At 33.9% G+C, this 51,975-nt stretch overlaps 7 protein-coding genes, 1 non-coding gene and 1 pseudogene across 13 annotated transcripts; 5 read left to right on the forward strand and 4 right to left on the reverse strand.

The window, feature by feature from the left end:
- Positions 1-3,874: 3,874 nt before the first annotated feature.
- Positions 3,875-6,745, forward strand: LOC110740017 (cytochrome c-like). The gene is made up of 3 exons (XM_021920498.1): positions 3,875-4,123; positions 5,509-5,642; positions 6,270-6,745. The coding sequence occupies exons 1-3, from the start codon at positions 4,012-4,014 to the stop codon at positions 6,360-6,362; spliced, it is 339 nt and encodes a 112-aa protein (XP_021776190.1). The 5' UTR covers positions 3,875-4,011; the 3' UTR covers positions 6,363-6,745.
- Positions 6,746-7,930: 1,185 nt separating this feature from the next.
- Positions 7,931-10,756, forward strand: LOC110740016 (cytochrome c-like). The gene is made up of 3 exons (XM_021920497.1): positions 7,931-8,176; positions 9,356-9,489; positions 10,263-10,756. The coding sequence occupies exons 1-3, from the start codon at positions 8,065-8,067 to the stop codon at positions 10,356-10,358; spliced, it is 342 nt and encodes a 113-aa protein (XP_021776189.1). The 5' UTR covers positions 7,931-8,064; the 3' UTR covers positions 10,359-10,756.
- A 559-nt stretch (positions 10,757-11,315) lies between these two features.
- LOC110740018 (uncharacterized protein At3g49720-like) lies at positions 11,316-16,592 on the forward strand. The gene is made up of 7 exons (XM_021920499.1): positions 11,316-11,544; positions 12,920-13,095; positions 13,190-13,229; positions 13,355-13,393; positions 13,869-14,243; positions 14,764-14,822; positions 16,208-16,592. The coding sequence occupies exons 2-7, from the start codon at positions 12,973-12,975 to the stop codon at positions 16,358-16,360; spliced, it is 789 nt and encodes a 262-aa protein (XP_021776191.1). The 5' UTR covers positions 11,316-11,544; positions 12,920-12,972; the 3' UTR covers positions 16,361-16,592.
- A 2,404-nt stretch (positions 16,593-18,996) lies between these two features.
- Positions 18,997-26,100, forward strand: LOC110740019 (DUF21 domain-containing protein At2g14520-like). Its single transcript, XM_021920500.1, is given in 12 exon segments — positions 18,997-19,435; positions 20,579-20,655; positions 20,739-20,822; positions 21,462-21,575; positions 21,701-21,787; positions 23,300-23,439; positions 23,566-23,653; positions 24,377-24,450; positions 24,856-24,983; positions 25,308-25,442; positions 25,445-25,575; positions 25,676-26,100. Coding segments are annotated over 12 exon segments (1,281 nt in total). The 5' UTR covers positions 18,997-19,257; the 3' UTR covers positions 25,721-26,100.
- An 8,710-nt stretch (positions 26,101-34,810) lies between these two features.
- TRNAE-UUC lies at positions 34,811-34,882 on the reverse strand. Its single transcript has one exon. It is a non-coding gene; the product is annotated as a tRNA-Glu (tRNA).
- A 1,061-nt stretch (positions 34,883-35,943) lies between these two features.
- LOC110740141 (RNA polymerase II C-terminal domain phosphatase-like 4) lies at positions 35,944-37,492 on the reverse strand. The gene has a single exon (XM_021920636.1). It carries the CDS (start codon positions 37,490-37,492, stop codon positions 36,629-36,631), a length of 864 nt encoding a protein of 287 aa, XP_021776328.1. The 3' UTR covers positions 35,944-36,628.
- Positions 37,493-37,858: 366 nt separating this feature from the next.
- Positions 37,859-41,071, forward strand: LOC110740021. Its single transcript, XM_021920501.1, has 9 exons — positions 37,859-38,652; positions 38,838-38,902; positions 38,992-39,053; positions 39,174-40,169; positions 40,273-40,324; positions 40,420-40,557; positions 40,645-40,727; positions 40,817-40,867; positions 40,980-41,071. Exons 1-9 carry the CDS (start codon positions 38,493-38,495, stop codon positions 41,008-41,010), a joined length of 1,638 nt encoding a protein of 545 aa, XP_021776193.1. The 5' UTR covers positions 37,859-38,492; the 3' UTR covers positions 41,011-41,071.
- LOC110740022 (proline iminopeptidase-like) lies at positions 40,109-49,376 on the reverse strand. 6 transcript variants are annotated; one of them, XM_021920503.1, is made up of 12 exons: positions 49,247-49,376; positions 48,664-48,869; positions 46,129-46,227; positions 45,928-46,038; positions 45,790-45,852; positions 45,595-45,688; positions 44,563-44,660; positions 44,122-44,223; positions 43,778-43,891; positions 42,803-42,877; positions 41,916-42,015; positions 40,109-40,310 (listed from the first exon to the last, which is right to left on the reverse strand). In XM_021920503.1, the coding sequence occupies exons 2-11, from the start codon at positions 48,805-48,807 to the stop codon at positions 41,917-41,919; spliced, it is 999 nt and encodes a 332-aa protein (XP_021776195.1). In that variant the 5' UTR covers positions 48,808-48,869; positions 49,247-49,376; the 3' UTR covers positions 40,109-40,310; position 41,916. The 6 variants fall into 6 exon arrangements, with proteins under 6 accessions (XP_021776195.1, XP_021776199.1, XP_021776198.1 ...); XM_021920507.1 differs by lacking the exon at positions 40,109-40,310 and adding an exon at positions 40,573-41,179; XM_021920506.1 differs by lacking the exon at positions 40,109-40,310 and adding an exon at positions 41,209-41,393.
- A 681-nt stretch (positions 49,377-50,057) lies between these two features.
- LOC110739939 lies at positions 50,058-51,687 on the reverse strand (annotated as a pseudogene).
- Positions 51,688-51,975: the final 288 nt, after the last annotated feature.

Consider the following 51,975-nt stretch of genomic DNA (forward strand, 5'->3'; position numbering starts at 1 on the left):
ATGAGTGAATATAACAATTGACATGATTGATATGGAAATGAAAATCTATTAGTATATAAATGAATATATATTAGTATGGAAATGACCATTTATCGATATAAAAATGAACAACTATTAACACATAAATGAACATATTTACGTATTCAATATGAAAATGAACAACTATTTCTCTATAAATGAGCATATATTAGTTTGAAAATGATCATGCATGAAAGATAACAATTGATGAACATGAAATATATACGCGAATGAACTCTTGAAGCTATATATCAATATGTGATTGACCATATATTCATATGAGAAAATGTATATATTGAAATATTCAAAATTGAAATGTTCATGAAACATTTGAAGTAGATAACAAAAGAATATGAACATTTATCAAATTTCTAATAATCGTATGTTAATATATGAAATTGTGAATGACCAAATACTATTGTGTGATTGAACATTTACCAAAATAAAAAATGAACATTCGTCAAATAATTTTCCACTTCAGACTATGAAAAAAATGAACATTATTACACGAATGACTATGAATTATTAAATAAATGAGCATTTATATTAATTATCTATTAATATGTAAATGATAGTTTTTTCAAAAAAAAAAAAAAAAAAAACAGAAAAAACATATGAATAATAGTATACAAATGTATAGATGAGCATTTATCAAAATAAAAATGAACATTTATCAAAAGTAAAAATTCACAACGAATTAATTTTATTAATACTTAAATTTTTCCAGAACATATGTTTTCCTTCTTTGGAACTGTTTTCTTCACTGTACAAAAAAAAAAATCATTTGACTAGTTTTTGAACAAAAATTCCTAAAAATATAGCGAATACTTACGTTGATGCATTTTCCATTGTTGATGTTTCGATTTTTGTTTTGAAATACAATAACAACAAAAATTTAGTAAAACCTAGGGTTCATACTTGTTTTTGAACCAAATATGAACAAAATATCTTATTTTTTTCGAATTTCGACCTTGTTTTGTTGAATTTTGTAATGATTGAACAATTTTTATTGATAATTTGTCACTAATTTGTAGAAATTTTCTATTAGAAAAAGTATATCAATGGGTTTGGAGAAAGAAAATACAAAACGGGTGTAGAGAGAGAAAATGGAGAAAAATGGGTAAGGAGAGAAAATTTTCTATTTGTGTAATTGTTTTTATTTTGTAATTTTGATTGTAATCTTATTATTTGATTGTTGCCTTTCCAGTTTTGTGCGTCTTATATGAACATTTATAGTTGTTATTATTTTGCCAAATCGTTTATTTTTATCACATTGGTGTATCGTTTAAAAATACTTTTAGTAAAAAAATGATCACTTGTGTAATAGTAAATGTTCATTTATGTTTAATGTATGTTTCTGTAGTAAACTATAGGTTTATTGTAGTCGTATACGAAAATATATGTTGTACATGTAAATTTGAATGATTTTCATTCTTTTAAAGATGCTCATGTAAATTTTAACTAGTGAACATATTTTAATATTTATTCCCTCAAAAAAAATAGTTTAACATTTGTTATTCTGTTTTGTTGTAATAATGTCCAATTATGCAATTATAAATGTTCATTTATATATACACTTGTGTTTATGGAATTATAAGTTGTACATGCAACTTTTAATGATTATCACTGTTTTGTAGTTTCATTAATAATGTTTAGTTATGTAACTATAGATGATCATATATATTTTTACATATGGTAATTTTACTGTAATTGATCAAATGCATTATTGTAATTGACCATTATTGCTACTGTATTTGTTCATTTATTACATTTTTAATTATTGCAGTGGGAATAGAGGATGCTGTTATTTTTGAAGAAGCAAGTCACTTTGATTTTCGGAGGAAACAATTTCCTTCGGTAGATGATGCTTATGAAATATATAATGAGTATGCTTTTATGAAAGGTTTGGGATCAGAGTTAGGAGGAGTAAGAGGCGAAAGGATGGCTCATTTTTTATGAAAGGATTTATTTGTTCTAATAAGGGGTTATAAAGATAATAAGTGTAGAAATATTAGATCCTATGAGTGACTTGATACAAGAACTGAATGTTTAACTTTTGTACAGTTTCCTATTGATCGTTAAGGTGTGTTTATGAACATATTCTAATATAGTTAGTGAATGATGGTTCAAAGTCGTAAAAAAATATTAGTATTATATATATACTATTTAAATGTTTGCTTTTGAACGATGTGATTTGTAATAATACTTTGGGAAACAAAAAGTTTATATCCTTCTTATTAAAATCAAATAGAAATTGTATATCACCAAAAATTAAACTATTGAATATTAAATATACAATTCAATTGTACACATATTGATGTTGCGCGAATCCATGCATTCTTGATTTCCTTATTTTTGTCGTCTGATCTTTCTTTTTTTTCCTTGCTAAATATCCACGATTCTTTGTTTAACTAATCGACAAAAACAAGATTTTTTTAGTTAGATTTGAGCAAGAATAAGTGTTGAAATGAACCAATTTTCATATGAATATGAAAATATAACAATTGAAATGATCGATATGGAAATGAACATATATTAATATATAAATGAACATATATATTTGTAGAATTGATCATCTATTAATATGGAATGAACAACTATTAATACAATAATGAACATATTTACATAATTGAATATGAAAATGTACATCTATTAATATATAAATGAACATGCATTAGTTTAAAAATGCCTATGAAAGATATCAATCGATGAACATGAAATATATACGTAAATAACACTTGAAGCTATCAATATGTGATTTATCATACATCCATCTGAAAAAAGACATATGTTGAAACTCAAAATTTAACCGAGCATGAAGTATTTGAAGAAGATGACCAAAATATAAATATTTAACAAAATTCTAGTAATCGTATATTAATATGTGAAAACCATATACTTTTATGCGATTGAACATCTACCAAAATACAACCGAATATTCATCTAAAATCACTTTCCACTCCAAACTATGAAAAATAATGAACATTTATATATACAATGACTATGTAGTAATAATTTTCCACTCCAAACTATGAAAAAGAATTAACATTAATACAATGACTATGTTGTGATATATAAATGTAGTAATATATTTATATTAATCATCTATTAACATGTGAATGATTGTATACTAGTATATAAATGAACATTTATTGAAACGGAAATGAACATTCAGTAAAAAAGAAACGCTACAAACTAATTCAATTAATGTTTACTTTTCTCCAGATTCTTTGATGTTCTTCTCTGAAACTATTTCCTTCAACGGCCCAAAAAAAAAAAGAGAGAATACTTCATAGTTTATACCCAAAAATGAAAAGCTACTTGTTCAGATTACTAGTTTTTAAACGAAAATTAGTAAAAAATACTAAAATGCAATAGTTCATAATCTTTTTCTATGTTTTATACTTCGATGATGATCCTGTAACACAATTGCAACAAAAAATTACTAAAACTAGGGTTCGTTTTATATTCTTTTTTGAACTAAATATGAACAAAATCACTTACTCCTTTGAATTTCGACCTTGATTAGTTGAATTATGTAGTAACTGAACAATTTTTTTTGATAATTTGTCACAAATTTATAGAAATTTCATATTTGAAAATGCAAAAAATAGATGTAGAGAGAGAAAATGTAGAAAATGGGTGAGGAGAGAGAAAGTGAAATGATAATAGTTTTTTTTTCTTATGTATATATGGGGTGGGGGAAATAGTACGGATATTACTATGTAGTTACTGTAAAAGTAAGTATTTGGGAAAGGGGTGTTAAACGATGAGTTTAGGAAGGGGTGTAGGCTAAGATGCCTAGACTAGAGTCTAGCCTTATATAATTACACGCTAACCTTTGAAAAATGGTGGCCCACCGACCTTCTTTCTTCGGCCCAAACCCTTTCCTTTCTTCAAAGGTTTCTCATACCTAGAAAATTTTCGCATTTGCCTTCTTCTTTCTTGAACCAAAAGAAAAAAAAAAAAAAAAACCAGAAGAGAGAGAAAGTAATGGCGACTTTTGGCGAAGCACCTGCTGGTAACAAGGATACTGGAGCTAAGATCTTCAAGACTAAGTGCGCTCAATGTCACACCGTTGAGCAAGGCGCTGGTCACAAACAAGGTATTTTTCTATTTTTTTTATTTATATTAAAAAAAATTTCCAGAATTTGATTTGTTCTTATTTTGTTACTGTTATGATCTTTTATGTGGATTTTAGATTTGGATCTATGAATTGCGAATTAGATCTGCTTTGATTATGATTATTGTTAGTTTCGACTTTCGAGGTTCTGCGATTGGTTGGTTTTGCATGAAATTGATTTAGGTTTAATGTTCTATGAAATTTCGAGGTTGATCGTTGAGAGTTATTGATTGATTGACTTTAAGCATAGATTAAGTCTGTGAATTGCTTTGAGTTGTCCACCTTTATTTTGAGTTGAATTACGCATTTCAAATTGATGTTTGAATGAGAGTTGTATATGGCGTAATTGTACATTATGCTCTTAAGATGTTTGAATGAGAGATTCTTGGAATTAAATTGTAAAGTAGAGAGGACATTTGTGGAAAGTTTAGCAGTTGCTTTATGTTGAATAAGGTGGCACAAGGTTTACTTTTCTTTTGCAAAATGATTAGATTAAGACAGTAAAATTCTTGTTTAGAAATGTTGATGGAACAACAACTTGATTCAATTCTTTGTTTACGTAATTATAATTATAATTTATAATTGTATTCGAATGACTTCATTTTTGAGTAATTTGATATGCAGTTTGGGTTTCCATTGTCTATTAATTGTAGTTTCAGATGTGCATATTAATTTTTTGTTTAAAGTAGCTTATTTTTTGTCTCATTGTGTTTTTGTTGTTACGGTTATGCAAATATGTCTTAGATTTTCTCGTGGAGATACCTTTCTAGCTTACCTATGAATGATTGATTTTACATTTTCAAGGTTTGAGCTCTATTCTTCCTCAAGGGAAATAGGATAATGTAATATTGGGCTCATTTAATGAATACAGACCAAGTAATAAGTGACTTGCATTCTTTATTACTCAGCTTCTTTGTTCCAAAATGAGCTATTTAGGACCGGACTTTAGAACCCTTCGATGCAATGTACCATATTGATGCTTGCTTTGCATAAGCTCAGGAAACATCTGTCTTGATACCAAACATGTCTAGGCTGTATCTCAATGTGAACCAACTGCTTGATATTTGAAAATATTCAGACGATGCAATTGGAATGAGTTGTGTCCAGTTGCTTGAATTTCTAGAGTGTTAGTTGATCAACTTTAATTGTATTTGTAGTCTGTAGATATCTCTGTGTGTCTGTTGCCCCTTGATGTGATGACATGATTTTGCTTATATGGTCTATTAACAAGTTTTTGCTGCTTGACCCAATAATTATCTTGTATATGCTCTGTCATTAGCTGTTTTTTTTAATAGCATCTGAGAATAATTTGTTTGTCAACAATGAGTTATATCAAGCTTTTCTAATTCTGTTTTGTGTTGAATCAGGTCCAAATCTAAATGGTCTTTTTGGTAGGCAATCTGGTACAGCTGCTGGGTACTCTTACTCTGCTGCTAACAAGAACAAGGCTGTCGTTTGGAGTGAAGACACACTATACGACTACTTGCTCAACCCCAAGAAGGTTTGTTATCTATCTATAAAATTGTTACATATGGAATCTTCTACTTTTTCTCTTGTTTTCTAAGAAATCTGGTTCAGTTGTCAAAAATACTCAAAAGCACTTGAAATGTTCTCCTGTCACGTGTTTACCTGTCTGTGTTTTATGTCATATGGTTTCTACTAAGCTGTCTTTTTTTTTGCTCCCTGTCTTCACTTGAAAACGTAAAACTGAGATTTAGAATTTTCTCTGTGTTCTGAAAACAAACCAGCTTGTTCAGATGCCATGACAAATGGATAACTTGCCTATCTTTCATAAAAAAAAGCTTGTCTTTGTTGAGAAAGACTTGGCCTAGAAGCTTATGTTATCTTTGGAATCTTTCTCCCTGATAGAGTTATGAAAGCTGAATATTATGTAGACGAAGCCTTATAAGTTGGATCTTGTTTCATTGATGTCATAAATTTGAACTTTGGGCAATTTAACTGTCTTGGTTTGCATGATATGATTCTTTCGACCTGAGGAATTTCGTTTTATTCTGAGGCTGTGTTTGTTTAATTAATGTTGTAAAAAACAAGTTGTCATCGAATGTAGTAGTGTTGTGTGGTAACTTGTCTCTGTCACAATCTACTTACACCATTTTTAATCATGCAGTACATTCCCGGCACAAAGATGGTGTTCCCTGGTTTGAAGAAGCCGCAAGATCGTGCTGACCTTATTGCATATCTGAAGGAATCTACCCAGTGATCTGATTGCACCTTATATACTTCATTCCTTTTGTCAGGAGAGATCAAAGGAGAATTTTGATCAAAAAATGAGTTATTTTCCTTAGCGAGACCAACTTAGAATTCGTTTTTGCAAATAAGTTTTACCATGATGAGGAAACGTCACCCTCGATTCATATTATACCTTGCTGCTATGGCCTGGTTTAAACAATTGTTTACAGATGACTTACAGACTTGATTTGCTTCTGTAGAAGGGAAGAAATCGGAAAATGTTCCATCTCTTTTGTCACAGAAGCTGTATTAAGGTTTACAAATGGTTTGAATTGTAATCGTTAAGATTTTGTGAAACTTTCAACGATTCATTTCTTTCTTACAGATGCATAATATCCTGCAGGTCGTGGTCTAGAGTTGGTTGTCACTTTGTTAATACTTACTTCTCCAGAAGTGGAACAAGGACCCTTAAATTCATTTGTCCTGAATGTGTTTATGCTGACCAATTAGTTTTATTCATTTAACAACTGATTTTTTTTCCGGGTCTGTCAAACCATATTGTCATCCCTGTAGTGGTAGAAAAACTACCAGAATTTTGAAGTTGGTTGTGTGCCTTTTTTTTTTTTGTTTTTTTTATTTTATTTTTTGACAACCAAGAAACAACAGAATAAATTAGCCCATCCTAGTTCTTGAGGCCAGGTTGTGGGCTTCAGCTATTACAGTTCTACTAGGCTTATTAAACATCAGAGAGCTAAGGAGTCAGCTATGGTGTTGATGTCGCTAATTATCGCCTTGATCTCCCGATCTGCAGCGTCTGGGTTCTGGAGGCCATGAATAAGCTTACTGCAGTCAGTCAGAATGATGATGCTCTTACCTACGAGATCAAAACTGTGCAGGGCAAGGAGGGCAGCCGCTGCTACAGCTTGTAAGGGGGTTGTAGCGAGGATTCTAGCACTCCCCTGCGTTACCTTGTAGCCATTCTCATAAATTACCCAGCCAACCGCAGCTTCCCAGTCCCCTTCTCTTCCTGTTATTCCTTTCGTCCATGAACCATCAATTTTGATCTTTACAGTGGGGTCAAGGTTAAGGTCGTTGGACCACCACATTGTGTTCCTGTTCTTATCATAATTCCTGCTGCTCCTGGTAATCTGGTATGATTTGAGCGCCTTAACTTGCATTGGCTTTGCCTTCCCCATGAGTTGAGCCTACTTAGCAATGTGTGATGCGTTGATGCTTTTAAACGGGGATACAACATACAGGCATGGTCCTTGTGCTTCTGGCGTACTTTGTCGAGTCGGGCTTTACGTACTTTTTCAATGGTATGGTACGCTAATGTAGTATGCCATGTCTATCTCATGTTCGTATCTCATATCATGCTTTTTTCATGTTGTGTCATGGCATGCAATGTCGGCTCCATGCCATTTTAACAAGCATCGCGTCGGTCACGTTGCTAATAAAAAAAATATTTAAGCAGAACACTTGCTCTAATGTAGTCCTACTAATCAAAAAAGATGGTCGTTTTAAGTAGACACGTGGCTTGATTTCGTCCATTAATAACAAGGCTACCAGAAGACTGAAGACAGGTTTCGTGATAAATAATCCCTCTACTTTCTAGAAGTTTCTTCAATTTTCGTCTCTCAAAAATCTCCTTTCCTCTTTACTTTCCATTTTCTTCCACTGATTTTCAGACTAATTGTAGCAAGTTAAACAATCTTTGTTGTTTGTTACTAAAAATGGCAAGTTTTAGTGAAGCACCAGCAGGAAACAAAGATTCAGGAGCCAAGATTTTCAGGACTAAATGTGCTCAATGTCACACTGTCGAAAAAGGCGCTGGTCATAAGCAAGGTCTTTTTTTCTTATTTTTCCCCTTCTTCATAAAAATATATGAACGTAGTAGAAATGAGTATATGTTAGTGTTGTTTAATCAAGTTATGGAATTTGTGTTAAATGTTAGATGATCAAATAATCAGCCAGCTTAGAATTATTAATTGTGCTCTAATTTCAGATTTTGGGTTAGAATTGCTAGTTAATGAGTTGGTGCTCTGATTAAATGCTAATTAGAGATTGTGATTTGAACAATTGAACGCCTTGTTGCTACTTATGTAAACGTTCAGCTAATCGAGATTGTGATTCCGAACACTTGCGATGTTGCTACTTATTATGTGTGATCAAGGCTTTGTGCACCTATTAGAGATTGTGATTCAAACACTTGAGTTGTTGCTAATTATGTAAGAGCTATTATTAGAGATTGTGATTCCAAAGCTAGCTTTGTTGCTAGTTGCTACTTCTGTACGGTGTAAGCGCGCGCTACTATGTACACCTATTAGAGATTGTGATTCAATGCTGAATAAGGAGCTCTAGATTATAACTTGGTTATTGAAGGGTATTGGTGGCTTAAGTTATATGTGGATGATTTATGAGGGGGTTTCGTATTTGTAATTTTCTTAGGTCTATAGCTTCAATTAGACGATTTTAATATGGACTTGGGCAATGCTGATTTGTTGATATATCTCTATCATATTCAACCACAATGATGTTTCAGTGAACTTGTATTTGTTAAGTTGTATCATTAGAGGGTCTTATTTGTGCTTTTATCTTTTAATTTGTTACATTACGCGTTTGGCCTATAATTTCTTCTACAAACATCATGGCACTTACATGTGATACTTAGTTATTCATTATATAACCTTTGTTGTATTGTATTATTATGGTCTTCAAGTTTCTGTCGATGTGGTGGTTGATCATGATCATGTAAGATGTGTATTATAATGGTTATGTATCTTATAACTTTTTGTGATTAGTGGTCTTGTTATGTTCTCGGTAACGTCGTGTTGTGTCTGACAGTTATTTGAGAATGCTTATTTATTTATTTATTTATTTTAATCTACTTTGGTACTTTTGGCTGATTTATGCTTCTTCCGTCATTGGTGTTATGAATTAAATGCAGAAGTATATTTTGGCTGCCTCTGACAATACCATGAGTCTGTATTGTAGCTATTCTGATTCAGTTTTATGACATTATAGGTCCTAATCTAAATGGTCTTTTCGGGAGGCAGTCAGGCTCAGCTGCAGGATATTCTTACTCTTCTGCTAACAAGAATAAGGCCGTTTTGTGGGGAGAAGATACATTGTACGACTACCTGCTGAACCCAAAGAAGGTATGTTGATGACCCAATTGTATTCTTTTCGTCAAATTGATTCCTGAAGCCTATGTTTGATCTTAATTTGCGTGCCACAAGTGTTTAACAAGTTCGTAGTGTGAAAATTGGCTGTAGTATAAACTAATTTGCATGTTTTTCGTCCAAAATTACATGTCATGCGTTTAGAGTATTTTGACATGGTTAGTTGATTTGAACTAGGGGAGTTTGAGTATTGAGTATATAGGCTGATGTCTCCTATTATATCTATTTGTCTGAAAGATTTACCTCCACTTCTTCACCCTTGTCTTTATGCTGTACAAGTTGTGTAGTGTTTGTACATTGTTGCCCCGTTTTAGCTTTCTTCAAGTTCGTTTCAAAGTCGATATAACTGAGCAAAATCTTCTATTCTTGCTCCTCAATTGTGATATACTTCTTCCACTGCAGCAGAATGCTAACATAATTTAGTCTTACATCATTTTTGTCTGTCCCAATTACAAGTTGGCATATTACTACTAGTAGGTTATTCCTATATATCATTTTGTCCGTCCCAATTATAATTAAACATACACTTTGAGTAGGTTTTAAATTTCTTGATCCTTATAACTTTACACTATGTTAGCTTTTAATAAGGGCAGAGGCAGCTACATATATAGGAGATCTACATGCTGTGATGCTATTAAGGCCAATATAACTGCTCTCTTTGATTTGAATAAGTTGATGTATGAATGTTGGAGATAGTATTGAAAAATATTTCTTAGAATTAACTTGTACATATTGTGGGTGCCATGCAGTACATTCCTGGAACAAAGATGGTTTTCCCTGGTTTGAAGAAACCACAAGATCGTGCAGACCTGATCGCTTATTTGAAAGAAGCTACTGCTGAATAATTGCAGGGTATCCACTTTCTTGCCAGCGATAACATCTGGTTCTTCTCATTAGCACAACTGCACGAAAGGAGCTTGCAATAATTGCTATCCAAATAAAATTAAGCATGATTCTTTGTTATTTAGGCTATAAACTTCAGTTATTATGGGTCTTTAGTTCATCCTTCTATATTCCAATTCTTTGTTGTTTAGGCTGATGAGCATTGTCTTCAGGACTGAAGTTAATTGATGAATAAGAACTTTGTATTATTTCTACTTGTAAATGATGTTTATTTTGTGGGAGATAAAATTTCTCCTTCTTTGTCTGTCATTAATTATGAACTTGTAGCTCAATTTCATCTGCTCAGATTGTGGATTCTTTAACTTCTTATTATAAAGATGCTTTGTTATGGCGTTGTTCCTTTTCTAGTTTTCTACCAACATATTTTTTATTAAAAAAAAGAAAATAAAATCAATAGTTTCATTGATAGTGAAATTGATAAGCAAATTTCTTAGCATGTTGGTGTGTGGCACTCGCTGTTCATGTACATCGTGGTTTCGTGAGCCAATACACTAGGGTACTAGGCCGGTTAGGACTCTCAAGTTGTTTAGATATACACCCAATTGAGATTTCTAAAGACTCATTGTCAACTTTCATTAAAAAAAAAAAAATACTGCTCGTTAATTAATAATTTATCATAACAAATAAATAAAAAATATTTTAGACCCTTAGCCAAAATATAGATTAGTCATCGTTGTAGAGCAAAGTTCGAATTATTTCTATAATACGAAGTACCATTCACACAATTTATTAATTAATATACTTTGTATTTTCTTGACCTCTCATCCCTTAAAGATTGTCCCATATGCTATTTTGGTGGGTTTATTTTTGTATCATACGTCCATATAATATTGTTAACCTAAATGCATAAATTTGTCCGAGCTTAAATAAAAGACAGGAGTAATATAATTTCATAAAATGATTCATGGTTCTTATAATTTTCCCATTGAAAAAAAGAAAATAAAGCAACAAAAATCGAATAATAAGTTGAAAACCTTGGCTTTGGACCAAGGCGTTACAACAGTTCCATTGTTTAAGTATCTTACTCTCATTTTGAGCTTCTAGTAAGAGAGAGAAGGCCTCAGATCTAATTACGAATCCTCGTCATTTATATCCAAGATTTCCTAATTTTTAATCATTCATTTCCAGGTTTTATTTCTTATTTTACCAATTTATTTCATTTAATTTCCCCATTTTCTTATTCTTTGCTTTCGATAATTGTTGCTTGTTGCTTTATTTTATGTTATCTTTTCAATTTCTTGAATTGTATATTGTTTGCATTTTACCTGGGTTTATTCGTTTTCTATTAGTTTGATTGTTTTTTGTTATTAATTTTCATTATCTGTCGATTTTTGCTATTATTTTGAGTCTTTTTTATGGCATTTGTATATAATTTTTGTGTAATTTCACAAACTGTATTAATTTGAATATGGGTTTCTAATTATGAGGGGTTTGATTACAGCCTGAACCCTAAATTGCTGGTGAAATTTTGCGCATTCCCGGAAATGCCTGCTTTTTCTCTGTTTTATTGATTACCAAGGATGTTTATTGTATTTTGGGGGAATTCCTTACATGTTACCTGTAAATGTGGCGTATTAAAGTGGGATGGAGGGACGAGGTAGCAGTTTGCGATGAAATAGTTAGTTTCTTGCTGGAAATGTCACAGATTGGGGCCCATTGGGTGGTTTTGATTGCTGTGTAATGTGTAGTGATCATGTCATTTCATAAACATGCTAAAATCAAAAAAAATTTAAGGTAGGTTAATCATTGGCGAATGAGTTTGAAATGTGTTTTAGGAGTGGCTAGAAAAGACGAGAAGGGTTATAATTTTGATGGTGAAAAGACGCTATGGTGCTCTGCTGTTCAGTGATTATTAGAATTAAGTAGCTGCTTTCTTTGCGGGAAATAGAACTAACTCTGCTTTTGAATTTGGTGGAAGATGTTTCCAAAATCAAAATCATCTTTTTGGGAACTTTAGTTGCTGGATAGAAAATTATAATGTACATGTTAGAGAGTCTATGCACTATGTAGCTCCTCTGTTTTTGGCTAGGGAATGTATTTCACTATTTCTAGTCAATAGTTCGATACTATATGGCCATAGACCGTTGATTATGGCCATACACCGTTTTGTAGAAAACATGGGAAGAGGCCTCCATGTTTTGTTGTGCATTTAAAGCAGAACAAAACATATGATCCCTCCATCTGTAAATGATTGGTAATTGAAATAGTACAGTGGCAGTAAATATGAAGGGAGGTGCTTAAATAAATGGTAATTGATGATGCCATGTTAGAATAGAGGAGTAGAACTGTTGATTAAATTCTTAGGCAATAAATTCTTAGGCTCCCATTCCATCGCATCTCATTCCATCCTGTCCTAGATGCGATATCTACCTTAGATGGCTCATCAAGTTAGCCAATATAATAACATGATATCCCCTTTATTCAACAGATTATTCACTTTATGTTGACATGCCCTGATTATATCCTGCAAATTAATCTGATTGTTTGTTCTGTTATCTTGCAGGAGCTAGGGGACTGCAAGTTTGCATACCATAGTCTTTGCCATTACTTTTTGCGATGTCACGTAGACCTGTAAATCCTACTCGGCGGTTAGTTGATAGTGGGACCATTTCTTTGGGAGGGTCAGTGCAATTAAAGTCACGTTCGTCACCTCTTTTGACTATAGGGCTTGTGCTTTTGGTACTTCTCTTTTCTTTATTCGTGTAAAACAACTTTTTCTTATGCGGGCATGCCTTTTCAAAGAAATTTTCTTATACTTTCTTGTCAATTTCAGGGTACAATTCTTTTCTTTGCCTACTCGTACAGCATTTCAGGTTTGTAATGTATTGTATTACTTATTAGCTTTTGCTCTTGTTAATAACTTTCAATTATTTTCATTTACACCTTCACCTCTGATTTATAAATCAATGTGTAAACTTTTAACTTTCACATGTTGCAGGTTGGACAAGAGGGGTTGATGTTGTGAGTAAATTTGAAGGTAGCTTTGCATTCTATAACTCACTCCTTGGTTTCTTGTGTGTAGGTTAGCATAGCAGTGATATAAATTTAACTTGTGGTAATGCTATTGTTTGTGTGCACATTTCTTAACGAGAATCGCTGTATAATGGGTATGACTTTTATTTGTCAGTTGCTAAGATGTATTTCACAAGCTAGAGATAATTAGGGTATCCAAACCAAGCACCACTGGCCAATGAAGTATGTAACACGGACTCTAGTATCAATGCATTTTATTTTTCGAGGGAGGAGGGGTAACCACATGTATATTTTTCTTAAGCTAATTACTGAAAGCAACTTCATAATATCTTAAATATGTTTAGCTTTCTTGTATGCAGAAAGCTACTTTTTAGCCAAAATTCTCTACTTTTTAGCCAGGACTCAGGAGAATAGAAAAGAAGCTAGCTGATGATCTGAGAATTTTTCCAGTATTTGACCTTCTTGTTGCATTTCTGTAGGTGGTGTGTCATGCACGTTAGAGCTGCAACTGGCCTTACCTATTCTAAAGAAAGCATACGTAGACAGCATGCATAAAGTATTACATGTAGGCCCTGATACCTGTTCTGTAGTATCTAAGCTATTAAAAGAAGACGGCACTGAAGCATGGGGAGTGGAACCATATGACATTGATGATGCTGATAATCAGTGCCAGAAACTTGTGCGTAAAGCAATTGTGCGGGTTGCTGATATCAAATTTCCTCTTCCATACCGTGCAAAATCATTTTCACTTGTTATGGTATCAGATGCACTGGATTATTTGTCTCCTAGATACCTTAACAGAACACTTCCTGAATTGGCAAGGGTTGCTTCTGAGGGTCTTGTTATTTTCACTGGTAATGATCCAAAGCATCGCAAGTTTATTTAGTTTCTGCTCAAACACCAATTTTACCTTTTGAATCTGTCGTCATTTTCCAATACTAGACCAAGTGCATGACTAGGTAATTGGTATATGATGAAGGTTATGTTTGTTCTTTTGTCTCTGGAAATGCGATGAAACATGAGTTGGCATACTTTTAAGTTACGAAGTATAATTTTTAAGCTTATACATCCCATGAGGTGTAGTGTTACAGGTTTCTTATCTTTTAAGTATGGTCACTGGCAATTGGCACGTCCTTTGTAGAGCATAAAAGTCAAAGCTACAGAAACATTCTATCTGATCAGCATATCATAGATTTCAGTGAGCACTTATGCATGGCAAGGACGACATAGGTGATAGGGCATAAGACATATGTATGCAATTAAGTTATACTTCGTAGATCCTAATAGCTAAGTTTCAATTAAAATGATCCTGGTTCATATTAATTATGTTTTTTCATTTGTGAAGATTTGCTGATTTGTCTTCCTGTATAATAGGTTATCCTGGACGACAACAGAGAGCCAAGGTTGCTGAGCTATCCAAATTTGGTCGTCCTGTAAGTGATGCATTTGTTATCCTTAATTCCTTATACTTTTTCAATTGGGTAAATCTTTCCTTTTTCTTATAGTTAAAGTGTGATCCATCTCACAGCTGGCTTTTAGGATACTTTTTTGTCCATATTCTGAATAGATCAAGTATACCCAGTTTGTAAATAGCTAGAAGTAGAGTAATTGCAGTGGGGCACTAATTAAGTGGAGACTGGAGAATAAAGATTTATTGTTTCTAACTCAATGCTTAGAGCTTGTCAAACTATGGTGGCTACTACTGCTTCTTACTGAGAAAATTGGACCTTTAGTTTCTTTTAACCTTTTGCTCATGTCTGCAACCCCTTGTCCCTTTGCTTGGGGTAAATGACTACTGATGTCTTGTTTTGAAAACTTAGATTTAAAATTAAATTTGTGAGGGAAGTCAGGGAACATAACAAAAAGAGAAAGTGATTAGAGATAGTATCGTGCCTCAAGGCCCTCAATGCATCATTTGCATTGAATGCTTCTGCACATTTTCATCTTTGAGTGCTGTATGAGAGTTAATATACCTTATGCTCCATTTAAAGGCATCTTAGTTGCATTGTGTATTAACTGCTTCTCGATACTTTGTGCAAACTTCAAAGTTCTGTGCCACTTAGAAGGAGATCGTTTTTTTTCAGTATTTTTAATACAAATTTCCATCAGTCTTTGGCTTGGACTGTTGTACTGCACATCTTTAGCTGGGTTTAATTATATAAAATCCGAAAGAAAAGTTCTGCGTGAAAGAGTTAGGGGCTGCACAGAATACTCCGTTTTGTTTCATTTCCTCATCTTTATGTTTTGTTTATACAATTTTGGGGTGGCCAGGAGGGTGCAGACAGGGGGCCAATGGCCAAAAGAGTTTGGGGGAAGGGAAAAGGAGAGTAGAAAGAACCACAGGGTTAAATCTTTTCAGCTCATCCAAATAGTTTCCAGTTGAATCTTGTGCTTCAGTAGTGTTGAAGCACAACTGAGGAAGGATCCGTATAGAGAGTAATATGGGGAAGTTAACATTTTTACTTACTGTAGAAAGCGACCTATGTGGCTAAATATCTAGGGATAGAGGGAGTGTTAGTTATATATGGTGCATGTTCATTTTCAAACTTTGCTCATTCCATGTGCTGGAGGGTTGAGATGTAAGTTTTATGTTTGGTATGCCTTTGTTCATAATTTGCCATAATGTACATCTGTGTAAAACATTTTGTGGCCAGTTATGTGTATCAGATGCTGATGCATCTTTCAGAAAATCTCTTCAACTTGTTACTGTGAATTATTGGCACGCATCGTTCATTTATCTTGGAGTTCTTATTCACCAGTATTTTATATGCTTTGCCGACAACAGCAAGACTAATGTCCTGACCTTTTGTTTGTCAAGGCCAAATTGAGGAGTGCTTCTTGGTGGATTAGATATTTTGTTCAAACAAGTCTAGAGGAAAATGAAGCTGCAACGAAGAAGTTTCAACAGGCTGCAGTAAAGCGTTCATACAGGCCATCTTGTCAAATTTTCCACTTGAAAGCATATCCTTGAGTTCGCAAAGATCATGTACTTATACAAGGGCACAAGGCTTGGTGTGAGAGTGATACTTATTAGTTATTACTTAACCCTTTTCCTTACTGCATAGCTCAGAGTATAAATATATTACATGGTGGTGAAAAAATTACCAAATCTTGTAATCAAAATTTAGCTTAGGTAAATCTGGGAATGTTGTCACTCATTTTTCTCAATGCCAGAAGCATCTCTTGAAAGTTTTTCTTCATTACTTTAACTGCCAAATTGTCTAATGTGAGTCACTGAGGTCCCTTGTACCACACTCCCACACCTAAAGATGTCAATGTGTTGGCCTGTGGCACATCCCAACGCAAATAAGTATGGCACATGTTACGGCACATTTTATGTGTGCCCAAAGTGTTCCCATCCGCACTTTTTTTATTTAGCAAAGCACGATAAGACACAACCTGGCTTAGCGAATTGCATGCTAACACAAGTTAAATTTAGTTTAGTCACACAAGCACAACACAATAACACATTAAAACGTGGGTTTGGGCTAGACCACGAGCTGTGCCTTACCACAGCCTAGGCATGTAGGCAGGACACAATATTATCTTTATCCAAACTTGATTGATAAAGGGCGTGGTGTAGATTAGATTTTAGATCTTTCATACTCCGTATCTTATTAGTGCTTTGCCGACTAAGTAAAGGGGAATCCTATTATCCAAGTGTTCCAATTCTCGAGTGATAATGCATGACATCGACGCAGCTTAAAGCATTAAGAGAACATGCAAGCACAATAAAAATTATATCAAACCAACGTCGGTCTAATGCTTACATAAGAGGATCTTATATGTTTTTTGTTGATTATAAAAATCTGTTGCACTCACTTTGATAGCTTAAGATAATACAGAGTAAGATCAATGCGATTATTTATTTTCAAAATCTCAAAAGATAGAATAAATAAAGATGGAAGATTAGCATAATCTGCATGAATGTCAAACAAAAAGTTTTAATACTACCCTATCCGTTTAATATTAGTTGTCATATTATCCCAACCTTTTTAAGGCATTACATTTTCTTATAAATCTTAAATACATGTGTTATTTATATCCTTTTTCAACCATATAATTTGTCTAATATCTAGTTTAGTCAATTCACAATATTTATTTATTTATCCAACAACTATCTACAAAGTATGCTTTTATGATGAGATTTGAGAATATAATAAAAATTGATGACTTTTTTTTTATTTTTTTAAAGGGTGTAATTTTCATGTAAAAAGCAAGAAGTGATCCAGGGAAAAAAATACAAAAGAAGGGTATGGGTATTGTTTTTGGTGGGACATTGGAAATTTGTGTTTTGATTATTTGGCTATTACTTAATTGAGAGGTCATTTAAGGCTTGCGGGGAGCTCAATTAGGTTGGGCTTCTCCTTTAGAGTCTCATTCTTACATCAAGAATTTGAAATTTAGGTAATGTAAGGTTTAAGTCAAATTTTTACAACCATGCTATCTCAAAAAGTCACTAACTCACAATGTACCTAAGTAAAAATTTTACTCCAATTCTACACCAAAGTATCACACTTAGACGAGATTCAAAGTTAAGACTTCACGATTCACCTATTGCCTTTTCTATTATAGTCTCGGGATTATATATTTTTAGAATAATTTATGAGCAGTAAATACTTGATGAGATGATTTTATCAAAATTTACTAGGAAATCGCATAAAACTATTGTGTTATGCTTAACAGTAAACAACCCATGATTTCAATGTGGGTAGAAAGTTTAGTGGAGTATATTTTACTATGTGAAATTTATATAAGATTTTAATATTAAAATTTTTAAGAATCATACTTACTAAATTAACTTGAGAACATGTGATGCTGGAGTTTGCCTAAGCATAATTCCAGAATAAACCGAATGTTTATGCCACAACCCACAAGTGGGTGCTAAATTACAATAATGATCGCGCTATTATTAATCTATCAAACCAATTGTTAAACTATCTTGTACAGTTATGCATAAGGTTTTTTCAGTGACACAACACAATGATAAACCCGACAAATAGTAGTGTATTTGAAATTAAAATGAACAAATAGTATTGCATAGATATTATTCTAAGCGGTTCGCATCTATTACAGTGGTAATATATCTAGATATTGAAGAGGAATAAGATTCCAAACCCAAAATCATGCCTTCATCATGAAAAAATCATCGAAACAAATCTTTTTAATACTATTAGGGTGGATAACGTTCGCGATGCGCGCGCCATAATTATTTATGTGCAGGAAATATTTTTGATTTGACCTTATGTTAGAAGCATTAATAAGGAAAAATGTGTAAGTAAATATTTTAAGGATATAAATATCCACACACTATTTATAAGAGTTATTTCAAACTTTTAAAATGATGCTGGTAAGAAAGAACGAGTATGTAATAAAATGAAATACTTTGTATATATCCTACCCCTTTAAGTTATCACATACGGAGTAATATTAAGAGGTGATATCCAAAAACTTAAGACCAAATTCGACTCTATCTACCATCTAGGCATCTACACCAACCAAAAAAAAATTCATTACTCCGTATATTATACTCAAATAAAGTACTCAGTTCATCTTAAAAAAAAAAACAAAAAAATCAGAAAGAACTTTTAGAAACAAAAGAAGTACTACCGTAATCAATCCGTAAAGACCGGAACACTTTAAACTAAAGAGCCCACACCGCACCCGCAATCAGCTTTGTCATCCACGTCGCAATTTCAGAAACCAAAACTCTCATTTTCTCTCTCCAAACCGCTTCCGTATAAGCTAGTGCTACTGCAACTTCTACCATTATTACTACCTCTTACAGAGCTAGGGTTCCTTCAAATTCTGCAATAATGGCGGTTCTTAATTTCTCAGCTTAATCTCTAATTTCGGAGGAGAGAGAAAATGACGGTTGAGTATACATGTTGTCAGACGCATTTCTTCGTCAATATTGGAATCATCGTTTTTCTGGTGATTTTTGCTGGATTAATGTCTGGTCTTACTTTAGGGCTCATGTCAATGAGTCTTGTTGATCTCGAAGTTCTTGCTAAGTCTGGTACTCCTAAGGATCGTAAACATGCTGGTATAATTTCCAATTCTACTCTGTTTATTACTGATTTTCTGTTAATTTTTTGATTAATTTTGATTTGAGTTGTATGTTTATGCAATGCTGTCATTTTGATTTCATGTGATTTTGAAGATTATGTTTGGTATGCTTGATTAAGTATGTTGATTATGTTTTTGGTTTGGTTTATTGAAATTGTGGATAATTTAGTTGAAGTTAGGTTATTCAATTTCATGTGATTATTAGTTAGAGTAACATGAACTGGTACAAATTACTAAAAAAGCTACAGTTATTTGAAATGACTACTGAAATGGCTTTGGTTTTTGATTTTGGTTGGTTTGGGTTGCAAAGCCAGTGTTCTTTTCGATATCGGACTGTTATATGTGCTTATGTATTGAGGAAGGGGGTGATGTCTGATGTGTGTGATGTAGGTTATTGTTCTTCATGAGGAGAAGTGTTCATATTAGAAAAAAATGACTAGTATTCTTGCTAATTTAGCGCCTTGATAAAGATAGTTGAACTTGTGGTAATCAGCCAGCTTCAAGATGGCTAGGTTGAACTAGAAATATCCTATGCTTCAGTCTTTTCATCGTGCAATAGTATCCTAATTTTACTTGAATTTTGTAGAAAGAGTTACTCTGAGAAGGTAGAGCACGTAAACTGCAACAAAAGGGAATAATGGGAAGTTTAACTTCAACTGAACTGTTTCAGTTATCTAGGATTCAATTGTAATTCGTAGTTGATTGGAATCATTGGATATATCTTATCTTCTTATTTAAGGGCTATGGTGCTACTGTATGTGTTTAGCATAAAGTAATTAGGAAATGGACCAACACGGAAAGGGTTAAAGAGTATTAAGACCATTCGGAAACGGAGGTAGTATGTTGCTAAAGAATATTTGAAGGATAGCTTGGTTTATGTCTCAGTTTATAGATCACCCAACTGTTGAGAAAAGGTAGTTTATAAATCACTTCTTTTTCTTGGTAATAGTATGTTGCTATTATTTTTCAGAAATATTGAAGCTTTTTAATTTTATATTTACTCTTTTTTTTTGGGTGTGTGTGTGTGTGTGTGTGTGTGTTTTTTGGGTGCAATCATTGTAAAGCTTGAAAATTATAGTATATTGCTTCTAATGAAAACTTCTGCCTCTTCTCATGATAGAGAAGATATTGCCTGTTGTTAAAAATCAGCATCTACTACTCTGTACTCTGCTTATCTGCAATGCTGCTTCTATGGAGGTATTTTCAAGCTCCTAATTTATGTCTAACACACTAACTTTGTAGAAAATACAAGCTAAAAAATCCAAACCCTGCTTTTGTAGGCACTTCCAATTTTTCTAGATAGTTTGGTTACAGCCTGGGGTGCCATCCTCATTTCAGTTACTTTGATACTTCTGTTTGGCGAGGTCAGTTTTTGAGACTTTGCTATGCTATCCAGAATATACGTTGCTGGTAATATTCACATTTACGTATAGATTCTAACTAACTTTATCTAAAACTGCATTGACATTGTCAGTTTGTCACATGGTAATCAATATAAAGTGGCCTATGATATTTTATTGACAGTGTAAAGAATGACATCAATGCTGTATAGGTATTGCATAATGATTTATATTTTAGATTATGAAAGCTCACCTTATAATTTGAATTGGAGAGAGTACTATAATATGATGACCTATGCTTTGGATTGGAGAGAGTACTATAATATTATAACTCGAGATACTGGTGTGAGTGAATTTTGTACTGCTGTTTATGTTAGGCTATACCCATTCTGCTTAGATGATCAAACCTTGCTTGAAAAGAAAGCTTTTTAGTCATTAGATTTCGATGAACTGTGATTTCCCTCTCCTTAGATAAATTTCTAGTTATCATAGATTACATGTACCACAACTACCTGATTGAAAGTAGAGCTGTTTCCTGACCAAGGGTATTATTGTTTGAGTAGTACTGTGTAATTGACGTTTTTGTACAAACAAGTATATTTCCTTTCATGTTAACGGTTTCTTATATTTTTCAATCTAATCGATGTTCCATTGCAAATGCAGATTATACCACAGTCAGTTTGTTCTCGACATGGTTTAGCGATTGGTGCAACAGTAGCGCCTTTCGTTCGTGTTCTTGTTTGGATTTGCTTTCCTGTTGCCTATCCTATAAGCAAGGTTTATGTTTCCTCTTATGTTTTTCTGTTTAACTTGCTTACTCTGGTGACGCTTTTGAAGTTTCTTATTATTTCCTGGCCATTTATGTCATTATGTTGATGGCTTGTTAATATTCTCGTCTGCAGCTGCTAGACTATCTTCTTGGGCATGGGCATGTGGCTCTTTTCCGAAGAGCTGAATTGAAGACACTTGTCGATTTCCATGGAAATGAGGTCTGTGTTTGATTATAAAATAATTTTTTCTTATGATATTTCTTTAGGATTTATTATGGTCGGAACCCATACCCTTTTTTCTCTCAGATAAACCAGAATTGTGAAATCCAATGAGAAGAGGCTAAAAGTGTCTAAAAACACTAAAGTTGGTTGTTTTCCTTATAGTGGAGGGGTTGAGGAAAGAAGTCATCCCTGATTCCCTGTAAAATAAGAGTTGTTTCAAATAAAAAAAGGATTGCTAATGCCCCCAAGTTAATGATCTTATCAACAGTATCAAGAATGGAGAAATGATGCAAAAATTATGATGTCACAAAGTCATCATTTCCATCAAAATCTGATGTCACAAATTCGATTCGATCCTACACCTTCAAAATACGCAGTTTTTGAAAAGGGATCAGCTTCCACCCTTTAACTATCCCTTTTTCCATCTTTTTCAAGTTATTAACTGTATTCAGTTAATCCTGAACCTAGCAAACCTTTTAGAACAACAAATTCATGCCAGATAGAGAACCTAGGGAAAAGAACTAGGAGGTAATTGGCTGATTCTTCTCCATGTTTGAAAAGACTACGGCTACTAGCAGTCTAGCACTACTGACTTTTCAATTTTCTTGTGGATCTCTTTGAGAATTTTCCCTTCCATGTGACTATGTGAGTATGTGACAAACAACGTACCCTGTTAAAACCAAAGAGGCTTGGGAGTACCATGGACCTCCAATTGGTTTGGAGTGGGGAATCAAGTTATCCTTCAAGCATTGAATCGGTATATCAAATTGTGCTTTGTTAATTCTGTCAGCATCATGAGAGAATGGACCTGTTCTTTGATTTGTGAATTTGAGCCTCCACCAGTATTTCCTTCTTATTGCCAAAGACTTGTAGAGGTCCAAGCCACTGCTATCCCAGTCTTTAAGCATGATTAATTCTGGAGAAATGATATTTTGATTGAAAATTTGAAATGTGGAATCCTACCTTTAACAAGACATCTTATAATTATAGAACCCAATCTTTCTCTAGCTACACTTCTTTTCAACTTCAGAGGTTAGCAACACCTGTGGCCCCTAATGAAGGTAAGAAAATTTCTTAGAAAGAACAAGTTGATGAACTCCTAAAGTGCTCATTCCAATCAATAGAAAACTGTTAGTGCAAGGAAGGATTTTAACCCCTTCCGGAAAGACCCACTGAAGTGAGCACTTTTGGGAGGAGGTTCAATGAGGTTACAATGGTCAAAGAAGTCGAAAGCTTAGACCTAGCCTGAGCGAGGTCTTCCACGGGATTTTGACCAGATAACCTTCATGTAAAAACCGTGGAGTGTCTTATAACTCCAAAGCTCCTACAGGATGTGACAACAGGTGTTGAGTTTTAAAAAAAAACAATATAGGATGTTTTGTATAAAGTGTCAGCCATCATAGCAAGGCCTATGTTGCTCTATTGCATCTCTAATGGTATTGCGACTATTGCCTTGATATATCGAACCTTCATGTAACCATGTATCCGATCTTTATTTGTTGGAACCAGGCTGGAAAAGGTGGCGAATTAACGCATGATGAAACTACTATTATTGCTGGAGCGCTAGAAATGTCGGAGAAGACTGCTGGTGATGCAATGACTCCTATATCTGAGACATTTGCTGTTGACATCAATGCCACATTGGATAGGTGCAATATGTTATCACCCTTTATAGTAATAATTAAACATATACGAAGTATATGTGTATTTGTTTCATCAGCCCTGCTCTGGAAAATAAAATTGCTAAATGTAAGTTCATATAATCTCCTTTGCAGGGTCACAATGAACGCAATTCTGGATAATGGCCATAGCCGAATTCCAGTATATTATGAGCAGCAAACAAATATTATTGGACTTGTTCTGGTATGTTAGTGTTGTTTTCTTCATTCAACTTTGCTGCTTCATACCATAAACACCGCATTAAATTTGATTTCACAGTAATCCCTACAGCTTTTTTCTGTTGCTTTTGAGAATTGAGATGAGCCATACTTGGCAGTATAAACTTATTAAATTTATTACTAATGAATTTTCTATAGATGAGATAACAGTGTAGAATAGAGAAACAGAGGGAAAGATCTCACCATAATAATTTAAATTTCACCTTATAGAAGAGAATGAAGTATGGAGATTGTAGTATGGAAGCAGAGGACAAAACTTCCTGAACATGAATATCTGCTAATCCTCCCATCATATTGCTTCTCAGCTATACACTTCTTTGTAAGAATGTAGCTGAAATGATGAAATGTGAACTTCCTTTTCCATCAAATGCACTAAATGGGTAGAAATGTGAACCTGCTTTCTCTTCATGCTCTAACACCAATATATCTCTCTAGCTAAGTGTAACAATAGAACCCAGGCTTATTTAGTTCTCATATTCGATCCAAAGTATCTCACTTCAAAGAAAGTGTGTGACTGAGCAATGGTGGATAATAAAATGGTCTGCTATCTTTATTCTGAATTTTTTGTGTGGGCAATCCTTGTAATTTTATTGTGTGTCAATATATACTGCAGTATGATTTCCTGTATCCTGAATCCTAGTAGTTCTATCATTCATGACTTCTAATAATGATTGCTTAACAATTTCAGGTGAAAAATCTGTTAACTATTGATCCAGAAGACGAAATACCTTTGAAGAGTGTAACAATTCGCAAAATTCCAAGGTATGGGTAGTGATTTTCATTCAAATGATGTTTGTTACTCAAAAGTTCAATGCGATTAAAATTATTCCCTCCAATTCTTTCATTAACTCACTAATTTTGCTCTCTTTCTTGTACGCAAAGGAAACTCTCTATTTTACCCTTATTCCATTGCATGGTTCACTACTTATTCTATATGGAGTAATCCAAATGTCTCTTCTCTTATCTACCAAATTAGTAATTAAAAATAAAAAAAAAAGGGACCTACTTTCCACCAAGTCTTTTTTGGCTCATGTTAAATAGAAAGATATAGGGATTATATGATTGTACTCCTGGTAGAGTTTATTCCCAAATATACATGTCGAATAATTGAATAAGTGCACTTTGCATTTTATCATGTAGATTTTCATATTTGTGTCTCTTATGTAGGGTACTTGAAACATTGCCTCTATATGACATACTGAATGAGTTTCAGAAAGGCCACAGCCACATGGCAGTAGTCATTCGGCATGTGAACAAACCAGAGGTTCCGCTTGTCAATGGTAATTCTGTGGGAGGTAATTCTTGGTCTTTAACCTGCTTCATTAATATTTAATAATGAGTCTCTTTTAATCATTAAACTAGATACAACCTTAAAAACTTTATTGAGGGATACTGAACTCCTGTTTGATAAAAAAACCAATCATTACAAAATTCAGTTTCTTTTATCCTAAAAGACTGGGTTCAACTTTAAAACCTCTTATTTAGCCAGGCAGTTTATTTTGTTAATTGCCTCTGAACCTTCCTCAGTGCTTCTAAAAGCTTAGCAAACCGTCTGTCGGTAGGAGGAGATGAACATGTAATAATTATTACTCCGTGATTATCTTTTGTCCTTTGTGTAGATTCAGTGAAAGAGGTGAAGGTGGTCATTGACGATGATGATGAGCAACAGGGGACTCTAGAGAAGGCAAAGAGTCTGAAACAGAAAAGAAACTTCTACAAGTGGAAGAGCTTCCCAAACAGTAACAAATCGAACGAGTGAGGGCTAAGAAATGGAATAGGGATATATATTCAGACATCTTAGAGATTGAGCAGCCTTTGCCAAAGCCTGATAAAGAAGAAGCGATCGGGATTATCACTTTGGAAGATGTCATTGAAGAGCTATTACAGGTAATTGAATTTAATGTTTGTCTACTCCCTAAATTTGTCATAAACTAGCTTGACTAACTTGACGAACCTATCGGAAATTGGTTTAATGGTGTATTTGCAGGAGGAGATTTATGACGAGACAGACCATCATTTTGATGATTCATGACACTTGGCTATACAAGTGAATATCTTAATTATAGATGATATAACCATTATCAGTCCAAAAGAGGAGGATTAAGTTTCAGACAAAACAACTTGTCAATCCGAAGCTAGGTTAGGTCTTAGGTGGTCTGAGGCTGGAATGTATGATATATGCCATTATCAATATCGGTACTTTGTTTTGTGAATGTGTTGTAAATGTAAGCTAACAGTTGCTGATGGTCACTTCGTTTGAGGTGAATGCATTAACCTACAAAAAATCTATTAGCGCGTGTAAGCTGTTTTTAGGACAAATAATAGATTAATGCTTGATTAGTTTCTCGAGGTCCCTTTTTGTGCAATTTCAACATCACTGAGGTCAATAATACCCTTGAGTTCTTGTGTGAATTAAAATTATGCGAGATTACTTGTTGAACAGGTTTGGAATAGGTAAATGATTTCTGATAATGAAACATTATCTGCTTATTTTGGCGTAGTCATATACACATATCACATGCTATTATTATATAGGAAGTGCTTTGTATATTTTTATATAAAGTGTTATAATACAGATGACTAGGTCAATAATTGTATTAGGTAATAAAGGTTGCTTTCAAGCCTTTAACACAAAGCTTGTTTAATTGGAATGGTAAGACGCAAGAAAGAGAATAATTGCATATGGGGTTAAAGACTCGAGGGATATATAGACCAGATTTTATCTAATTTATTGCCTTTCATAATTCTTATACCGAAAATAAAGGGATATTACATGCGTAGGTACGTGATTACCCTTTTTTCCCATTTTATGCTAGATTCAAGATGGTTGTGAATTCCTTACGTTCAAATAATTAGAATGATCTCATCCGATTAGAGGAGTCGAAATCTTATCCGACCTGAAAAATATCCGATTTAAAATTCGACTCTCATGGACATAATAATTTAGCATGACTTGAGTTTGAAATAGACCTGATCTGATTCGACCTAATCGAACTCGATTCGAACACTCGAATTGAAACCTCTATATCTGATTCTTTTGTGATATTATACCTTGAACAATGTAGCAAGTCACCATCAATTCGATACAAGAGCATCAACATTGTCAAGCGATTATAACCTTTGCATAAATTCATCTTTCAAGAATATAACAAGTCATTTTAGGACTAACTTTGATCACATCCGCATTGAAAATTATGGTCGCGACCTCCTACAGGTTCCTACCGCTAACTACTCAACAAACTTATTTATACATAATGATAAGAAATATTAGTAGTGCAAGTAGTCATACTAGAAATTTGTATGCGTAGAATTTATATTACTTAAGGAGGAACAAAAGGTATCCACACGTGGTGAGAAATTGGTTTACTAAACTAATACGTACCTTTGGTAGTCGTTGTAACGTGACTATCAAGTGCTTTGTTTTATCAATTATCACATTAAAGTTAATAAATATTTAATTAAGAACATGCCTAATAAAGAAAATATTGGAAAATGTCTAACAAATTAAGGAAAAAAAGAAAGAAAATTGGAGTGCATATATATATATAAGAGGCAGTGAGTATCTTGCGGTAGGAGCATGTAGGAGCAAGCAACGGAAAAGATGAGGAAGAGGAAATAATCAAGCAAATTCTACTCATAATTTACACTAGTTTGAGATCTTGAATATGATTTATACCAGAAATTATGTACTTTGTATAGAATAAGATGATTGAGAATTATTTAGTGGATCACGTTATGAACCTTTTGGCTTGTAAATTCTGTTATGCTATCATGGTATAGAGAATGTAAATATATGTGGTGATGATAATTTAAGGAGGCGGGTGCGTAAGTATAAAACAAATTATGTGTTTGAATGTTTGATGTGTACTTAATAAATCGGTTTGTACATAATATTTGTTATCGAGAGATATGTAAATTCGGGTGTAATGTAGACTTGAATCGGCATGAATATTGCTAATTTACTATATCTAATGAAAGTGAATTGGCAATAAGGATATTATATATAAAAAATCACTATATTTATTTTTCTTGGATATATATGTAATTATTAAGGTGACATGCATAATTTGGAATCTTCTATGTATTAAATTTGTTCTATAGATACGTAGTGTAATACCAGCTTGTCTTTCATGTAACCTCACATGTTAATTTTTACAATTAACATAGGAGTAAAACTTTCAATAAAGAAATAATTAAATTATTGGAATTTCCTGTGAACTAACTAACAACTGACAAAATTCTAAAATATGTAGTAAATTTATGAAAATACTTTTTAAAAAAAAAATAGCTGAGGTTCAAGTAAAAAGAAAATGTTAGACAAATTGGCTATTTTGAATTAGAAAACAAAATATAGAGACACTAAACATTATATAAAATCAAATGACTTTTCGTCTGCAATATTTGCATCGTAATTCGTGTACATAAATTAATTAAAACTGTACTTAAATTGCCTTTGATTGTTAATCAAGGATAATATCCTTGACATTTTAAGCTTTACTAACGCTTTGTGAATTGTAGAACAAGTATTGTAAGCCTTGAACAAGTACATGCAAGAATGAATTAGAATATCCACAAGGAACATTACTCACGCAAATAAGCCACTACTACATCTACTAAAATTGACTGAATAAATAATAGAGAATACTCGTATAGTTTTTTTTTTTTTTTTTTTTTTTTTTTTTTTTGTATCATTCTTAAACGTAAGTTCAAAAAAGAATTCGATAATATTTACAAAGCTCTGCTTAGGCCAATTTGACTTAATATTATACATCAATTACCATTAATTTCATCAAGTAATTTAGGCAAGACTTTGAGCGAATCTTTGTCTTTAATGCGATCTTCTCACTTAGGCCGGACCTTCCTTTTGATAATAACAATATGTTTTAGTAATAGAAACATTGTAAATTCACAAAAATCAATTTTGATTAGTTTCACCAGTCAAGTCAACCAAATGCAATCCAATTCAATAAAATTAGCTAAGGAACAGTTTTAATTTTACCACAATAAAGCTTACGAAGTGCCACGAAAGCTATGCCAATTGGCAATTGTTTCATAGTCATCATAGTAGTTGTTTCGGGTGAAAACAATGGGACCTTGTCGAAGGTCCGCTGAAATGGAGAAGACTGGATTCGGTCCAAGTTATGTTGGGCCGAAGGTTTCCTGCACAGTAAACACACGTAAACTAGCCTCGGGGGTGTTGCCGAGGAAGGCCCCTCCGATGCTAAAGTCAGTACAATGTGTAAGAAGAAGACACTATGCAAGAGAGTTTGTTGCTTGAGGCTTTTTGGAATATCTCAGAATATATGAATCTATGAATGAATCTCCATATGAATCTATCAATATGATGGCTTTTATACCTCATCATACATGGAGAGGTTGGGCCTTAGCCCAATTGGCTTGCTTTGTGGGCTGACCTTTGACTTTAGCACAATTGGAGAGTTGAACCTTGACCTTGGGCTTTTAATTGGATCATTTAGTGCTTAGGCCCAATTGGACTAAATTGGACCCAAACAGTAGTCATTAATGGAAAGAAATTTGTAAAATCATGACTCCGAATCAAATTGATCACATCACAATTCACAACAAATCAAAAATCATTTTCTACTGAAATTGTTTGTATAATATATGTCAATTATTATTAGTAAAATAAAACTCCATATCAAATCCACATTATGAATTTATGATTACGTAAATCGGTAAATCTCATTGTTTCTTCTAAAATTGCAATAAATGTTCAATCAAGATAGTAAGAAAAAGGGTAAAAATTGTTTACAGATGGAAATCATAATCAAAATTCATTATGTCTATCTACACAATTAATAACAAATCCCCTAGAAAAGGAAAATCCTTCATTATAATACAGTAGCTATTCAAACCATTTCAATAGCTTGACAACCTTAGCGGATTTGACTTCTTTAATTGATATATGCATTGTTTTCCTAAAAAAAAAAAAAGACAGTAGCTATTAAGTACCATCATATTGACTAATAATTTTTTTTTTTTTTTTTTATCATCGTACATATATTTCAATTTTAGAACTATTTAACCGTACGTGATACATCGACATTAAAATTATGGTTATATGGATTAGCTCCTGTAAGAAAATCTTTCTCAATAAAAATCATTGTGGTTATTATTTATTTATTTAGTTGACATCTACTAGAAAGTTTTAATTGTTCTTACATGTTATCACTATTCAAACTTGATTTACAAACCGTTAACGATGACCTATTCAATGTAAAAGAGTAGTTGCATCACCTTGCGGCATGTCATAAACTCATAATAGTGTTCAAATGTCAGCTAAACTTATTGTTGAAAATTGTACCAATTCAAATAGATTATTATTATAGGGAAACAACTTTTGCTACCTTATATAAACACCATCCAACCTAAAAACAAAGTATTTTGAAGATTTCACTAGTATTATTATGTTCTTTATCATCCACACTTTTTATACAACTTATATTTTAACAACTAACATTCTTAATCGCCGCCGCAACACTTTCAATTACTTTTGTTCGAGAATGATGACAAACTAATAGTCTTCACTGCTGTTATACAATTATAAGTACAATGACATCCTATGCACAACTTTCTTGATCTTACCAACTCATAATATATCCAATTAATTAAATTACTCATGAAATTAATTAATTAATTTTTAAAGAATTAATTTTAATTTTGTGAGATGTCGAAATCATTTGTAATAATATAAAACCCACAACTTCTATAAAAATCAAATCAACGAATTTGATAGAAACATTCACTCCACCTATTTACATGTAACATATATTATATCCCAATTATTATAATCAAATTTTTAATATAAGGTAGAAAAATTAATTATAAGCTTACAACTTTGCTTAAATCTCACAAGTCAAATGTATATCATGCTTGGATAATCTTCAAAGGACATTTTACAAAATTTATATTATTCTTTTCATTCAATCAATTTATTTTTTCTTCCATATTCCTCTACACTCTGTCACAACCAATAGCAATATAACTTATAAAAATCAATTAGCATTACAAAACAAAAATTAATGCTCATAATCTTCTTGCAAGAAAATAATGCAGATTTCTTGACTAAACCTTACAAATTTCAATCCCCCTTCTTTCTTCTTCATCATCCTGTTCTCTGAACACAAAAATGTCGAATTCGAATCGAAAATGTTTCTCCTTCATACCTTCATCATTTGTATCAATTTACATGATCACTGCTTTCTTTACAATCTCCTTTTTATCTCTGCTTTATCTAAAGTACCCTCAACAATATATTAATCATTTTGAATACCTTAGGATTGTTAACCTTAGTCCAACAACGAAAGAAGCAACAACTCCGTTGTCGGTCAACGATTTCACAACCCCTTCTGTTAGTTTACTGAAGGAGGAGATTGTTGTCAACCCAGAAGCAAATCCAGCAACTGCGCCGTTGTTGTCAGATTCCCAATTATTACCAGATTCTGTTAATGAAAATCCGGCTCCAAATTCGACATTTGGGCAGGAAGAGAAGGATGATCAGGTTCAACGACCAACTGTTGTTGAGATTCCGTCGTCTCCAAATCTGACTGCAGAAGTGCAGGATAAGAAAGATGAACAAATTTCAGTACCATCTCCTGCTGTCGAAATTCCGTCTCCAAATTTGACAGCAGAGGTAGTGCAGGAAGAGAAAAAAACCGAAAAGATTTCAGCAACTCCTGGTGTTGATTCACCTGTGAATGATGATGCTGTCAATTCATCAGTGTCACCAGAAGCATCAGTCGTCGAGGAAGCAAAAACAGAAAAAAATGATCAAACGCAGTCTACATCTCTACCTGTAGCTGTCATTCAGACAGAGAAAAAACAGGAAGAGGCAGAGGAAGATGAGGACGACGAATCAATTGTCGCGTCAATTGACCAATATGATCATCTTTCAAATCCTCCTTACAGTAATTCATCCGAAGAAAGGATGCAGTGGATCAAGTTAAGGCTTCCAGGTTCTAAAGTACTCGAGTCAACACCAAAGACGCGAAAATTTGAGGAGAAGTTACAGCAATATATCAGTGAAAAAAGATGCAGAGTAAATATCTTTATGACATGGATATCGTCCACCAAGTTTTTTGGTAAGCGCGAAATGTTTTCCTTAGAGAGTGTTCTTAAGGCACATCCTGGAGGTTGCGTCTTCATAGTCTCCAGGATAATGGCCTCAAAACCAGGCCGCGAAATGATTCAACCATTGGTAGAACGCGGTCACTTAATCCTGCCAATAGCCCCGGATTTTAACCTTCTGTTTAGTGGAACACCGGCTCATGATTGGCTTGAAAGGCTCAAGGATGGCAAGGTGGACCCAGGGAAGATCCCTATTACTCAAAATCTGTCAAATCTTTTAAGACTCGTAATCTTGTACAAGTATGGAGGGGTTTATCTTGACACCGATATGATAATACTTAAGGATGTTTCGGGCTTAAGGAACACGATTGGAGTACAAGAATTAGATGAGAAAAAGAAGGTGTGGATTTCAGTAAATAACGCGGTATTGATCTTTGATAAGGAACATCCTTTGTTGTATAGGTTCTTGGAAGAGTTCAACTCGACTTTTGACGGGAGTTTATGGGGCCATAATGGACCATACATGGCTACACGAGTTATAAAAAGCACAGTTGATGATTCGCGGTATCAATTCAATATGATGTCTCCTATGGCATTTTATCCTGTTGATTGGTACAAGATTTACAAGTTGTTTCGAAACTCCACTGGAAGAAGTGATTCAGAGTGGGTTACAAACACGTACAACAAGATTATTCGGGAGTCTTATGGTGTTCATCTTTGGAATAAAATGACTCAAAATTTGAAGATCGAAAAAGATGGTGCTATTGGGAAAATTATCTCAACTTATTGTATCATTTGTAACCAAGTTTATAGTTCATGAGACTTGATCGAGTTAAATGCTCGCAAATTTGACATTTTTCGATCTTACAGTCAAATTAGTTGTAATAATTCGATTTCTTACACATTTTTTTAGATTTTTTTTTCCTTGGATGTTTCAAGATTAATGATATACATTCACATCTTTATAATTATACAGAGGATATGATAATTTCAATTTTCTCTTCCAATTTTCGGTCTTGATTATTCGAAGCTTCATACTATCTCTAAACTGTTTAATTTAGTACTTGCTGTATTATATTTTTGTACATATTCTATCAGATAATACAAAATTTTCATGATTTATTCCAAGGAGAATCTATATTGTTAATAACTCTGTTATTTTTAAAACCTTAACCAAACTGATATAACGTCTTAATCTAATTTAATTTAATAATTTTCATATATAAGCGCCAACCTTATTCTTGGAATCTTCTTAATGTATTCTTCCAAAATTATATTTTGATGCATGTGACATGGTTCGGACAATTACAAGACCGTTGATTTAATTAATATTGATTTTCTTTAATATTGATGCACTTCTTAACTTCTTATATGAACATTAACCAGTGTCAGATTATTTATATATATTTAGCAAACAACAAAAGAAAAATTATTAGATAATTTTTACTTTTTTTTTAATTAATTACCATGATAATTAACAAATTTTGTAAAGATATAACTTTTCCTAATAACTGCACTATAGATATGATCTTTACCATAAACGTCTATTTCTTTCTATATCAACAGATAACGAAGATTTTTTATTAATTTGTAATGTCTAGCTTTTGTGTTTTTAGATGATCAAGCTAGTTTTAAAACATATCACAAGTGTCTATTGTGCCTAATTAAGTCGTGTCATGTTAATTAGTCTTTGCAAATTCCCTAAACTCCTACTCTATCACGGAATTTAGCCTACGGATAGATAGGACTCTTAAGTGCTGATCCGCGGCCCCATTACCATCCCTAGTCCAAGCGAAGTTGCTTAGCTTGATAAAGCTAAGACCTTACACAATTTCTTCTTATTGACCATAAATTCATTCTACTGCTAAAAGTTGTAAAGCATGTGTTGCACAGGATGTACTACAACAATTATTTATATATGCATCTTTCATAATCATAAAAGATTAAAAGTAACATATTAATTAATATCATATTATATATTTTCTTTCTCCTAATTTAATTATAAGTAGATTAGGGAGTATAAATATAATATAAAGTTTAACAGTATACATAATGCGTGTGTGCCATAACTGGAGCATCACATGGCCTGGTTATCATATCTGTATTTCTCAGCTTATGAGCTGCAGACGTTGTGCTCAATGTCATGCAACTTGCTGCTCAAGCATTATTTATTAATTAATTAGATGGCTAACTTCCGAATCTTGTAATTAAACAATTGTTTATTAGTGTTAACTTGTTTTTAATTACTAATTAGCAGCTTCAAGATCAAGTCAACTAACCATTTTGATTTGTTATTTGTTGGGATGATTACTGCACATTAATTTTTTGATTAAGAAAAAATTATTTGTTGTAACATAGCCATCAGACATTTAACATACAACGTAATATACATATTCGAAGATTATTGTTGGAATTCAATAATATGGAGTAATAATCATTTCTTAACAAAAGACAATCTGAATTATTATTACGTAGAAAAACCCAATACTTATACTCTGTACTAAAAGCTTATATTCTAGTTAAGGTCGAAACATCTTTACTTACAAAAGATCAAATAATTTTAAAGCATTTACTCCGTAATATTTTTCCTAATTTGGTGCTATTAATTTCGAAATTTATAACTGCGTAAATCAGTGCAAAAAATGTTACTCCATCTGTCCCTTATTTTTTGCCCTATTTGACTTTTCACGGTCTCCAAGACACGTCTTCAAACGTATATATCTTCATTTTTATACGCGTAGAAATTATAAAAATTTGATATTAATAAACTATACAATGAGATGATTCTAACAAGATCCACATGAATATATTATCACTTATAAGTTAATGAGAATTCATGGTCAAAATATTAAAAATTTGACCCATATTTTTGCAATGGGGCAAAAAATTAAGGGACAGAGGGAGTATATTTTCATTTGTTTTTTACCGTTTTAACTCCTAGCATTGAAAAGACAAAAAAACTTCGAAATGTTATTTTGTGTAAAGTACAGTCGTACAGACTTTAAATGCACTTGTCAAGGGATAGGCAAAAAAGTTCCGATGCCGGGAATCGAACCCGGGTCTCCTGGGTGAAAGCCAGATATCCTAACCGCTGGACGACATCGGATTTGTTGATAAACATTATCAAATAAAACAATTAGTACAAATATTTAGCTATAAACTGCATTTCTTTTCATTATTATATTATAAGCCCATTTGGATAATTTTTAATTAAAAAGTAGGTCTCAAAAAATGTAAAAGTATCTAGATTAGTCCATTGTGTCATAATTACCTCTATAGTATTCTTGCTTTTAAATTTATTAATCAAAAGTGTAGGGGAAATTAAATTAATTTAATTAAATTTTCAGTGATTGATCAACCAAATGTAGAAAGTATCATGGTTTGACTAGGAATTCGCGACAAATAAAAGTAGAAACATAATATATCTTTTAGGGACATAGGTAGTACCATTATTTTTGAAAGGAAATTTTTTGGATTTTTTTAAGCTATGTCTAGAGGAGTTGGGTTTTCCAAGTTGTGTCCATTCTTTTTTAAAATTCTAAGCTATACCCCTAAATTGCTAATCTTTAATCGGCTATACAACTCTCCTAATCCCTCCGTTAACTTAGGTTAACTTTCTGTTAACTTCAAAATAAATAAATTTTTTTAAAAAAAAACAAAAAAAACCCCAAAACACCCAAACACCTCTCTCTCCTCCCTCACAACTACCCACCACTGCACTTCCAGCCGCACCACCGCGCCTCGCTCCTCCCTCCTTGACCCACCACCGCGTCACCCTCCTCTCTCCTTCTCTCTCAACTCCTTAACCCTAATCTCCCCCTCTCTCTCCTCGTACCCCAACAACTACCACACCTAGCCACTTGATGCACCACCACCGCCATTCTTCGTGGCCAGATTTTCGAACATTTTCCTAAAATTTTTGGGCAAACGTCGAACAATTTCAACCAATTGAACCATATTCGTGCAGATTTTCATTGGAAAAATCAATTAAAACAAGTTTTGTGTATTTAATCTCAATCTAATTGAACCAAAATTGATGATTTAACAATTAAAATCAAATTGGGGGAAAAATTAGGGTTTTCTATTGTTTTGAACCAAATTCTTTAATTTCAAAACGAAAACAACAATTAACAACTTAATTTTGCAATTTGAATCCAATGAACAAAATCCCTAAACCAATTTGTCGAAATTTCAATTCGAATTAAATTCCTCCATTGCATTCGAACACTTTCTTTGGTGGTGCACTAGGTGGTGGTGGGGCTGCAATGGGTGGTGGTGGGGCTGCGATGGGTGGTGGTGGGGCTATGATGGGTGATGGTAGGGGTCACTGGTGGGGTTCGGCTCGCAGGTGGGGTTCCGCGGGTGGCCTGGGGTGTGTTGGTGGGTGGTAGGAGGTGGAGGGGTTGGGAAGAGAGAGGATTTTTGGTTGGTTTTTTTTTTTTAAAAAAAAAATAATTAAAGTTAACAGATTTTTTCACAGAAAGTTAACGGAGGGATTAGGGGAAGGGTATAGTTGATTAAAGATTAGCAGTTCAGGGGCATGGCTTAAAACTTTCAAAAAGCATGGGCACAACTTAGAAAACCCATCTCCTCAGGGGCATAGCTTAGAAAAACCCAAATTTTTTTTACTATTGCAAACACTAATACACTATACTCATAGTCTCGTAGACGTCATAGTATTCTTGTGACTTGTGAGCTCAATGAGTTTAATACACCATATCTAAAATTACATTAAGAAAATTACAATCAAATACATTTGCAAAACCTTGGTTCAACCACATATAATCTTTTTCTCATTAAAATAAAACTTTATTACTCTTTCCAAACCACCGCACGTAAAAAAATTCTTCAACTAAAGACTGAATCTTGATTCTTCAAGCACTTCCCTCACATCTTTACCATCATAATTTCTTTCTTCCTTTTCATAAAATACATTATGAACCTTCTTTAGAACACCCAAAACCCGAGAAAGTTCTTGGTCATTTTCTAAGAAAGCTTCAAACCAAGGACTTTTTCTCTTGAAAAACTTATATGGCTTAATTTTTATTAGATTTTTCTTATGTTCATTACTCCAAACCTCTTCTAAATCATCCACAATCAAAACCACCCGTTCGTCAGACAACAAAACATCAAGCCCCTTCCGTCTTTGCTTAGGACAACAACTTGTACAATCCTCCTTAGAAATCACATTTTCAAACTTAACCCTTTTTTGGCACACATTCGATCTAAGCATTTTAGCCACTTCTTTAGCGTATGATTCTTTTGCCAAAGTGTAGATGGATAACTCGAACATAGTGCTAGCTTGTACAAGGAAATCACGAGCACCCGGCCTTAACTTAACCAACCTCGTACCATCACAAATCTCGTACACATCTTCATAGGATGTTTTGATCTTTTCCCTATCCTCTAGGGTAAATCTTTTTGATAAGGTCTTTATCGAATGTATCAATGTGTTATCCAAGTCAAGTACTAAGTGTAGCTTCTTGCGGTTTAGTAACGTTTCAAAGTTACAACCTCGTAGGTGTTGAATCGCCTCCACGGTGAGAGAGAAATTGGGATCGATGTAACGAAACGGTATAGTAATGGGATTGTTGCAATCTTTCTTGAGCCGTTTGCAAAATGCACATGTGTTATTGATGAATGCAGCATGTTGGCATGGTTCGTTGTTATTATTATCATTAATAATAATATTATCAATAGATAATACCTCACACATTTTCTTTAACTCTCTCTAATTAATCAAAAATATAAAAAAGATTGCTCAATCTAAAAACAAGAATAAAAGAAATTGTTACGTTTTTGTATAAATAAAGATTGTAGGAGCTTGTAATTTATAGGTATTGTTAGGGTTGTGGAGTTTCATACTTCTCCAAGATTTATCAATAGTTTTTAGATAAACCTCTGCTCAAGAATTATGATAAGTCGGTTAAAAAACAAGAAAGACCATTCTTTAGGATAGAAAGCGTGCAGTATGGAATTTACATCCAAACCCGAACCCGTTTTCATGGATAAAGTAAAAAAGGGAACATTAAACCAAATTTCTCAATACATAAACAATTTATCTAAAAAAAATGTATAGTATGTGTCGTGTACGACTATACTAGTACTACATCGTATCGCAATTCTAATCATGCATAAATATAGTTTTAGGTTAATTAATTTAGATATATAAACTTAAGAATAAGAGGGAAAAAAAAATCCAATATCAGACCAAGAATAATACGAAGTAAATAAATAAATTATGCTTATCTTTTGCTACATAATTTTAAACCTGTACTATGCCAGAGAAAAAAATTCCGTATTACCAGAAGCCCAATAAGATAATATAAAATGACAGGGCCCAATATTATGTTGAAGAAGTCCATCCATTCTGCTGTACAGCCCAGAAACATTAACATTGAGACTTTTAAATTTTATGAAATACCGAAAATACCCCTTATAAAGACAAAAAAAAGAAAAAGAAAAAAAAAAAGGTTTGAGTAAATGATAAGCTGCTCTTAACGGCTAGTTTTCCAGCAGTCAGATCTGTTGTTCTTCTTTTCTTCAGGATTATTGTTTGTTCAAAACATTACATTCTTCTTTCTAATCTTACACTATTCTCTTGCTTTCTCTCTCCTTAATCCCTTGTTCCTTATCCGATTAAACGCGTTTCGCTCGAAAACTAATATTTTCTTAGAGTTTGTTGAGATTAATTGATAAGCTAATAAACAAAAAAAATGGGAGAGAAATTTCAGCTGACATCATCCATGGAAAGAGAAGGATTACAAGCTGAGATAGAAGAGTTTTATGAAGAAATCGAAGCTCCGAAGTTTGTCGATTTCACACTTCCGAATCACTTCTCCCCTGATGATTGCTTTTGGTTCTGTTCTAGAGTTGGTTTGTTCTCCTCCTTTTCCTCAATGCCATTATAGTGATTTATTTATGAATATGAGCTGATTTTAGTGATTTATTCGATTGGAGTATACATTATAGTTTTATGCACAGTGTTATGATTGAATGTGAATGTAAATTTGAGGTCTTCAAACGTTTGATGAGCCTATGTATATGTATTTGTGCTCCAGGGTGTGACCAACAGCATATGCAGGAGATGGATTCCGAAGCCATTTACAAGAATTTCGTGCTTCGGGTTTGATTTCTATGCCGAAATCTTGATGCTTGAGGCTTTTTTTTTTTGGTGGTGATATTAGCTTAGTTAGCATCATTGAATCTTTGTAGGTAATGGCTGCAAGGAGTCCTAATGTACGATTTCGACGAGCCTTGAGTCGAAGGCCTCCAAGGTATCCTACATATGAACATGTTTGCGAAATTGAATAAATATCTTGATAGATTTCATTTTCATTATGAACATAGCAAATGGAATTCTGTATTAAGCAACATTTTTCCCGTGTTGTCTTTAGTGAAAGTAAGAAATGCCCGTTTTCGGCGCCTCCCAAGTCTTCGAAATCCAGGCTGCAAAGATTAGGATTAGTTTCTTGTTCAATCTCTGAAAGGCTTATTACTGAAGAAAAAGGAAAGACAAAGGCGGTTGTTGCAAATGTAAAGCCTGCTTCAACTCCTAAAACTAGGGTGAAGAATGTTGCTGCTAAGTATATGACTTCTCCTAGGATGAAAAAGGGGAGTTCTCCTAAGCCTAATGCCTTCCGAAGTGTACGAAACCCAATGAAAACGAGCATTTCGTTACCAAAGAGTAAGGTTGTTTCTAAGGCTTTGGTGTTCAACTCACCTAAGAAAGCTCTAAAGAAGAAGGCGTCGGAAGAGCTGGATACCCCTATAAATAAGTTGTGTGCAGGGGTGAAGAAGCTTGAGATTAATAGCCAAAAGAAGGGTAATGCTACTCGTAAACCGTCCAAGGATTGTACGAGTGAAAAGAAGTTGCCCTTGGATCGTTCGAGAAAGGTACTGGGTTCCTCCAAGGCGAAGACACGGGAGGTTGATTCCAAATTCCCAATAAGTGTCCAGAGCAAGGCCAAGGCGAATAAGAGGAAGCATGCTGATGCTGCTCAACAAAAAGTTGAAAAGGGTGGAAATGAATCTAGTGATATGGAAATCGATGAGAAGTCGAGATGTGGTTCTTTGGACTTGGGATCAGCAACAGTAAAGCCGAAGGCTGAAGATCATAGCAGCTCAACATCGGATAGGCCTATGACAGGTGAAAGTTCAGGGGCAGTATCTTTGAACACTCAGAATACTGATATGCATTCAGGTCCAGTTTCAGATGACAAAGATTCAGCAGAAGAGAATACTGAGGCAATTCAAGCTCCGAATGCAGATGAACAAAGCCAAGAGAAGGACAATACAATTACAGATGATCTTGAAAATCAGAATCCAGGAGTAGTCAGTAAACTCGAGGACAACGATGACAAAGAGAATGCTTTGACTTCTGCTGATATCAGGTTTGTGTTACCATCATGGTTTAGTCATTTGTCAATCCACTTATAGAGATACAATGGTTTCTATCACTTAAATCTTCAGCCATTTTTGTGACGAAAATTCCAGGAGCTTGAACAGCAACTATCTCAGTAAGCACGATGCACCTGTAAAACCCAAGGTGATCATCACTTTTCCAAACCCAATAACTTTTCCATTGTATCATGAATAATATGTGTGTTGATCTCTAACATAAATTGTTGCTCATGATTATAGGTCAAAACAAAGCAAAACCCTCAAAAACTGGACAAAAATTCGAAAGAAAACTGTCCTGCAGGAACTGGTGGTACACAGGGATTAAAGAACAAGAAACTCAAGCCAACAAACCCTAAGCCTTTTAGGCTAAGAACTGATGTGAGAACTAAACAATTCACAAAATTTCATTTATTTAAATTTTTCCCGTTGACCATTTTGATTATTCATTATCGCTTGCCTGTACAGGAAAGAGGAATTCTGAAAGAGGCAACCCTAGAGAGAAAAGTTAATTCCCAGAAATTTCATCAACTACAAGTGAAAACTCACAGGTAAATGTTTCCACTCGTGTTAGTTAACGCACATTGAATTTGCTCATTACACAGTATGGGTTGGCGCTAACACTTCTTCCCATCATTAGGGAGCATCTGACAACAAAGACAAAGGAGGCAAAAAAGATGACGACAAACTTGTAAGTCTAATCCTTCATTGCTATTGAATAGCGGGTTTTCTGGTGTTTTTTCAAGAGGTTATTTTCGCAGACATTATTTCTGATAAGAGTTTTCTTTAAATTGGCCCTTCAGAAACCAATCAAGAGCAGATACAAGACATTAAAGGGAGTAGAGTTGAAGTCGGAGAAGAGCTCTGGAATTGCCAAATCTGCTTTCCTGCAGAAACATGTTATTGGGCCTCAGAGGTGAGAGCAGAACTCACAATTCTTTAACATTTCCCAGTCAAGTGTTTTATAATGCAGCACGATAGTAAGAATCTGACTGTAATTTTCCTGCAGGGAAATCGATTCTCATGTGAAACCTCAGGGACGCAGTGCAATTGAAAAATCTAAAACTATGTCGAGACCAAAGGAATCAAGAAAACAGGGAAAGGAGGCTGTTGATCCAACAAAAAGCTTCTGAAGCTCAGAAATCAGCAAAAAAGGGGAAAAGGCCAGCAACTATCCCAAGAGAGCCAAATTTTCACAGTTTGCATAAACCAAAAAGCTGCACAAGAAACAAATGAGGATTTGAACAATTGACATAATTAGAGTGAATTCTTTTTGTTAAGTTTTTAGAGTGAACAATTCCTTTTCTTTTTGGTGATTTGGTTCAATTAATTCATTGAATATATCTTAATTGTATTAAAAACAAAGTGTGTGCTAGTAATTTACAATTTTACATAAAAGAGTGTGTCTTCTTGGTTTTTATGGAAAGTAAGTGTTGTATAACCATTTTCCCTTTTGCTCTTCTCATGTGGTTGATTAAGTTTTTTTGGTTGATTGTATTGAATTGAAGGAAAGTGGCTGTAAACAAAGGATGAAGGAGTTGCTGTAATTTCTATATGAACAAAGTCCTCGGAACTAGTTAGCAACTTAATCATAGAATACGATTATAAAAATTACCAATTGTCTCAAGGACTCTCAACTATTGAGATGTGAACGATAAATATCTTGCACATATCATTGAAAGTGTTGCGCAAAAATCCTAGAACTCTAATAAGTTTATTCCTTGCTTAGTGATAATTACCCTATTTGCCTTGATAATGCCTTTTTAGCCTCTCATTTGCAGCAACAAGTTCGGCAGATATTCCGGGTTCATTGGCTGAATGACCCGCATTAAGGACCACCTGCCACAATTAAAAGCTTTATGATTATACAAGTCAGACTGTCGTCCAAAGTAACAGGAATCAGTCATCAAAAGATCTCATTGAAAAGGCATATTGATGACACAAAAATAGATGCTTGTCTTTAAAATTTACAAACTATTTAACATTACAAACAAGGGATATAAAAGAGTTAGTAAATATGGATCTTGTAATCAAATCTTACCACGTCTCTGACTGCAAAATATGGACTTAACATATGCAAACTCTTAATTGGCTACAGACAGTATCATGAATATGAGTCATGAACAAGGAAGATGCCAAAACAACTACCGGCATATGGTATACAGAAAAATCATACTGACCCTTAAGTTCCACCTAAATAAATAGATCTTAAAAAATTGCTAAATTCTTGAGTGTCCGGAAGCATACAAATTCAACAACTTTGATAAAGCAAAGTGAGATAAAAACACAGATTTGTTTCTTAAGAAAAAGTTCAATTTAACAAGGGGTGAAATTTTATAGAACAGATTCCTCAGGGAAAAAAAATAAAAATTAAAAATTAAAAATAAATTATAGAACAGAGATGAATCATGAATCTTTTATAGGGAGCTAAAATCAACAGTCCCAGTTTGATATACAGAAGACTAACACAGAGCAATGCTGGAACCTTCTTGACTGTGGGCAGGCGGACCTATAACTCTATAAGATTTCACTGGCTATCATATAATTCCTTAGACTGCAGCGGCAGAATAATGACAGGCACACATGACTACAGAACATTATGAAAACGAGCACACATGTGCATTACCTTGAAGTCAGCTTCTGGCCAAGCTTTGTGGAGATCCCAAGCTGACATCATTGGGCAAATGACATCATATCTACCCTGTAAAAACAGCAATTGCATAACATCAATTTCATGATCATACAATTACCGAAGGTCTTCCATTTCTCTTAATTATTTCTTCTTTAATGCATTAATCTATGTGAAATACACTTCTATTCAGAAGAAGGTTGTATTTGTTTACTGGTATAAGTAACACTGCTTAGGGGTGAAACTAATGCGGTTTAAAACCAAACCAAACCGCAAACCAAACCGATTTAGAAATGTGATGCGGTTTTTTTTTTTTTTTTTTTCTAATATGATTCGGTGTGGTTTGAGGAATCCCAAAACCGAATTAATATGGTTTGGTTTCGGTTTTAAGATTTCAAAAACCAAAAACCGAAATCCAAACCGAATTATGGCCCATATCCAAATTATAGCCTAGCCCAATACTAATTTATACCCTACATATATAAAGTCAAAAAATGATAAAACTTGTGTTTTTTTTATGTCCTAGAATGTCAATCAATGTGGGCGATGTTGGAGTGAATGACCAGTTAGATAGAGCAAAAAGGAAGAGGATGAAAAATTTCGATGTGGTTCGGTTTTCTTTTGAAAAACCGAATTTAAAACGGTGTGGTTTGGTTCAGTTTCAATAGTAATATGGTGCGGTGTGGTTTGAAATATCCCAAAACCGAATTAATGTGGTTTGGTTTTGATTTGGACTATAAACCACACCGCAAACCGAACTTTCACCCCTAACTCTGCCCATTTTTTCAACTTATTTTGACTTATTTCAGACATAACTGGTTCAAATAAGTTCGGACAAAAAAAGGTGCTGACATGCTCACAAATAAGTTTTGCTATAGCAAAATTAAGTTCAAATAATATAAGTTTAGATAATACGAGTTTAAAACAAAATAAGTCGAATAGAATTAAGCCTAAAGACGGGAGAATGTGTACCTGCACAATAGTACAATTGATGTGCCTTATTTTGTCAATGTTATCAAGCAGGAATGAATCAGAAGGAAGGAAACCTTTATTCTTAAAATAATGGTTTTCTACACGAGCAAATGGCTGAAAAAAGAACACCAATTAGAATAGTTATGCCACACAATGCAAAACAGTTGCTTTCCAAAGCCCAAAGGATATACATATTCACAATTTTCCCTTGAGGAATACAGACATCAGTAAAAGACGTCTTCCTCAACCCCAAATGTACAAAAAGGAAAGCTAGTATAAGTTGACATGCTTTCAAACAACAGCTAATACACTAAAGCTTTTAAGTACGACCATCACAAACTTACCAGTGAAAAATCATCATCATCCCCTCGCTTGATGTTATCTTCATTAGGAATAAGATGGGCTGTCATCATCTCCCATGTGGTCCATGCTTTTGCAGCAGCCAGCTTCATAAATCAAATACATATTGCTTTAGATAAAAGATATCCACAAGCTACAGGAGAATAAATTGTTTGCCTGCCATTTTTTACTGTGTATATAAAACTTCGGGAAGGCCCAAAAACATAATACCAATAAAAGTAGGACAAATTATTCAGTCCCACAGACTTCCACCATGGAGATATGTTCAAGAAGAACTTTTCACCCTCAATTTTTTCCCCAAGTTAATACAACTTATCTTAATAATGCATTATATTATAAAATTAATTAAATTAAATAAACAAAACAAAAAGGCCCATAGCAAGTTACTACCAATAGGACCACATATCAACACAAGCGAAGCTTACCTGTGTTTCCTTATCATCTGAATTTAACCTCTTGTGGTAAGCATCAACAAAACATCCCCTTTCACTTTCAGGAACAAGATCTCTGAATTGTTCCCAAGCTGCATATTAAGGAGTGAGCTAACATTTAACAATTTGAAGTACCCAAGAAAATGACATTAACATATGATGCAAGAAATATGTTAAAAAAATAAAATTAAATTAAAAATAAAAATAAATAAATAAAGCTATCAGCAGAAACAATGATCCTGGAAAATGAAACTATGCATGCATCAAGATGTATGTTAAAAATCACAAATTTCTGGCTCTATAATGAATCACATTACAAACGGAAGATTAGTTTGAAACCCATTAAATACCCACAAAAAAAGATGACACGACAATTTCCAATAACAAAAATACACCAAAGTATCAAGAAAAAAGCTGACAGAATATTCAGCAATCAAGAGATTTGAGACGGTCATATTCTACTCCCTCTTTACAGCATCAAATAGCAATCAAATTCTGAATTATACTCTAATAATTAGTCCATCTTTTTGTTCTTGAAGTACATAGGTACCCATTAATATTGGGATTATTATACTCTCTAGGGGCTGTATGGTTCATGAAACTGGAATGGATTGATATGCAATCTCATACCACGGAGGTATGGCTTCTAAATCCCATACTAGTTTGAAGTTGTTTGGTTTGTTGAAATAGATTCTACATTTCATTAATGGAATGGATTGTGAATCTTAGGGGTGAGATGGGTATGGGATTCCAAGGGGGAGGGGTCTTGGTATGAGATATCGTAGTTAAAAAGGCTAGCCAAACAATACAATGGATGGAATGGATTCTAACATCACTGCAACCCATTCCAAAAGGTCCAACCAAACAACAAATAACGCAAGATGTATAAAACAGGAATTGCAGTAACATCAGCGAGTATTATGGACCAATAAATCAGCAAAAACCAGTAAGGTTAAGGGTCAAGATAAGCCTCAAATAAGAACATGTGTAATCTTCAGATAGTTAATGAAAATCAAAGGAACATACCATCAGGAAATATAGTAGCAGCACCCCCTTCATAGAACCAATCAATCTCTTTTTTGCGCAAGAGAAAGATCCCTCTAAGGACCAGGCCAGTGACCTGACATAAGATCAGATGATTTATCTCAATAATAATGGGTAAATTCTAAGCTCACTAAAGAGTTGGGCTCACTACAACTGGAAAGTGGGTGTCAAGGAAACCTTGTCGGGATGAGACTGACTGTATGCAAGAGCCAGAGTACTTCCCCATGAACCACCAAAGACCTGCACAATGGAAAAATACAACCATACATATTTAGACCAAGAAAAGGCAAAATTCAACCAAATAAGTAAACCAACCTGCCATTCAGGAACTTCCAAGTGCTCTCGAAGCTTTTCTATGTCTGCTATGAGATCCCATGTTGTATTTTCCTCCAAACAAGCATGAGGTGTGCTCTTGCCAGCACCTCTCTGCAAAGATATAAAAAATGGCCATACTTACCAGAATACTTCTAAAGGCATAATATATTCAGTATCTCAAATCAAAATTTAGCTGCTAACCTGATCAAAGAGGATAATTCTGTAAAATTCGGGATCAAAGAACTTTCTATTACTTGGAGAAGTTCCACCACCTGGACCACCATGAAGAAAGACAACTGGCTGCAAGAAGAGGTTCAAAATTTGATGGATGCAAGAACTAAAGTTAAGCATGAACTGGATTCCATCAACTGATGTTAAGCAAATCCAAAAAGCTCTTCTAAAGAATTTGTTGTGCTTGCTGTATAAACATGTATCCTTCACCATCATATTCTTATAAACTGGAGAATATTATGACAAGATAGATTCTGAGATTGCACATATTGAAGCTGAACCCTCAACATATATACATAAAGGGTTTCATAGACCTTAATAGGACCATGGGATGCCAAGTTGGTTATATAAATAACCTCTTACAGCTTTTTACTACCAATGCAACAAATTTCCAAAATAGCCACATAACTAAATTTAACTCATTCTTGGGACTTTATAGACCTATTGACAGGCCTCTTATGATTCCAAACCAACTTATATGACCTCGGAGGATACCCCATCCATCCACTTCAATTTCAGAAAATTTTCCAAAATTGGCCAAAAACGTGGATTATACCTTCAGTTTTGGATAATTTTTACTTTTTTGGTACCAGGAAGGAAACATGTCGAGGTGCTTCCCATAAACCCTAAGACACCCCGAGTGTCCATTTGGGTGGTTGGAACCGTCCATTTTCCTTTTAAAATGTCAATTTACTCGGTTATAACTTACGCCCCTTTCATTAATGCAAGTCCACCACGGAACTATATATGACCGAATAGTAGTCATACATGGTTCCAAATAATATTATATGACCTCAAGTTGCATCCCATACAATTTAGAGATTTTTGGACACCAGTCCCAAAACCTCCAAAATTGGTCCGATATCGTGTATTAAAGTCTTTATTTTTTTACAATTTTGGACTTTTTCGGACCCGGAAAAAAAAAGTGGTTGGGGTTCTTCCCACGACACCTCGGGTGACCATTTAGGTGGTTGGAACCATTCACTTTACCTTCAAACCGTCGTTTTAACCATTTACGCGCTCGCCTCCCTTAATTAACTCAAGGCCACCACAGACCTTTATATGACCGACTAGTGGTCATCTATGGTTCCAAATAATATTATATGACCCCGAGTTGCTTCCCCTACACTTCAGAGTTTTTTCGACACCGGTCCAAAAACCTCTAAAATTGGTCTGATTTCGTGTATTATAGTCTTCATTTTTTTTTTTTTTTTACAATTTTGGACTTTTTCGGACTCGGGGAAAAAAAAGGTTGGGGTTCTTCCTATGGGCCCACGACACCTCGGGAGGCCATTTAGGTGGTTGGTATCATTCACTTTACCTTCAAACCGTCATTTTAGCCATTTACGTGCTCTCCTTCCTTAATTAACTCAAGGCCACCACATACCTTTATATTACCGACTAGTGGTCATATATGGTTCCAAATAATATTATATGACCCCGAATTGCATCCCCTACAATTCAGAGATTTTTCGACACTGGTCCCAAAACCTCTAAAAATAGGTCCGATTTCGTGTATTATAGTCTTCATTTTTTTTGACAATTTTGAACTTTTTCGGACCCTGAAAAAAAAAGTGATTGGGGTTCTTCCTATAGACCCCACGACACCTCGGAGGCCATTTAGGTGGTTAGAACCATTCACTTTCCCTTCAAACCATCATTTTAGCCACTTACGCTCTCGCCTCCCTTAATTAACTCAATGCCACCAATTAACCTTTATATGACCGATTAGTGGTCATCTATGGTTCCAAACAACATTATATAACAAGAAAAAGTACTCCCTAATTTAAGTATCTTCCAAAAGTTTCCAGTTTTCCACCCATCAGACCAGCCACTGATACCTATTAACTTGAATTCTATAGCATCGCTCTCTTGCAAATCTGGATTTTTGATGTAGTCACATTAATTAAACAAAATTTTATATGATCTCATGTCCATTGTTCATCTTCTTTTAATACATTTGAATATTTGATATAGGAAAAAATCAGATTACAATTCTCAATTTTCCTCATTTCTTACAAATAAATTCATATAGTAATGTGGCATGTAAATAGTTTAAGCTCAATCTATCAGAAGAATAATCCCCACCAACCTCCTAAGATAACTTCACTCAATTCTTCAGAATTCTTTCTGAAATGAAAATCTATTCACTGGCAACTGTCTAAGCCTAAGTTGAATCATGGTTCAAATAGCATTAAGTATGGTTGTGTCAAAAAAAAAAAAAAGCATCAAGTATGGTTAGTTTGCTACCATCAATTTCCAAATAATGGATTGGAGCAGTATTATTGTTCATGTGTGTGAGATTGATCACCCTCGGATAGACGGATACTAACATATACTTCCCAAAAACACTGCACAAGGACCAAAAACACCACTACATTCACTAATAGTAAAATGCACATTAAGAAGCAACATAAAGCAGCAACCTTTACCCTTAAAATTGCATAATTAAACACCAAAATGAGCAGATTATCAACTAATTAACATCAATAATTATCAACTCACATGCCCATTTGGATTCCCAGATTGCTCCCAATAAATGGTGTGAATATCTGAAACCTTGAAGAACCCAGAACTATAAGTCTCAATTGGAGGATACAGATTCCTATTCACTTCACATGAATCTTCTTCCTTGCTCTCCAACGCCATGATAAACTGTTGCCCAATGCTAGGAACACAATTTCTCACTTGCAATCTTAGCTTTCTTCGTTCTACAACCAAATAAACATTAAAAATAATATTAAAAGATTAAATCATGAAATCATGAAATTTTACACATACCCAATTCAATTAGGAACAAATTACAAGTACCCAGATCAAAATTAACAATCAAAGTGAAATTGAAGACAGATAGAAGACCTGATGAACAAAATTGATGTTAGGTTGAGAAAGAAAAGATGGGTAAAGGAGAAAAAGAAACAAGAGGATGATGAATTGAGGTGGGAGGCAAACTTTTCAAGAAAAGACTGAACTTTGTTCCTAACATCATCGTTATTATCATCATCAAATACTAGAACTTACAATCAAGTGATAAGCCATAGTAAATATTCAATCAAATTACAGACATTTGCTAGAAAACAGAAATTACCTTAAGCCGGCTTAAGCAATGGAGTGTAACAATAATTCGTCTAAATTCGAGTGTAAATCTTCCTTCTTTTTTGTCACTTTACTTTAGGGGTTTATACACAAAATAAATCATTTTTCTCCTTTTAGGTGACTTAGATTGGTATGAGTGTTAGTGCTTGTCCTTTTGGATACTATTGCACCCTAATTATGTAATTAACATAAAAAAATAGTTTAAATTCATCCATTATCGGAAACAACATCAACAATCATGGGTGTAACACTACGATAATTAATTTTTTAACGAGACTCATAAATGTCATAATTGAAGCCACTTTCTACACAACTTAAATATATCAACGGTGATGGGTGTAACACTACGATGAAAGTGCCCTAAGATGAGTTAAGACGCTACTCTTTGTGATCAAATATTAACATCAACTTTATAATAATGATGGGTGTCACACCATTATAAGAACATCAACAAAGGTCGGTGTGATAAACTGATAACTCATTTGAAGGATTTTCAACCTTAATAGGACCTTAATTGGGATTTCTAGTTTGTAGTTAGAATAATGTCTTACACCTATTGAAACACATTACTAGTTTACTACTGATTTTCGAACTAGCCATTTCATCATTGACGACTAAAATTAAACTCATTATCAAGATTTTAAAGACTTATTATTAGATCTATTATTGTTCCAAAACAACTTTTATGTAGGAAGACTCCTATATCCACTTTAATTTTGAAAAAAATTTCTAGAAATTGATTTAAAATTGTGTATTATAACAATGTATGTTAGTACTTTGATTTAATATAAAAATGCTCGCTATATATTACTTTCTACAAATATTACAATAACAAATATTTGTCGCCGGACTTGAATTATTTGGCTTATCATAAATGAAAATGTTTACAACATAAACTAGACGAAGTAATTACCTATTTATGCATGATTTCATGTACTATATTTATCAAGGAGGTGTATGTACCAGATACTAGAATCAATATACTAGAACATACAATTCCCCAAATAAAAATACGCTCGACTAATCTTTTGTTAGTCTTGGCATTACTTGAAATCTTTAGGTAACATAAGCATGGAATTGTAAGCGAACCCGTAGCACCTAGTAATGCTCCAGCAAGAGCCATAAGGTATCCAAAGAATGGAAGAGCCAAGGCTACAATAACTTGCGTAGCAACCAAGACTGCTCTAACCACAATCTTGAAGACCACATTCTTCATGTATTTGCTCGGAAACCAACTTTCAGTAGTAATAACCACCGGTTTCAATAACAGTGCGTATTTTACAAGAGGAGTGATCACAGTGATATAAATAGCAATTTTCGAGCCTATTTTGTGTGTTGGAAGGTTCAATGTTATTTGCGACTCAACTCTTGATCCAAACATTAAGTATCCTAAGATTGCCATCGAAACATATATGAAGGTGGAGAAGGCAAAGGAAAGCAACAAGGCCTTAAAGAAATGATGCTTCTTTTGCATGGAGGTGTATAAAGTAGGAAAAATGGGATGTGCAGTATAACAGAACATGTATAAGCTAATAGCCGTTGGTATTCCCTTCCAATTGAGAAGAGTTGTAGTTTGAGCTTGGTGGAATCCAACACCGTCTAAAGCTCCCACCCATAAAATTGATCCAAGTACCAAAAGACTAGCTACACAACCAGTAGCAGAGATATACGCAAAAATACTTAAGTTGTCCAACAACACCATGGGGAGAAGAATTACCGCGATGATTATTATGAAACTTGATTTTCCATCGATTGATATCCCAAGTGCATGAATTGCCACCCTAGGGAACAAACTATGTAGATTGTCTCCTCCTAAGATTAGGCAACCTGTGGTGGCCATATAGAGGTCTGCATATAGGACTATTGATACCACAACTTTACCAATTTTACCAAAAGCATGCTCCCCTATGTCTGAATATTGTTTCATACTTTGATCGGCCTCCATGCACCTCTTTATTAGAAGGCCCGTGTAGGGTAGCCAAAATGAATATGGTGAAAAGCAGAATTAAGCTCAACCAACCTCCCGAGGCTAATGCGTAGGGAACTAACAGAACACCATTTCCTGAGACGGGGGGAGTATTAATTAGTGCACTTGACAATGTTATATGAGTGAAAAAATTGATGAAACAAAAGCTAAAGAACTAACCAACGATGGCGTTGGCACCATTGAAGAAAGAGGTGTTACCCTCTACAAGGGACAGCTCGTTGTTCGCCTCTAACACCTCGAGTGCTGGCGTAGGCAGAGAAGTATTCCCACTATCTTCAACTTCCATTGCCATATTCTAATGAGGTTTAAAGTAAGAGATAAGGAAATGAGATTTATTAAATTAACTAATGGCTGAATATTATTGCGTAAGTTTTGAGTAGATTTATTAAACTAACTAAACCAATATCTTTTTTTTTGAGGGATACTGTTGAAGTTAAATACTGATAGAGTAGTATTATTATTTCCTTGATTCTAAAATGAACATGTAAGCACAAAATCTCAAAAAAGATATATGGCAATAAAGTTGTGATCCAATGCATAACCATAAATTTTGTTAAGCAATAAAGTTGTGATCCCATGCATAACCGATACGTAATTATCGCAAGAATTTGGGACTGCTTTATCATATTGTGGGGTTTCGTTATTAACACAGCTTTATCATATTGTTAGGTTTCGTTATTTCCTATTTCCTACCTCTCTGACTATGACTTATTTCACTCATCGTTCTCCTTTGA

This window comes from Chenopodium quinoa, unplaced genomic scaffold (assembly GCF_001683475.1).
Source record: "Chenopodium quinoa cultivar QQ74 unplaced genomic scaffold, ASM168347v1, whole genome shotgun sequence".
Classification (NCBI taxonomy): domain Eukaryota; kingdom Viridiplantae; phylum Streptophyta; class Magnoliopsida; order Caryophyllales; family Amaranthaceae; genus Chenopodium; species Chenopodium quinoa.

Coding starts and splice junctions, on each gene's coding strand:
- LOC110740141 (XM_021920636.1), bottom strand. CDS start 37,492: ATGTGTGAGGTATTATCTATTGATAATATTATTATTAATGATAATAAT.
- LOC110740017 (XM_021920498.1), top strand. CDS start 4,012: ATGGCGACTTTTGGCGAAGCACCTGCTGGTAACAAGGATACTGGAGCT. Junction 4,124..5,508: donor AGGCGCTGGTCACAAACAAG/GTATTTTTCTAT, acceptor GTGTTGAATCAG/GTCCAAATCTAAATGGTCTT. Junction 5,643..6,269: donor ACTTGCTCAACCCCAAGAAG/GTTTGTTATCTA, acceptor TTAATCATGCAG/TACATTCCCGGCACAAAGAT.
- LOC110740016 (XM_021920497.1), top strand. CDS start 8,065: ATGGCAAGTTTTAGTGAAGCACCAGCAGGAAACAAAGATTCAGGAGCC. Junction 8,177..9,355: donor AGGCGCTGGTCATAAGCAAG/GTCTTTTTTTCT, acceptor ATGACATTATAG/GTCCTAATCTAAATGGTCTT. Junction 9,490..10,262: donor ACCTGCTGAACCCAAAGAAG/GTATGTTGATGA, acceptor GGTGCCATGCAG/TACATTCCTGGAACAAAGAT.
- LOC110740021 (XM_021920501.1), top strand. CDS start 38,493: ATGGGAGAGAAATTTCAGCTGACATCATCCATGGAAAGAGAAGGATTA. Junction 38,653..38,837: donor TTGGTTCTGTTCTAGAGTTG/GTTTGTTCTCCT, acceptor TTTGTGCTCCAG/GGTGTGACCAACAGCATATG. Junction 40,170..40,272: donor TTGACTTCTGCTGATATCAG/GTTTGTGTTACC, acceptor CGAAAATTCCAG/GAGCTTGAACAGCAACTATC.
- LOC110740018 (XM_021920499.1), top strand. CDS start 12,973: ATGTCACGTAGACCTGTAAATCCTACTCGGCGGTTAGTTGATAGTGGG. Junction 13,394..13,868: donor TGTTGTGAGTAAATTTGAAG/GTAGCTTTGCAT, acceptor GCATTTCTGTAG/GTGGTGTGTCATGCACGTTA. Junction 14,244..14,763: donor GGGTCTTGTTATTTTCACTG/GTAATGATCCAA, acceptor CCTGTATAATAG/GTTATCCTGGACGACAACAG.
- LOC110740022 (XM_021920503.1), bottom strand. CDS start 48,807: ATGGCGTTGGAGAGCAAGGAAGAAGATTCATGTGAAGTGAATAGGAAT. Junction 46,228..48,663: donor CTGGGAATCCAAATGGGCAT/GTGAGTTGATAA, acceptor CTCTTCTTGCAG/CCAGTTGTCTTTCTTCATGG. Junction 45,689..45,789: donor GTCAGTCTCATCCCGACAAG/GTTTCCTTGACA, acceptor ATCTTATGTCAG/GTCACTGGCCTGGTCCTTAG.